The sequence below is a fragment of the Papio anubis genome, chromosome 12 (assembly GCF_008728515.1).
Source record: "Papio anubis isolate 15944 chromosome 12, Panubis1.0, whole genome shotgun sequence".
Taxonomy (NCBI): Eukaryota; Metazoa; Chordata; class Mammalia; order Primates; family Cercopithecidae; genus Papio; species Papio anubis.
In genome coordinates, this window is record NC_044987.1 from 115,216,977 (window position 1) to 115,282,323 (window position 65,347).

Consider the following 65,347-nt stretch of genomic DNA (forward strand, 5'->3'; position numbering starts at 1 on the left):
ACCAGGCACAGCTGAAGATGGAGTGAGCACTGAGCTGAAAACAAGGGACTGGGTGAAAACATGTGTACCAAGTGGTGGCTCCACAACCCTCTCTCCCCACTCTGCTGCTATAACCTCTATAGCAGGGGCCATGCAGATATCCCCCAGACAGATTGGAGAATTCTCTGGAGAAACTAGATGGTCCCTTCAGTGAGATTTACAGATTCTGATATTTGGGTGTACCCAGTAAAATATCCTGCTTGCTTCAGTTGCCACAGAGTGGAGCCCATAGATCAACAAGCCCCAAATTGTGCTTCCAGTTGCCTCTGCTTAATGCCTCATTCCTAAATATGGACAGTCGAAGATCAAACATTTGAGGAAAACTTCCAACAATACACACACACACACACACACACACACACACACACACACAAAGGAGCGGGGGGGAGGGGGGGGGAGCAGGGGGGATGGGGGGGAGCAGGGGGGTGGGGGGAAAGCCAGGGGGTGGAGGGGAAGCAGGGGAGGGGAACTCAAGGGGAAACAATAAGAAAAGCAGAAGAAAACTCAAAAACTGGAAAAATCCTTGGAAAGTTAAGAGAACAGACTCATGAAACAAGAACAGAAATACTATATATACAAAAAGAAGCATGGTCAGGTGCGGTGGCTCATGCCTGTAATCCCAGTCTTTGGGAGGCCGAGACAGGTGGATCACCTGAGGTCAGGAGTTCAAAACCAGCCTGACCAACATGGCGAAACCCCATTTCTACTAAAAATACAAAAAAATTAGCCAGGCGTGGTGATGCATGCCCGTAATCCCAGCTCGTGCAGGGCGCACAGGAGGCTGAGGTAGAAGAACTGCTTGAATCGGGGAGGTGGAGGTTGCAATGAGCCAAGATCACACCATTACACTCCAGCCTGGGCGACAGAGTAAGACTCCATCTCAAAAAAAGAAAAAAAAAGCAACCAATGAACAAGACAGTTAAAATGTAAAATTTCAATAGAAAGGATAGAAAAATATAGTTAATAAAGTTGAAAGTGGATCTCATGAAAAGAGATGAGACTGGTGGTTACTGGAGGCCAGGAAGGGTGGAGGAAATAAAGACATGCTAATGAGTAGAAATGTACAGGTAGATGGAAGAAATGGGACCCAGTGTTCTATAGAGCAGTAGGGTGACTGTAGTAAACAATAATCTATTGTACATTTCAAAATCGCTAGAAGAGAATGATTCGAATGTTCCTGGCATAAAGAAAAGATAAATATTTAAGATGCTGGATATCCCAATTACCCTGATTTGATCTTTACACATTATATGAATGTATCAAAATATTACATGTACCCCCAAAAATGTACATCTATTATACATCAGTTGTTTTAAAGTTAATGAAATTGTCCAGAGAGCAGAATAAAAAGAGACAGACAAAAGGAGAAAAAAAGATAACAGCTATAATTCTGGGTCCAACATCCTCTAGTAAAGCCAGAGAAAATGGGATGAGGATATAGGTTGAGTTAGGGAGTGGTAGCAAACAGGTAATTTACATAGAAAAGAAAAATGCTCTCTATACAATTAAAAGAAAAGAACAAAAAGACTTATAAATAGCAATACTTGGAAGTTAGAAGATAGTGAGGGAATTAGCCAGGCACGGTGGCATATGTCTGTAATCCCAGCTACTTGGGAGGCTGAGGCACGATAATTGCTTGAACCAGGAGGTGGAAGTTGCAGTGAGCCAAGCTCATGCCACTGCTCTCCAGCCTGAGTGACAGAGTGAGACTTTGTCTCAAAAAAAAAAAAAAATTAATTAAAAGGAAAAAAAGAAGAAGATAGTGAGGAAATGCCTTAAAAAATCTAAGGGAAAAATATTTCCAGCCTAGAGTTCTGTACCTAGCTAAACTATCAGTCAATTATGAACAAAGAATTGAGATTTTCAGACAGATAGTGTCCCAAAGTTTACCTTCCATAGTCACTTTCTCTAGGAGCTATTAAATGATGCAGTTGACCAAAGTGAGGGAGTAAAACAAGAAACAGGAAGATCTAAGATCCAGGCAGTAGAAGCTGCAACACAGAAGAGCAAAAAGAGGTGGTATTGACGTAGGGATTTTGTAGGACTAGTTTCCCAAGACACAGGTCACAAGACCCCACTAATAAAAAAGGATACAGCAGGCCAGGTGGTGGCTCACGCTTGTAATCCCAGCACTTTGGGAGGTCAAGGCAGGAAGATCACTTGAGATCTTCCTGGGACCAGCCTGGCCAACATGCTGAAATCCCATCTCTACTAAAAATGCAAAAATTAGCCGGGCATGGTGGCAGGAGCTTGTAATCCCAGCTACTCGGGAGGCTGAGGCAGGAGAATCGCTTGCACCTGGGAGGCAGAGGTTGCAGTGAGCCAAGATTGTGCCACTGCACTCCAGCCTGGGCAACAGAGTAAGACAGTCTCAAAAAAAAAAAAAAAAAAAGAAAGAAAGAAAGAAAAGAGAAGAGAAGAGAAAGGAAAAGAAAAAAGAAAAGAAAAGAAGGACATATCTACCAACAAACAATCACCATTATGGCATGTGGCTTCTTATGTTTTTTCTCACTTCTTTCTTATCTCCTCTCCTGCTTTTGTCACTTGGGACCCCTTCATTCTTCAGGCTCCTCTTTCAGAAATTTTGCGCACTTCAGCCTGCATCTTCTTCCACAACCCTCAAAATCTACCCTTTATCCTGCTGCAATTATCCTCCATCTCATACACCCCATCATGTGTCAAACAAAATCCTTCTAGCCCATCCTCCATCCTTTTCTCAAACATTTCCCTATGAGCTCCCAGTCAGGTTTTCTCCCAATACCCAAGTTTCCTCTGTCAACACGTTACCAACACGTTCTCTTTCTCCTCCATATGTTCCCACTCCCTCTGAACCAGCCACTCCTCTTTACTTCCTTTGATCCTGGCCTCCGCCTTCAGCCCCAGTAGCTTTTCTTCCTCACTTCCACTCTCTTTTATTTTAGGCTCAGACTCTCTCCATTCCTCTCTCAACTTTACCCCTTCAGTGTAAAGTTGCCTGGCTCTAATTTCTCCTCTGACTTCCAGTACTTCCCTTGTCTGCCTCTTTCCTTGTTTGGTGTCAGTCCTTCATCTGCCTCATTCACTGGTACCTTCACCTATAATATCTTTATTTTCCATAGAAACAGATTCATCAGTGATATCTTTCACTTCACGCAAGACGCCCCCGTCAACTCCCACTCCTTTCTCAGTCCCTTGTAGTTCCTCACTCCCTTTGACACTTTCAAAAGGAATTTCCATCTCATCATCAGTAAATGCCATCACTCTTTCATCACCAGCAACTTCCACCACTTTTTCAATGTTCTCCTCATTTATGCTCCCCATTCTTGAAACCTCCAATTTCTCCCCACTGGTCCCCAACTTCTCCTCGCTAGACCTCAGCTTCTCATGCACTGGTTCCCAGCTTCTCTCCACTCAACCTCAGCTTCTCTCTGCTTGATCTCAGCTTCTCTCCACTGGTTCCCCGCTTCTCTCCATTTGATCTCAGCATCTCTCCACTCAACTTCAGCTTCTCATCACTGGTTCCCAGCTTCTCTCCACTCCATCTTAGCTTCTCTCTACTTGATCTCAGATTCTCTCCACTTGATCTCAGATTCTCTCCACTTGATCTCAGCTTTCTGCCAGTGGACCTCAGCTTCACTCCACTGGACCCCTGCGTCTCTCCCCCGGACACCAGCTTCTCACTACTAGACCTCAGCTTCTCTACACTTGATCTCATCTTGTCTACACTCGACCTCAACTCCTCATTCTGCCCCAGTTTATATCCACTGGATCTCAAGTCCTCTCCAGTGGTCCCTACCTTCTCCCCAGCAGACCTCAACCTCTCTTCAAACCCAGACCCCTTCATAGGCCCTGCTGTCATCCCTGCACTCTTAGATTTAGCCCTTATTTCGTGTTTGACCTCTTGCTTTCCCCAAATCTCCCTTGGGCTGTCTTTCCCCAAATCTACTGAAGCATGTGATGCACTTGCTCCACGGTGCAGCAGCTTCACATCCGTCCTTTCCTGACTCGGGCCTGACTTCCCTTTCAAGACCGTCTTTTCCACATCTTCCAGTCTCCAGTACTCAGACTCCAGCTTCGGTTTTTGAGTGTTTCTACTCAGGAGCTCCACTCTTTTCCCAATCACCATAAGCTCGTTCCAAGGTTCCCAGGTTTTCTCTCGCAGCAACGGCACCCCCTTGCAGCCCCGCTCCATTGGCGACCGTCCGTGGACCGCGGCCCCGCTTGGGGCGCCCTGGCCGCGGGCCTTGTGGAGCCCCCTAGTCCTCCTAGGCTGCTTACCCCGCCGCTCCCTCCCGCCCAAGGGCGGAAACCTTAACAGACCCCCCTTCTCCACAGACACTGTCCCCTGCCCTCGCCCCTGGTCTACCACCCACATCCCCACCACTGCTCCCCATTTCCCGTCCCCACCCTGCCACCCTCACCCTCTTCCCCTTCCCCTTCCCCACTGCCTGGTGGGCGCCAAACTGGGCGAGTGCGCACGCGCAGGCCGCACGTGGCCGTTGGAAGGAGGGGCCCGGAACGGCGGCACAGGGTTGTGGGGGTTCAGTCCGCCGGGGACTGGAGGGAGACGCGGCACGCGGCCTCTGCGACCCTATGAGCTCTGACCCCAGCTCCCACACTGTAGCCTATCACCGGACCACTCTCCGTGCCGCGTGCCCCTTAAAAGCTGGGGCCTGGGACAAGAACGACAGACATTGCAGCCAATGGTGTCACACACGGTGCCCCGGTACCCAATCGAAAGGCGCAGCTGAGGGAAAGGCGGTGGGAACCGCCCCCGACTCCAGGCGACTCCTTGGCCGGGCGGGGGAGAGCGTCCTCGTCAGCTGAGAGCACACTCACTCGGTCGGTTCCTTGGGCGAGTAACGGGGACGACCTGCGGGAGCACGCGGGCAGTGGCCGGACGCTGAAGCCGTGTGTGCTGCAGCCCAGGAGAGCGATGGAGACGCATGCGGAGGCTGGGAAGGAGGGCAAGGTAGAGAAAGCATGAAGAACACCCCCACCCCCAGCCTCCCCTCTCTCCATGAGAGCCCGTGATGCCCAATCATGCGGTGGTGTGTGTATGTCTGTGAAGGTGGTCACTGGTTCCGTGCGGTTTCAGGTGTGCGTGCGGCATAGTCCGGTACTGCGTGCGTCCTGTGTCCAGGTACGTCGACGGGTCCGCATACGTTCAGGCGTCCGGTGCGTCCTGCGGTCCCCAGGTGTCCGTGTGTCCGGTGCGTCTGTGCGTATTGTATCTGCGTCCAGGTACGCGACGTCCGGTCCGTCCTGTGCGGTCCGTGCATGTCCTCAGGTGTGTCCGGCTAACTTGTCCAGGTGCGGTCCGCGGTCCTTTGTGTATGGTACGGCGCCAGTGTCTCAGGTCCTGTGCGTCCAGTATTATCCAGCACGTGCGCATGTGCGTCCGTGCGTACGCATGTCCAGGTGGTCCAGGCATCCACAAAGACGTCCGCGTCCTTTGTGTCTGAGCGTAAGGTCCGTAATGGTCCAGCGCGGCATCCTTACGTCCTCAGGTCCCCAGACATTCTGTGGGTGTTCAGCGCGGTGTGTGTGTATGTATCCGTATGTGTCTGTGTGTGTGTCTGTGTATTTCTGGATCTGTGTGTGTTTGTACGTGTCTGTGGGCGTTCCTGTGTGCCCGTGCACAGTCCGGGTGTCTCTCAAGGCAGATCTGTGTGTCTATGTCTGTGTGTCTGTGTGTTGGTGTGTGTCTGTATCTGTGTGTGTTTCTATATGTCTGTGTGTGCCTGTGTCTGTGTTTGTCTCGTGTGTCTGCGTGTGTGTGTGCCCATGTGTCTCTGTGCGTATGTGTGTGTCTGTGCAAGTGAGAGAAGGGAGACTTGAGCAAGGGAGTGGGTAGCCTCTGTGGCACCTGTGTGGGGACTGATGAGGATGCCAAGGGAGGCGGGGTTTTGCCTTTGTCCTGACAGATGGAAAGGGACCGTCACTGTCACTCTTACCCTCCCCAGGACCAACTCATGCTGGCTTGATGGGGGTAGGGGGTGGGAGGTGGGGGCGGGGAGAAGGGCAGGATGTTAGGGATTGAGCAGAGGCTGGCATCCTCTTCTCCTTTCCCAAGGCGAGAGAATCCTGTTCAGCCCTAATGGCTTCATTTGTGTTCTGAGTTCATATAATCATAAGACTATTTCTTCCTTTTGACTTCATTCAGCAACGAGTTGAGTATCCACGTTGTGCCAAGGATGGTTAGAGCATGGAGAGGTGCACCCTTTTGGGAGATGGAGGCATATGCACAGTGGGCCATGGCTAAGGATGAGGATGGAGCAGCTGTGGTCCACCTTTGAGGCCCGTCTCCCTCAAGCAGCTACCAAGCAGTGTAGGTCAGAGCAGAAATACTAAGGCAGCAGGAAGGAGGCTGGGGACTAGGGAACCTGCTGCACCAGTTAGCCAAACTGCATGTGTTTGGGTTCTGGGGCAAGTGGGAGAGGCTGCCTTGGGAGTGTCAGAGAAGCCAAGAAATGAGGAGCGAGGTTCAAGTGGTTTGGAGGGACAAGAGGGGCTGAGAGACACAAAGCATGGAACAGAATGGTCTGCTTCAATGTTTATCTATGTTCATCTTCATGGTTAAAGGAGTTAACATATATAAAATGCTTAGGGCATGTATATGAAATGGTTAGAGTTGTGCCTAGCATATTGTAAGGGCCAACATAAGCGTTAGCCATTATATTATTATTACTGTTATATTATTATTGCTGTATGTTCTGAGGATGTGCTGAGCTATTGAACAGATGGATGCACCCCCCAGCCTTTGCAGGAGCCATACTCTCTGAAAGTTCACTACCAATACTTATCCTCTAGGTTAGGTATTGCCTTCTCTAAGATCTTCCTTTAAATATAGAGACATTAAAAGACTATATAAACAAAAATATAATAGAGGAGAAAATGAAATAATATAAAATACTAGCCAAGCATGGTGGCTCAAGCCTGTAATTGCAGCACTCTGGGAGGCCAAAGCAGGCAAATCACTTGCGGTCAGGAATTTGAGACTAGCCTGGCCAACATGGTGAAACCCCATCTCTACTAAAAATCCAGAAAATTGGCCAGACATAGTGGTGTGCGCCTGTAATCACAATTGCTTGGGAGTCTGAGACAGGAGAATCACTTGAACCCGGGAGGCAAAGGTTGCAGTGAAACGAGATCACGCCATTGAACTCCAGCCTGGGCAACAGATCGAGACTCTGTCTCAAAAATAAATAAATAAACCCAAAGGATTATAAATAATTCTACTATAAAGATACACGCACACGTATGTTTGTTGCAACACTATTTACAACAGGAAAGACTTGGAACCAACCCAAATGCCCATCAATGATAGACTGGATAAAGAAAATGTGGCACATATACACCATGGAATATTATGTAGCCATAAAAAAGAATGATATCATGTCCTTTCCAGGGACGTAGATGAATCTGGAAGCCATCATTCTCAGCACACTAATACAGGAACAGAAAACCAAATACCACATGTTCTTACTCATAAGTGGGAGTTGAATAATGAGAACACATGGACACAGGGAGGGGAACAACACACACTGGGGCCTGTGGGGGACTGAGGGGCAAGGGGAGGGACAGCATTAGGACAAATACCTAATACATGTGGGGCTTAAAATCTAGATGACGGGTTGATAGGTGCAGCAAACCACCATGGCATATGTATACCTATGTAACAAACCTGCACATTCTGTACATGTATCCCAGAACTTAAAGTTAAATTTAAAAAATAAAATAAAATAAATAAATAAAATAAATAATATAAAATACTATTTAAATAATTCAAAAGAAGACAAGAAAGAAAGAATACAGGAATAAAAACAGATGGGACAAAGAGAAAGCAACAAGCAAGATGACAAGTTGCTAGCCTGCTACATCAGTAATTACAATAATTATGAATGGACTAAATTCTCCAATATATAAAAAACATCGTCAGATTGTATTTTGGGAAAAAAACAACTAGAGTCTGTTAAAAGATACATATTTTAAATATAAGGACACAGAAAGGTTGACATAAATGGGTGAGAGCTGGGCATAGTGATGCACACCTGTGGTCCCAGCTATGTGGGAGGCAGAGGTGGGAGAATTGCTTGAGCTCAGGATTGTTTGAGGTTACAGTGAGCTGTGATTGTGTCCCTGCACTCCAACCTGGGACACAGAGTAAGACCTTGTCTTAAAAAAAAAAAAAAAAAAAAGGGTCAGGCCCAGTGGCTCACACCTGTAATCCCAGCACTTTGGGAGGTCAAGTTAGGCTGATCACTTGAGGTCAGGAGTTCCAGAGCAGCCTGGCCAACACAGTGGAACCCCATCTCTACTAAAAATACAAAAATTAGCTGGGCCTGGTGGCATGCACCTGTAATCCCTGCTACTCAGGAGGCTGAGGCAGGAGAATGTCTTGAGCCCAGGAGGTGGAGGTTCCAGTGAGCCAAAATCATGCCACTGCACTCCATCCTGGGCAACAGGGCAAGACTCTCTCTCTCAAAAAAGAAGAAAAAAGAAGAAGAAGGAGGAGGAGGAGGAGGAAAGAAGAGGAAGAAAGAAGAGGAAGAGGAAGAAGAAGAAGAGAAGAAGGAGAAGGAGAAGAAGAAGAATACTAGAAATAAAGAAGGATGGCCGGGTGCAGTGGCTCATGCCTGTAATGCCAGCACTTTGAGAGGCCAAGGTGGGTAGATCACCTGAGGTCAGGAGTTTGAGACCAGCCTGGCCAATGTGGTGAAGCCCTGTCTCTACTAAAAATACAAAAATTAGCCAGGCGTCATGGCAGGCACCTGTAATCCCAGCTACTCGGGAGGCTGAGGCAGGAGAATCACTGGAACCTGGGATGCAGAGGTTATAGTGAGCCAACATCACGCCATTTCATTCCAGCCTGGGTGATGAGAGTGAAACTCTGTCAAAGGAAGGAAAGAAGGAAGGGAGGGAGGGAGGGAGGGAGGGGAGGGAGGAAGGAAGGAAGGGAGGAAGAAAAGGGAAATAAAGAGGGACATTTTGGCCGGGGGCGGTGGCTCAAGCCTGTAATCCCAGCACTTTGGGAGGCTGAGACGGGCAGATCACGAGGTCAGGAGATCGAGACCATCCTGGCTAACATGGTGAAACCCCATCTCTACTAAAAAAAATTCAAAAAACTAGCTGGGTGAGGTGGTGGGCTCCTGTAGTCCCAGCTACTCGGGAGGCTGAGGCAGGAGAATGGCATAAACCAGGGAGGTGGAGCTTGCAGTGAGCTGAAATCCGGCCACTGCACTCCAGCCTGGGCAACAGAGTGAGACTCCATCTCAAAAAATAAATAAAATAAAATAAAAAGGGACATTTTATAATGATGAAAGATTTCATTCCACAGAAAAATAATCCTAAATTTATATGAACCTAATAATATAGCATCAAAATATGCAAAATAAAAGATGACAGAACTAAAAGGAATAATAGGCAAACCTACAATTAAATAGTAAGTAATTGTATTTTTTTTTTAGAAATGGGGTCTTTTATGTTGGCCAAGCTGGTCTCCAATTCCTAAGTTCAAGTGATCCTCCCACCTCGGCCTCCCAAAGTGCTAGAATTATAGGCATGAGTCACCATGCCCAGCCCAGTTAGAAATTTTAACACAATTCTCAACAACTGTTACAACAAGCAGACAAAAATATCAGTAAGGATTTAGAAGATATAAATAACATGATTAATCAACTTGATCTAATTGACTTATGTAGAGCTGTGTACCCAACAACTGCAGAAAATACATTGTTTCAAATGCACGTGAAACATTTACCAAAATAAATGATACCTTGAGCTATAATGCAAGTATAAATAAATTTTAAAAGACTGAAATCATATAGATTGTACACTCTGACCCAGAATTAATGTGGAATCAAAACAAAAACATAACTAGATTCCAAACTATTGGAAATTAAGCAACATGCTTCTAGATAACCCATAGGTCAAAGAAGAAATTATAATGGAAATTAGAAAATATTTTTACATTGATGATTATAAAAATATGACATATCAAAACTCATAAGATACACAGTTTCCAGAGGGAGATGTATACCACTACATGCATATTTTAGAAAAGAAGAAAGCCGGCTGGGTGCGGTGGTTCACGCCTGTAATCCCAACCCTTTGGGAGGCTGAGGCGGGTGGATCACGAGGTCAGGAGATCGACACCATCCTGGCTAACACAGTGAAACCCCATCTCTATTAAAAATACAAAAACTTGGCCGGGCGCGGTGGCTCAAGCCTGTAATCCCAGCACTTTGGGAGGCCGAGACGGGCGGATCACGAGGTCAGGAGATCGAGACCATCCTGGCTAACACAGTGAAACCCCGTCTCTACTAAAAAATACAAAAAACTAGCCAGGCGAGGTGGTGGGCGCCTGTAGTCCCAGCTACTCGGGAGGCTGAGGCAGGAGAATGGCGTGAACTTGGGAGGCGGAGCTTGCAGCAAGCTGAGATCTCAGCACTGCACTCCAGCCTGGGCGGCAGAGCAAGACTCCGTCTCAAAAAAAAAAAAAGAAAAAGAAAAAAAGAAAAGAAAAGAAGAAAGCCTTGAGTATACGACACTAAAGAAAATAAGTAATTATTATTATTATTATTATTATTTTGAGAGGGAGTCTTACTTCCTTGCCCAGGCTGGAGTGCAGTGGTGTAATTTCAACTCATTGCAACCTCCACCTCCCAAGTTTAAGCGATTCTCTTGCCTCAGTCTCCCAAGTAGCTGAACTACAGCTGTGCGCCACCACACCTGGCTAATTTTTTTGTATTTTTAGTAGAGACAGTGTTTCACCATGTTGGCCAGGCTGGTCTTGAACTCCTGACTTTAGGTGATCCATTAGCCTTGGCCTCCCAAAGTGCTGGGATTATAGCGTGAGCCACCGCACCCAGCTGGAAAATAAGTAACTAAAAAAAAAAATTTTGGCCGGGCGTGGTGGATCATGCCTGTAATTCCAGCACTTTAAGAAGCTGAGGTGGGCCTGGTGCAGTGGCTCACGCCTGTAATCCCAGCACTTTGGAAGGCCGAGGTGGGCAGATCACAAGGTCAGGAGATTGAGACCATCCTGGCTAACATGGTGAAACCCCATGTCTACTAAAATACAAAAAATTAGCCAGGCGTGGTGGCGGGCACCTGTAGTCCCAGCTACTTGGGAGGCTGAGGCAGGAGAATGGCGTGAACCCGGGAGGCAGAGCTCGCAGTGAGTGGAGATCGCGCCACTGCACTCCAGCCTGGGAGACAGAGCGAGATCTCTGTCTCCAAAAAAAAAAAAAAGAAGCTGCTGAGGCTCAGGTGGATCATCTGAGGTCAGGACCAGCCTGGCCACCACGGTGAAACACCGTCTCTATTAAAAATACAAAAAAAATGGCCAGGCGTGGTGGCTCATGCCTGTAATCCCAGCACTTTGGGAGGCCAAGGCGGTCGGATCACAAGGTCAGGAGATCGAGACCATCCTGGCGAACATGGTGAAACCCCGTCTCTACTAAAAATACAAAAAATTATCTGGGCGTGGTGGCAGACTCCTGTAGTCCCAGCTTCTCGGGAGGCTGAGGCAGGAGAATGGTGTGAACCCGGGAAGCGACGGAGCTTGCAGTGAGCGGAGATCGCGCCACTGCACTCCAGCCTGGGAGACAGAGCGAGACTCCGTATAAAAAAAAAAAAAAAAAGTTAGCTGGGCGTGGTGGCACACGCCTGTAGTCCCAGCTACTCTAGAGGCTGAGGCAGGAGAATCGCTTGAACCTGGGTGGTGGAAGTTGCAGTAAGCCGAGATTGTGCCACTGCACTCTAGCTTAGGCAACAGAGTGAGACTCTGTCTCAAAAAAAAAAAAAAAAAAAAATTAAAGAAAACAAGAAAGGCTGAGAAATTAATGATACATTCATTCTCAACAAGTCAGAAAAAGAAGAGCAAGTTAAACCCTAAGAAGATAGAAGGATAAGAGGATAAGCACACAAATCAACAAAGGCCGGTTGTAGTGTCTCACGCCTGTAATCCCAGCCCTTTGGGAGGCCAATGTGAAAAGGGGAGGATCACTTGAGAGTAGGAGTTTGAGACCAGCCAGGGCAACATAGTGAGACCTCCTCTCTACTAAACAAACAAACCAAAAAAAAAAAAAAAAAAAAGAAGAAGTCAACAAATAGAAAATAAACATACAAATAGGGAAAATAAATAAATCAATAATGCCAAAAGTGGTTTTATGAAAATGTTAATAAAATTAATAAACTAGCAAGACTGACAAAAGAGAGATTGAGAGAGCAGGAGAGAGATGGAGAGGAAGGAGAAGAATACTAATTACCATTCTCAGGAATTATAAAGGCGACATCACTAGAAATACTACAGACAAAAAAAGAAGGAGTAGATATGAACAAGTTTTTGGCAAACAAATTAGGTAATTTAGATGCAATGGACAAATTTATTGAAAAAGGCAACTTACCAAACCTGAAGCAAGAATAGAAAATCTATGTAGTCCTATACATATTATAGACATTTAATCTGTAATTTAAAATATTTCCAAAAATATCTTTCTAGCACAAATAAAATCACATGTAAATTCTTCAAAACATTATGGGGGAAAATATCATTTTTATATAAATTATTCCAAAAAACAGAAATAGAAGGCACAGTTTCTGTCTTATTTTAGGAGGACAGCATAACCTTGATACAAATATCTGTCAAGAGGAGATACAGATGGTGAGGATTGCACAACAATGTGAATGCACTTAATGCCACTGAATTGTGTGCTTAAGAATGGTTAAAATGGGGCCGGGCACGGTGGCTCACACCTGTAATCCCAACATTTTGGGAGGTTGAAGCAGGTGGATCACCTGAGGTCAGGAGTTCAAGACCAGCCTGGCCAACATGGCGAAACCCCATCTCTACTAAAAATACAAAAATTAGCTGGGCATGGTGGCGGGTGCCTGTAATGCCAGCTATTCTGCAGGCTGAGGCACAAGAATCACTTGAACCCAGGAGGCAGAGGTTGCAGTGAGCCAAGATTGTACCACTGCACTCTAGTTGGGCAACAGAGTGAGGATCCGTCTCAAAAAAAAAAAAAAAAAAGATTAAAATGGTAAATTTTATATTATGTATATTTTATCACAATAAAAAAAATGTTAGGAACATTACAAGAAAGGAAAAATACACGTTAATATCTCTCATGAACATAGATGCAAAAATCATAAAATATCAAGTTGCAGCTGGGGGCCAGGCATAGTGGCTCATGATTATAATCCTAGCACTTTGGGAGGCTGAAGCAGGAGGATTGCTTGAACCCCGGAGTTCAAGACCAGCCTGGGCAACATAGAGAGACCCCCATCTCTACAGAAAAATTGAGAATTAGCCAGGTGTTGGCCGGGCGTGGTGGCTCATGCCTGTAATCCCAGCACTTTGGGAGGCCAAGGCGGGTAGATCATGAGGTCAGGAGATCGAGACCATCCTGGCTAAAGCGGTAAACCCCCGCCTCTACAAAAAAAAAAAAAAATTAGCCAGGCATGGTGGCACATGCCTGTAGTCCCAGCTCCTTGGAAGGCTGAGGCAGGAGGATCACTTGAGCTCAGCAGGTTGAGGCTGCAATGAGCTGTGATCATAAACACTGCACTCTAGCCTGGGCAACAGAGTGAGACTCTGTCTCAAAAATTAAAAAAAGAAAAAGGTTGAGGCTGGCCACAGTGGCTCATGCTTATAGTCCCAGCACTTTGGAAGACTGAGGCAGGAAGATTGCTTGAGCCCTGGAGTTTGAGCCTACGGTGAACCATAATCACACCACTGCACTCCAGCCTGGGTGACAGAGCAAGACCCTGTCTCAAAAAAAAAAAAAATTATCAAGCTGAATAAGCAATATACAAAAGGATAACACTTCATGAACAAGGCCTTCTTCCAGGAATGCAAGGTAGTTTAACATTTGCAAATCAATCAAATGAAATTCAGCACATAAACAGATGACAAGAACATCCATATGATTATCTCAATCAAGGGAAAAACGATTGATAAAAATCAACACTCTCATCAAATTAGGCATAGCAGGGAGTTCCATTAAGCTTCATTAAGATACCCTTGATTAAAAATATATATATCTAAAAACACTTTGGGGTTAAATTTTAAATGCAGTCCCTCTGAGATTAGGAACATGTCATCATATCATCACTTCTACATTGTACTGGAGGTCCTGGCGAGTATAATAAGGTGGTAAAAAGAAATAAAGGTTGGAAAGAAAGAACTAAAACTGTCATCATTTTAGATTATAGGACTGTATATGTAGGAAAGCCAAAAGAACTGGCCAGGAAGGTGGCTCAGACCTGTAATCCCTGCACTTTGGGAGGCCTAATTTAGGAGATCTCTTGAGCCCAGGAGTTCGAGACAAACCTGGGCAACATAGTGAGACCTTATCTCTATGAAAAATACAAAAATTATCCAGGCATGGTGGCAGATGCCTGTAGTCCCAGCTACTCAGGAGGCTGAAGTGGGAGGATCCCTTGAGCCTGGAAGTTCAAGGCTGCCATGAGCCAAGGTGGCATTACCACACTCCATCCTGGATGACACAGCAAGACCCTGTCTCAAAAAAAAAAAAAAAAGGATCCACAAACAATTAAATTAATAAGTGAGTGAGTTCAGCAAGATAGTTAAAAAATTTATTAAAATTAACAAGTAAATTTGCGTGGACACAAAGTAAATATATAAAAATATATGATTTTTTTTTCTTTCGTTCTTTCTTTTTTTTTGAGATGGAGTTTCACTCTTGTCACCCAGGCTGGAGTGCAATGGGGCGATCTCAGCTCACCACAACCTCTGCCTCCGGGTTCCAGGGTTTTTCCTGCCTCAGCCTCCTGAGTAGCTGGGATTACACGCGCCCCCCACCACACTTGGCTAATTTTTGTGTTTTTAGTAGAGATGGGGTTTCACCATGTTGACCAGGCTGGTCTCAAACTCCTGACCTCAGGTGATCCACCCGCCTTGGCTTCCCAAAGTGCATGAGCCACCTCGCCCGGCCTTTTTTCCTTTCTTTTTTTTTGTTTTTTTTTTTTTTTTTTTTTTTTTTTTTTTGAGGCAGGGACCCGCACTGTCATCCAGGCTGGAGTGCAGTGGTGTGATGGTGTGATCATGGCTCACTACAGCCTTGACCTTCTGGGCTCGAGTGATCCTCCTGCCTCAGCCTCCTAAGTAGCTGGGACTACATGTCTTTGCCACCACACCAGGCTAATTTTTGTATTTTTTTGTAGACATGGGGTTTCGCCATGTTGCCCTGGTTGGCCTTGAACTCCTTGGCTCAAGTGATTCTCCTGCCTCAGCCTTCCAAAGTGCTGGGTTCACAGGCATGAGCCACCATGCCCAGCCTATTGTTTTTCTGTATACAATTAGAAGATGAAACTTTAAAAAATATAATTTAAAAAGCAAAGAAAGGTCGCCTATAATCCCAGCTGCTTGGGAGGCTGAGGCAGGAGAATCGCTTGAACCCAGGAGGCAGAGGTTGCAGTGAGTCGAGACCATGCCATCGCACTCTGGCCTGGGCAACAAGAACAAGACTCTGTCTCAAAAAAATAAATAAATAAAATAAAAATAAAAAGCAAAGAAAAAAGAGAATCATCAAATACCTAGGAATAAATCTCACAGAAGACATGCAAGACCTTTACACAGAAAACTACAAAACATTAAAGATGACCTAAGTCATTGGAAAGATATTACATGTTTTTAGATTGGAAGATTAAAAATTATAAATTATAAAATTACAAAGAGATCTAGTCTTCCCAGATTGATCTATATATTTGATATAATCACAATCAAAATCCCAGTACGTTTTTTAGGGGTAGAAATTAACAAGCAGAATATCTGTAGAAATGTAAAGGACTTATAATAGCCAAAATTATTTTGAAAAGAAAGGATAAAGTTGGAGGCTTTGCACTATGTGGTTTCAAGTCTCGCCTGTCAAGTTACGGTAATCAAGACAGTGAGATATTATCATAAGGATAAACATTTAGACCAATGGAACACAGCAGAGAGTCCAAAGAGTGACACTCTTTTTTTTTTTTTTTGAGACGGAGTCTCATGCTGTCACCCAGGCTAGAGTGCAGTGGCAAGATCTTGGCTGACTGCAAGCTCCACCTCCCGGGTTCATGCCATTCTCCTGCCTCAGCCTCCCGAGTAGCTGGCCCTACAGGCGCCTGCCACCGCACCTGGCTAATTTTTTTTTGTATTTTTAGTAGAGACGAGGTTTCACCGTGTTAGCCAGGATGGTCTCAATCTCCTGATCTTGTGATCCATCCACCTCAGCCTTCCAAAGTGCTGGGATTACAGGCATGAGCCACCGCGCCCGGCCTGTCACTTTTAATAGGTCAATTGATATGTGTACACCAAAGCAATTCAATAGCAAAAGGAAAATGTTTATAACAAATAGTGTTCAAATAGCTGGCCACATGGCACAATGAATCACAACCCATACCTCACACTGCATATTCAAAACAAATTGAAAATCGCCAGGCGTGGTGGCTCATGCCTGTAATCCCAGCACTTTGGGAGGTTGAGGCAGGTGGATCATATGAGGTCAGGAGTTTGAGACCAGCCTGGCCAACATGGTGAAACCCCATCTCTACTAAAAATACAAAAATTAGCCAGGCGTGTGGCGCACACCTGTAATCCCAGCTACTTGGGAGGCTGAGGCAAGAGAATCGTGTGAACCCAGGAGGTGGAGGCTGCAGTGAGCCAAGATCATGCCACTGCACTCCAGCCTGGGTGACAAAGCGAGACTCCATCTCAATAAATTAAAATTAGGCCAGGCATGGTGGCTCATGCCTGTAATCCCAGCACTTTGGAAGAACAAGGCAGGTGGATCGCCTGAGGTCAGGAGTTCGAGACCAGCCTGGCCAACATAGTGAAACTCCATCTCTACTAAAAATACAAAAATGAGCTGGGCGTCGTGGTGGGCACCTGTAATCTGAGCTACTCAGGAGGCTGAGGCAGGAGAATTGCTTGAACCTGGGAGGCCGAGGTTGCAATGAACTGAGATCTGCCATTGCACTCTAGCCTGAGCAACAAGAGTGAAACTCCATCTCAAAAGAAAGAAAGAAAGAAAGAAATTAAAATTAAAATGAAGAGAATGAATTGAAAATAGATCATAGCCAGGTGGGGTGGCTCACATATGTAATATCAGCACTTTGGGAGGCCAAGGAGGGTGGATCACTTGAGGTCAGGAGTTTGAGACCAGCCTGGCCAAAAGAGTGAAACCCCATCTCTACTAAAAATACAGAAATTAGCTGGGCGTTGTGGCGGGCGCCTGTAATCGCAGCTACTCAGGAGGCTGAGGCAAGAGAATCATTTGCACTCCAGCCTGGGCGACAGAGCAAGACCCTGTCTCAAAAAAAAAGAAAAAAAGAAAAAAAAGAAAATGGATTATAGACTCAAGTGTAAGCTTAAACTGTAATACCTCTAGAAAAATAAATAGAATATCTTCATGACCTTGGGGTAGGCAAAGATTTCTTCAACAGGACATAAAAAGCCTTAACCATAGAAATAAAGGACTCTTATGTTGAGCTTGTAACATTTGAACCATTAAGAGAGTCAAAGGCAAACTATAGACTAGGAAAAGATACTGACAAAACGTATAATCAACAATGGACTTGTCCCCAGGAACAGAGTTCCTACAAATTACTGAAAAACAGATAATCTGATCTTTCAAAGAGGTGGCTGGAAAGAATCAGAGGACTGAACAGGCACTTTACAAAAGAAGATATGCAGATGACTGATAAATACAGAAAATGCCGCTCAACATCATTCCTCACCAGGTAATACCAGTTACACTCCCATGCACAATTACCATGCCTCGACTAACAGGGTGGAAGTAAAAAAGACTAACAATTCCGAGCCGTCACAGTGGTTTGTGCCCAGACTGATCTGTATATTCGATGCAATCACAATAAAAATCCCAGTACGTTTTTTAGGGGTAGAAATTAACAAGCCGAGTATGTGTAGAAATGTAAAGGACCTATAATTGCCAAAATGATTTTGAAAAAAAAGAATAAAGGTGGAGGCCTTACACTGTCTGATTTCCAGTCTCACCTGTCAGATTGAAGTAATCAGGCCAGTGAGATATTATCATAAGGACAAACATAGACCAATGGAACAGAGAGTCCAAAGTTTATCATACTTAATAGGTCAATTGATATGTGTACACAAAAGCAACTCTCATCTACTCCAGAGGATTGCCTGAGCCCAGTTCAAGGCCAGCCTGGACAACACTAGCGGGACCCCATTTCTTTAAAAAAAAAAAAAGAGAGCGAGAGAAAGATAAAATGACTAACAACTCTGAAGTATTGGCAAGGATGTAGTGCAACTGGAACTTTCATACACAGTGCTGCTGGCAGTGTACATTGGTTTAGTCACCTTAGAAAATTGTTTGGCAGTATTTACTAAAGTGTTTTAAACATATAATATGCCTTCCCTGTGAACAAGCACTTCTCATACCCAACAGAAATGGGGACTTAGGTCAAAAGTCCTCAAAAGATGGCTGGATGCGGTGGCTCACACCTGTAATGCTAGCGCTTTGGGAGGCCAAAGCGGGCGAATCACTTGAGGTCAGGAGTTCAAGAGCAGCCTGGCCAACATGGCAAAACTCCATCTCTACTAAATTACAAAAATTATCTAGGCATGGTGGCAGGCGCCTGTAACCCCAGCTACTCAGGAGGCTGAGGCAGGAGAATCACTTGAACCTGGGAGGTGGAGGTTGCTGTGAGCTAAGATTGAGTCACTACACTCCAGCCTGGGTGACAGAGTGAGACTCTGTCTCAATAAATAAATAAATAAAGTCGGCCGGGCGCGGTGGCTCACGCCTATAATCCCAACACTTTGGGAGGCCGAGGCGGGCGTATCACCTGAGGTCAGGAGTTTGAGACCAGCCTGGCTAACATAATGAAACCTTGTTTCTACTAAAAATGCAAAAAATTAGCCAGGCATGGTGGCGTGTGTTTGTAATCCCAGCTACTCGGGAAGCTGAGGCAGGAGAATTGCTTGAACCCAGGAGGCGGAGGTTGCAGTGAGCTGAGATCTCGCCGTTGCACTCCAGCCTGGGTAACGAGCAAAACTCCGTCTCAAAAAAAAAAAAAAAAGAATTGTTCATGGCAGCTTTATTCATAATAGCCAAAAACTTGAAATAATCCAAATGATAATCAACAGTAGATACATGCATTATGATATAATCATGTAATGAAATAAGACACAGCAATTGGGAGGGGGGAGGGATTGCATTGGGAGTTATACCTGATGTAAATGACGAGTTGATGGGTGCTGACAAGTTGATGGGTGCAGCACACCAACATGGCACAAGTATACATATGTAACAAACCTGCACGTTATGCACATGTACCCTAGAACTTAAAGTATAATAATAAAAAAAAAAAAAAAAAAAAGGGACACAGCAATGAAAACAACTACTTCTCCACTCAACAACATAGAGAGAGCTCTCTAAAGAACAGGGGCACAAAAGAATGCACAATGCATAACTGCATTTCTGTGAAGTTCAAGAATAGGCAGGCCAGAATAGGCTGGGTTCAGTGGCTCACACCTGTAATCCCAGCTCTTTGGGAGGCCAAGGCGGGTGGATCACCTGAGGTCAGGAGTTCAAGACCAGCCTGGCCAACATGGTGAAACCCCGTCTCTGCTAAAATACAAAAATAGCTGGAAGTGGTGGTGTGCGCCTGTAATCCCAGCTACTCAGGAGGCTGAAGCAGGAGAATCCCATGAGCCTGGGTGGTAGAGGTTGCAGTGAGTTGAGATCACGTCACTGCACTCCAACCTGGGTGACAGAGTGAGACTTCGTCTCAAAAAAAAGAATAGGCCAGGCCTGGCCGGGCGCGGTGGCTCACGCCTGTAATCCCAGCTCTCAGGGAGGCAGAGGCGGGAGGATAGCTTGAGCCCAGGAGTTCAAGACCTGCCTGGGTAATATAGCAAGACCCCGTTCTCCACAAAAGGGAAAAAAAAAAAAAAAAAAGACAAGAATAGGCCAGGCCAGGCACGGTGGCTCACACCTGTAATCCCAGCACTTTGGGAGGCGGATCTGGCGGGCAGATCACCTGAGGTCAGGAGTTCGAGACCAGCCTCAACATGAAGAAACCCCATGTCTACTAAAAATACAAAATTAGCCAGGCGTGGTGGTGGATGCCTGTAATCCCAGCTACTCAGGAGGCTGAGGCAGGAGAATTGCTTGAACCGGGGAGGCCGAGGTTGCAGTGAGCCGAGATTGCACCATTGCACTCCAGCCTGGGGAACAAGAGCGAAACTCCATTTCAAAAAAAAAAAAAAAGTTAGCTTTAGTTTTTTTTGTTTTTGTTTTTTTTTGTTTTCTTTAGACAGTTCCTCACTCTGTCACCTAGGTTGGAGTGCAGTGGCAAGATCCTGGCTCACTGCAGCCTGCACCTCCCAAGCTCAGTCTTCCCACCTCAGCCCCCCAAGTAGCTGGAACCATAGGCATGTGCCACCACGCCCAGCTAATTTTTAAAGTTTTTTTGTGGAGGTGGGCGTCGAAGGGTGTCTCACCATGTTGCCCAGGCTGGTCTCAGACTCCTGGGCTCAAGCAAAATTTAGGTGGGAGTGGTGGCACGCGCCTGTAATCCCAGCTACTCAGGAGGCTGAGGCAAGAGAATCTCTTGAACTCGGGAGGCAGAGTTTGCAGTGAGCCGAGATCACAGCACCGCACTCCAACCTGGGTGACAGAGCAAGACACTATCAAAAAAAAAAAAAGAGGGAGAAACCATGTAGAGATAACCCTGTAAACAGTGACCAGTGACCTCAGGGTCAATTCCTTCATGCCGGACAGCCAGGCTGAGGGGACAGATACAGGGATCTCCATCCGGGAAGGAGACATCACTAGACCAGCTGCAGATGGGCCACCATCAGGCAAGGTCTTGCCTGTTTCTGGACCCACATATCACCAAGCCCCATCTCAGGGACCATCTCCAAAGTGTGCCAAAATCAGAGAGAGGAGAGAGTGAGGAGGCCTCCAGATTGAGAGGTGGGACAGGTGCCTCTTGTATACTGGTGAGCAATGCTGAAAGGCAGAGTGATTCTTAAGCCTCTTCTCTTCCCCCTAATATCACTTGGCACTATGGTGTGGACACAGTAGGTATTCAATAAATGCATGTTGCTTCCGGCCCTTTGGGAGGCTGAGGTGGGAGGATTGCTTGAGCCCAGGAGTTTGAGACCAGCCTGGGCAACATAGCAAGACCCTGTTTCTAAAAAAAAAAAAAACCACACACACAAAAAAACTTGGCATGGTGGTACATGCCTGTAGTCCCAGGTACCTGGGAGGCAGAGGCAGGAGGATCACTTGAGCCCAGGAGTTGGAGGCTGCAGTGAGCTATGATGGCACCACTGCATTACAGCCTGAGTGACAGAGCAAGACCCTATCTCAAAAATAAATAAATACATATTGAATAACTCAATGCAAGAATGAGCTAGTAGCTTGGTGTCTTGTTGATCTTTTCACTTGAAGAAATACACGTGCTTTGCATGTAAGCTGTTGCCTCTTGGCATCAAAAGTAGTAAATGGAATGGTTTTGGCAACCCCCCCCAAAGGAGGTGAAAATGTCTCACCCAACTCACTTGAAGCCCTGGTTAAGGGATGCCTGAGTAGCCGGCTGGGGAAGGGGTGGGCAAGTAACTGAGAAAGTACATGGGGTTGGAAATTAAGAAACTGGGTTTTGCTGGGCACAGTGGCTCATGCCTGTAATCCCAGGACTTTGGGAGGCCGAGACAGGTGGATCACTTGAGGTCAGGAGTTTGAGACCAGCCTGACCAATATGGTGAAACCCCATCTCTACTAAAAATACAAAAGTTAGCTGGGCATGGTGGTGCACGCCTGTGGTCCCAGCTATTTGGGAGGCTGAGGCAGGATAATCGCTTGAACCTGGGAGATGGAGGTTGCAGTGAGCGGAGATCGTTCCACTGCACTCCAGCCTGGGCAGCGTAAGACTCCGTCTAAAAAAAACAAGCAAACAAACAAAAACAACAACTGGGTTTCGACCTGGCACTGTCGCTTTGCAGCTGCATAACCTTAGACAATTTACTTCCCCTCACGGCACTGCACTCCAACCTGGGTGACAGAGCAAGACACTATCCAAAAAAAAAAAAAAAAGGGGGAGAAACAATGTAGAGATAACCCTGTAAACAGTGACCAGTGACCTCAGGGTCAATTCCTTCATGCCGGACAGCCGGGCGGAGGGGATAGATGCAGGGATCTCCATCCGGGAAGGAGACATCACTAGACCAGCTGCAAATGGGCCGCCATCTCTGGTTGTCTCAGCTTCAATATCTGTCAAATGGGAAGCTTTCTGCCTGCCTCCAAGGATAGGAGGGTTAAAATGTTTTGGCAGTTGCAAAGCTCAGGTCAGTGCCTTATCAGGACCCCTCTCTGGTGACCTGGGGCATTGCTGAAGCAGTGCTGCTAAAGAGGGTTCTGCAGGTGGACCAGAAGGCCTGCAGGGTGAGGAAGGGCAAAGGGGCCATGCTCAGCTAGGCCAGAGACCTCCCCTCCTCCGCAGCCTTCCTGTGCATCGGTGGATCTGCAGGGAGACAGCTCCTTACAGGTGGAGATCTCTGACGCAGTGAGTGAGCGGGACAAGGTGAAATTCACTGTTCAAACCAAGGTGAGGCAGCGCGGGGCTCGAGGAAAGGTCCTGGTGGCTGCCCGCAGGAGGCCTCCCCCAGGGGTGGTAGGCACGTGCCAACACAGCCTGTGGGCACTGTTCCTCCACCTGGCACTTGCCCTCAGCCCCTCCTGGAAAGCAAGCATCTTAACTAGGCTCTGGGTGCCTCTTCCTGAGGCCCCGAGTCCTAATCATCCCCATCCACGATTCTAAATGAAATCACGCACACTTGAGCTCTAACTTGGTCCTCCCTGGGATGTGGGATGAGGGGGGCCCAAAAGTGGGTGCCCAGGAGACTTGCTGAGGCAGGGCTTGGGGCAGAGAGGGTACCTCAGACGGCCTTCCTGCTTCCAGAGCTGCCTCCCTCACTTCGCCCAGACCGAGTTCTCAGTCGTGCGGCAGCACGAGGAGTTCATCTGGCTGCATGACGCCTACGTGGAGAACGAGGAGTACGCCGGCCTCATCGTGAGGAGGGGCCGGGCAGGGGCTGGGAGGGACAGGCAGAGCACTTGGGTGAGGACCAAAGGCTATGGCGGCCGTCTCGGCAGTGAGAGGTCTCCCAGCTCCGTCCCTCCTTTGAGCAGATCCCCCCAGCCCCTCCGAGGCCAGACTTTGAGGCTTCAAGGGAAAAGCTACAGAAATTGGGCGAGGGGGACAGCTCTGTCACTCGGGAAGAGTTTGCCAAGATGAAGCAGGAGCTGGAAGCGTGAGTGCCCCCTCCTTTCCCAGCCCTCCCCAGCTATCTTCACCAGCTATCCCCCCATGAATGTTTAGAGACCCTGACCTCTGACCCCAGAAAGGGGGCAGGCAGGATGATGGGGGCTGAGGAGGGCCCGTGAGCTGCTGCCACTCTCGCAGGGAGTACCTGGCCATCTTTAAGAAGACAGTTGCGATGCACGAAGTCTTTCTGCAGCGCCTGGCGGCCCACCCCACCCTGCGTCGAGACCACAACTTCTTTGTGTTTTTGGAATATGGACAGGATGTGAGCTGGGCCGAATCCCTGGCCCTGGGGCCGGAGTCTAGCTTGGGTGGGGAGGCACCCAGGGGTGGCAGGGCTGGAGAAGGGGCCCCAGTGGGCCCAAGCCTGTGTCACAGCTCCGTGAGTGGCTTGTGACTCGGCATGGGAGGCGAGAACGCCCACCCCAGCATCATTCCCTCCCTGTGTGCCTCAGCTGAGTGTCCGGGGGAAGAACAGGAAGGAGCTCCTCGGAGGGTTTCTGAGGAATATCGTGAAGTCTGCGGATGAAGCCCTCATCACGGGCATGTCAGGGCTCAAGGTAACCCCTGGAGCTCCTCTCCAGATTCAATCCAGCACCTCAAGTCCACAGTACGGATTGAGGCCCAGGCTGGGTGTGGGAAGGAAGCCACTGGTGGGGCCTGGCCTGGATTGGAAGGAGATTTTGCCAACCCTGCGTGCCTGTGCTGCCAAGCTCCTTGGTGACCCAGTGTAAATGGGGTCCTGCCTGGCTCCCTTAGGAGGTGGATGACTTCTTTGAGCATGAGAGGACCTTCCTGTTGGAGTATCACACCCGTATCCGAGATGCCTGCCTGCGGGCCGACCGCGTCATGCGTGCCCACAAGTGTACGCAAGGTCCAAGGGGTCCTGGATCCCACAGCCCCTCTCCCCAGTGGTTCAACTCCTTGGGGGAGAGAAGAGAGCAGGGCATGCCTTGTCTGTCTGTGGCCACAGGCACCAGGGCTTGACGTGCAGATGTAGGGGCTCTGATGGGGGCTGTTCCCCCAACAGGCCTGGCAGATGATTATATCCCTATCTCAGCTGCGCTGAGCAGTCTGGGAACACAGGAAGTCAACCAGCTAAGGACGTGAGGACTCCCTCCACCCCTACCCTCTCCCTATGCCTGTAATACCATGTCTTCCCATGAGGGGTCACTCTGTAGATGTCTACTGTCAGCTCTAGGTGGGAGGTGTAGGCTCTCCCGTTGGGGGAAGGTGTTGGGAGGGAAAGGCGAGAGGGAGACTCCCAAGGAGGGGCTGAGACAGATAGGCTTTGAGCTGTTCCTCAGCCCCCTACCCTAACTCCTCCCTACTACTTCCTAGGAGCTTCCTCAAATTGGCAGAGCTCTTTGAAAGGCTGAGGGTGAGTACTGCCTTCTGTGCTCAAAAGCTTTCCTGGTGATCTTCGCAGGGAAGATGAGTCCTGGCAGAGGGAAGAGCTTCAGGATCATCTTGGGTTCAGTGATAACTTGGGCCCAGTGGCAAGTTGGGCTCACACTCCAGACTAGTTTAACGAGAGCTAGGCTGAAGACAAGGATCCAGCTTCGTGTGTGTGTGTGGGGGGGTGTGCGTGCATGTACATGCGTGTGTGCAGCAAGGGAGAGTTGGGAGGCACAAGGATGTGCCCAAATCTCTGGCAGGCTGCACCCAGCTGCCAGCACACTGCCTGGGTACACACATCCCCCACTCTTCCCCAAGAAGTCACTTGGAGTGTTGCTGTCTTCCTAAAACGTCTATTGGACTGCATCTCTTCCCTGCTCAAGGCCCTTCAGAGACCCTGCCCCTTCTGGAAGCTCCCAAAGTCCTGAGCTTCCACTTTCAGCCTCTTGTGCTCCAGCCACTGCCTCCCTTCCCTGCTTTGCCCAAGTGCCCTCCCTGAACTAAAGGTTCCCTGAACACATAGCCGCGTTTGCACAGCTGCCAAGCCCTCGGCTCCCTGTCTGGCTCTTACTTAGTCCCTGAGATCCAGATTAGATCCCACTTCCTCTGTGAAGCCTTCCCTGGCCTGCACCCCTCAACACCAGGCCTGACCTGGAACAGTTACCTAAGGCCTCTTTGCTGGATATTTACATGAAACGGTGCCTCCCACCCCTTAGCTGCCCCTCTGACAAGCTCCCTTCCCAGTGCCCACCTTTCTGATGCAGAAGCTGGAGGGCCGAGTGGCTTCCGACGAGGACCTGAAGCTGTCAGACATGCTGAGGTATTACATGCGCGACTCACAGGCAGCAAAGGTGAGAGGCAGCCCCAGAGCAATGCTCAGGCCTGGAAGCCAGGACAGGGCAGCAGTGACCCTGTGCCCGTGGTCCTAGGACCTGCTGTACCGGCGGCTGCGGGCACTGGCCGACTACGAGAATGCCAACAAGGCACTGGACAAGGCGCGCACCAGGAACCGGGAGGTCCGCCCCGCCGAGAGCCACCAGCAGCTGTGCTGCCAACGCTTCGAGCGCCTCTCCGACTCCGCCAAGCAAGGTGAGCCCGCAGCCCCCCGGCCCCAGCCTGGGGCCACATGCCCTGCCCAAGTCCCCATGCCTCTTCCCCTCCTCTCCAGAGCTCATGGACTTCAAGTCCCGCCGGGTCTCCTCTTTTCGAAAGAATCTCATTGAGCTGGCAGAGCTGGAGCTCAAACACGCCAAGGTGAGCCCTCCCACCTCCCTCCCTCCCTCCCCCAGGCACCAGGGTGTGCGTGCACGTATGGATGTGCACACGTGTATGTGCATATGTGGGTGTCTGCATGTACATGTGTGCGTGTGTGGATGAGAGCAGCCTCAGCTAAGGCTTGGGGTCATGCTTCCCTGGCTCACGACCCATGCCTTCTCGGTAGGAAGACCCAATTAACAGCAACTGTTATTGCACAGAGCAGGGGTGTGGGGAGCAAGGGGGTATCTACAGTGCAGAAAGAATGGCAGCCTAACTCAAGGAGCAGAGTACTTCAAGGACCTGTTTCTCCTCTGCAGGCCAGCACCCTGATTCTCCGGAACACCCTTGTCGCCCTAAAGGGGGAGCCTTAGAGCAGCCAGAGCTCAGCCAGACCCTGCTCTGGGATCTCCAGTGACCAGGGTATCCCAGACCCCTCTCTCTGGCAAGGTGTCTCCTTCTCTAGCACAGTGCCACTAGCCACACCCTCACTCTGCCCCACATCCTCCCAGGGAAAGCCCAAACCCCCTACCACTACCACCACCAAAGGTGCCAGGCCTTGCAAGACACAGGGCAGCATAGGTATCATGATTGGCCACAGGTCAGCAGAGCCCCAGGGACCCCGACACCCCTCCCCAGGAAGCTGAGGAACAGCCTCCTCTCTCACCCAGGGCCTTGAAGGAATCATAGCTCTCTTGATCCCAGCCTGTTCTCCTTCACAAATAAAAACCCTGGTTTTGTAGCAAGGAGGCCTATTGTCTTTGCTTCCCTTCCCACAGCTCAAGGGTCCACCAGGTACACCTTCTGCCAAGGCAGTATGATCAGATCCTGGGGACACCGAGGGCACCCCGCAGTATCCTCAGCCCTCTCCAGTGACAGCAAGCTCCTGTGGGAAGGCGCAACACCCAGAAGTTGGGACGTAGGAACCCCAGAAGTGTCTTCCAGGTTTGCCCCCACCCCCACAAACCCTAGCACAAGAATGAATCGCAAGTTCTCCACATGTTATTTCCTAACCAGAAAAGGGATCTAGCCCTTCCTCCCAGAACCACTCACAAGCTCCTGAGAGGTAAGGAGCCAACTGTAACACCAGGCGGCCTCTTCCCTTCTCGGCTCAGTTAATTAGGGAGGAGATATAGATGCCCCATTACCACTCCCAATTCACCTCACCCTAGGGCCAGATTTCTTGGATGTCTTTGCCTGCTGGGCAGGTGAAAGCCCAAAGTACAGGCTGGAAACAACCCATAGCAATGCTGGCAAAAGGCTCAGGGTACCGGCAACACCCTTTTGGTTAAACATAGGGAGGCGGTGCTCAAGACACCTGTGTCTGAAGTCCTGGGCTCCACCTGGCTGGCCCCACCCTGAAAGGACTCCGGCCACATCTAGAGGAGGTCAAAGGCTCAACTTGGGCTGACTCACAGCAACCACTGAACCTGACCCTCATAAACCTGAGTCAGCCATGCAGGGAAGACAGCAAACCAAACCGACCCATTAAGCTACCTGTGACTTGCCTATCAGCCCACACCTAGGCAGGGACAGAAAAGACTATCAGATGGACCTCACTGACCATCCAGGCAAGGCTACAGAGCACCCAGTTCAGGCATAAACCACTTCCGCTGGAACACCCCTGTGGCCAGCACCACTCCTTAAACAGCCAGTCCAGTGTCGATCACAGCCCCACCAACAGAATGGTGACCATCAGAAAGGTGTCTCAGCCAATCACTGGAGCCAGATAAGGGTGTGCAGGGACTGGTTGGGTATGGGGTACAGAGAAGAGAGATAGCACCATTCTCCCAGTGCACCCCCCCCCCAAGTCTCCTGGGCCCCAACCTTGAAACACACATCCCATTAATGAGCCTTTTTATTATTGTCTTTTTTAATTGAAGGTCCCTTACTGGTCCTGCTTCCATGAGTAGCAATGACCAGGGGAAAAGGGAGAGGAACCAGCCGGCACAGGGAGGGGTCATCTCCACAACATTCCATTTATACACAGAACTAAACAGACAAGCACAGAGTCACTATTGCGGTTAGAAGTTGGCAGCATGGGAAGGGGGAGGACCAGGTGGGGAATGGGGATGTTGTTAAAAAAAATACAGGCTCCCCCACAACTGGGGTACCTGGGGGGAACTTGGTCTGCTTCAACCCAAGAGGAATCAGAAGATCAAAAGCAGTTTGGGAAAGCCAGAACCGTCAGGGATGGAGGGAGAAGGAAAATCCAGGGGGTGGGGGGTCTGTTTGGCAACTGGGGAGAAGGGATTGCCCTCCCCCTGCTGGGATCCCCCCAGCCCCTCCGGTCTGGCAGGAAGGGGGCAGCCTGCAACCCCCGAGGGCAGGTGTGGGGCTGCCAGATGCTCCAGGCAGGGGGCCAGAAGGGGCTCACAAAGGCTTGCCCTCCAGGGAGATGACAGCACTGCCCCCCAACTTCTCTGCCAGGGTGCAGCGGTCCTTGACTTCCTCGTAGCAGTTTGCTTGCAATTCATGCTTGATCCCTGTCAGCTTCTTCTTGATGGCATCCTTGGAACTGGCATAGATCATTTTGCTCTTAAGGGGCGCACACTCAGGGGCCCTGAACAGAAACATGAGTCAGGCAACTCGCAGCAACAGCAAAGCCATAGGTGACTTTGAGAAACCCTTGGGCTGGCAGTGAGGAGTCTTTTGTTACAACCCCCTCCCAATCCAAACCCACACCTCTGGGTTGACCAGGATCCACAGAAGTTCCCATCATGGGAAAGAGGGTAGGTGACAAGAAGTAGTGCCAGAATGAGCTCACCAGAAGATAAACACCAGGTCCTCCTTCTTGCTCTCCTTGGTCTCGTAGGTTGCGTCATAGAGGGCGTAGCGGCAGTCCTTGTCTGGCAGCATCTTGACAAAGGTGGCATAGGGGTCGTCGACAGTCTGGCCCACATCGCCCACCAAGATCTCCTTGCCCTCCTCCAGGATGATGTTCTTCTTGTCCTCACTCAGGCAAAAGAGCACCGCCTTCTTGCGCTTCTTTACCTCCTCTGGTGTTGAAGACTTACGCACCTTCATGTCGTTGAACACCTTGATGACACCATCAGAGACAGCCACACCGGAGGCCTGGGAGACACGCCACGTATACCTCATCAAGAAAAGGACCCTAGGGAACTGCCCCTTGTTTTCTCAGAAGATCCCAGTCCGCGTCTTGGGTGGTCACTAGTGCCCTTCCCAAGGCAAGTCACTAGTTTTTCCACCCAAGCCACTGTCAAAGAACCAGATGGGACACAACCTCAGAATGGCAGCCATGGCCTCTGATCACCTAGTTCAACAACCCCTTCCCTCATTTTACGAGACAGAAATGGAAAACTCGTGAAAAGCAGAGCCTTGACCAAAATGTGAACCCAGAATTAAAAGATCCACTGGCTACTGACTCACTTGCTACTCACCGTATTTGCTCTCAGCCTTTGGATAAAACTGGTGACTTAGAACTTCAGATATGGAGGACCCAAACACCTGAGCCAAGACTCCTCTTCAGAAAAAGCCAAGACCCCACAATGCTAGATGGGACCCCAAGGACACTAACAGTTACAACAAACCCACCAGAACTGCTTGACGCAGTGTTACTACACAAACGACCCCTGTTCCCTCCTAGGGTCTTTCCCAACCAAAACAAGAATCACAACCCCCAATAAGGACCCTGCCCGACAACTCCCTTCTTCCGGGAATAGTGCTAGGCCCCAGAAGTCGCTGGTAAAAACTAACATGCCAAACTCAAGTGCCCAGAAGCCTTGCGATCTTTAAACTCCTACTCTGCGTCGTGCTTGGCAGTGCCCGAGCCGGGGGGGGGGGGGGGGAATCCACGGTAAATCTGGTCCCCCGAACTCCCCGGAACTGCAGAGGAAGCCGGCCACGTGACTCGGTAGCTTCCGGAGTAGGCGGGGAAAGGAGATCGGCTAGGTCCGGCCCCCTCCCCAATAGAGAACGGCGTACCTGAGAAGCAGCAGCATCTCCAGGTCCCTAACCCTGTGGAATCCCCTTAAAACAACGGATGTATCAGACCTATCTGCTGCAGGCAGGAGCCTGGGCACGCTACATAACCTTCGGTTTTCTCAGCCCTCGGGCCGTATACAGGGGGCGGGGTGGTTTCCGGGCGGTGCCCGACTGGGTCACTTCCCTAAACTCGGCTCCACCCTCAGGCCCATCCGGGAAGGCCTGGCTGGCCCAGGGCTTCGGCACCCGCGGCCGGGCCTGAGTGTGCGCGCACGCGCCGGCAGACAGCGCCGTTCCAGCCCTCGCCCAATGCAGGGGTGAGAACGCAGCTCGTTAGATGTGCTCCCGAAGGCGCCGCGGTCTCTGCGATGCCCCCTCTAAGCCTTGCGGTGCAAGGCCCTAATCGCAGGCACCCACGCCCCAACCGGGACCCCGTCTTCCCAGCATCCCCCCTCGCCGCGCCAGCGCCCGCCCCTCCCGGGCGCAGGCATCTCTGCCACCTGCTGCCGAGACAGACCCGGCTGCCGAGGGAGGGTGACGCGCAGACAGGAACAGCCTTGGGTGGGGCGCGCGCGCCGAGACCTCTCGCGCGCTTTTCCCTCGCCGCCCCCGGGCCGGGTTTGGACGCCGCGTGCTGCAGTCGAGAGCGCGCCCCTAAGGAACGCACGACGCTGGTCGTTCCGCGAGGGGCGCGCCAGCGCGCGCCCCGGACCCCTCCCCCCACGGCCGGTTTCCGCGCGGGCGCACCAGCGGGTGGGGGAGGGGAGCCCAGGGGGCGCGCGAGCGACGTCCAGACCGGCCCTCCCCGGCGCCCACGGGCGCGCACGCGCATTCCGGCACCGCCCGCCCCTCCGTGCGAGACCCTCATCCCGCCCGGGGCGCTGGGGGAGGGGTTGCGGACATCGCTCCCCCGTCGCCTCCTGCGCGCAGGCAACCGACCCGCAGCCGCCTCCCTCGGGCGTCGTGGCTTGCCGCTCACCATGTTTCCGGAAACGAAAAGGAGCGGGCACCGAGAGCCGCAGTAGACAAGAGCGCTGCAGACGCTGCCGGGACCCGACTGAACGCGGCCTCTCCCGGCCCCTTCCGTTTAGTAGGAGCCGCACAATGAGGGGCGGGGCGGGCTTCCGGCGCTCCCTCCGCGGGCCGACGGGAAATGGAGTCCGCGGGCCCTGCGCCGCCGCCTCGCTCGCTCGCTGGGTAACAGAGTCTTCCCGCCGGCCAGCCCGGAGCTGCAGTGCATGCGGGGAAATGTAGGCCCGGGTTCCGGGCGGCACCGCACCGCGCAGCGCGAGCCCATTGGTCCAATTTCCCAGGAACCGCTCTGAACCCGGCGAGGTGGCGCTCAGTAAAATGACCCGAAAACGATCCCCGACTAAGCGGCTCTTTATCCCGCAGCAAAACGGCTTTCTTAAGACCCATCTGGTATTATCTGGATCCGTTGGCCTGAAATTCTTGAGTGAGGTTAGGGTTTTGCTTTTCTGAATCGAAGCAACTATTGATTAGCCTGGAATCCCGACCTAAAGCAAAGAAAATCACAAGTATGAAGGCGTCATCGGTCGGATAACACTAGTACTCCACATGTGCAAAGCCACTCGTCTCCTGAAAAAAAAGGCCATGTGCAACGTCAGTAAAATAAGAATAGCAGGAAAAGGCACAGGGGAAAGGTACAAGCAAATCTCTGAGAGCTTTGTTCTTGTTTAAAGATGTTTGGCAAAGTCATGAGGCGATAAAGGGTAAAGACGAGGCTTTGTGCATTCAATTCAAAGCTTCTTTATGTGCCTTTTACGTGCCACTGAGAAAAAATAGATATTAAGCCAGACTTGCACCCAGCTCTCGAGTTGATAGCCAGGTACGTGGTTATTCTAACACCTGAAAAACTGAGACAAGATCTATGGTAGTATATGCCTTAAAAAAAAAAAAACGAGCGGGGGACTCCGGGATGATTTTGTTGTCCTAGAACAGTGACCACAGCCTCACACTCTGCAGGAAGAGAAGACTGGGTCGCAAACAAGCCAGAGGCAAACCCAGAAAGGGAACTGGGGACTCTAATCCTATAAACGGAATTAAGGGTGTAAACGGAGAGCGATGCCAGGGAGTGGAGTACCTTGCAGAGCATGCCGGGGGTTGTAGTCGGGGACATTCCACTGCACCGCCCCCGCCTGGGCTCCCGGCGCTCCAGGTGGAGACAGCAGCTTGACCCCCGCCTCCCGCAAGCGGCCCTGCATGAAGACGCTAGCGCCCCCTTTTCCGAGCCTTAGAGTTTCCAAGAGCAACGGGGAGAGGGAGGGGGCTTCGCAGTTACCCTGGAGACGCGCTCCCGCCCGCCCCCAGCCGCGGGATGCCCTAGATGTCCTTATTAGGACATGAGACTCGAGGGGGCGGGGTCAGCCCGACCGCCGGCTTCAGGCTCCTTATAAGGCCGCGGCGGGCAGGAGGCGGGAGCCGGAGCCCATTGGTCCAATTTAGCCCGGGTGGGGCTACTGCGCCGTGGGCTGGGCACAGTCCTGAGGGGCGGGCCTGCAGCTCCGGCGCCCACCTCTCCCTTCCTCACAGCCTGGAGACCTGCGTCTCACGACTTCCGGTATAGCAGCTAGATGCCGGGTGCTGCTTCGAACCCTGGCGGGTCGCCTGTGTCCAACTCAGTTATACGTGTCCTTGAGGCTTCTCAGGTTGAAACCCTTTGTAGGGTTTCCATCTTCAACCTCCCTGGGGGTCTCCCACTTCCGATTAGCCACAAAAATGACGAACTGTTCTCCCCTCTACCTGTGTCTGGGCTTCTTAACCCGCAGCCTGCTCCTCCGCCCCGGAACCCAACCACGTGCCCATCTCAGGCCTCCCCAACTGCCAGGGTGCCCAAGCACTTCTTACTTACAGTCCTCTTTCCTCTAGGCCTCTGACCCCCGACCTTCCGAGTCCTATTTTAGGCCTTCTCTGCACGTCCCCGACTTCCTTTCCACCATACACTCTTTGCCCTGTATCCCGGGGATGAGGATGACCATTTCCTCCAAGGATCCTGCAGCTCCTCCTGCCTTACCTTTGTGTCCTCATCCCCAGCACCCATTTCTGGGTGTCCTTCCCACCAATACGTTTGCACCCGTTTGTCTCCCAGCCCTCGCCTCTCCTGGACTCTTTTCAAGACCAGTCTCCATCTCCAGCCTCCTTCAAGCTTGAGGCTGAAACTGGCAATCTTAAGAGACTTAGAGCGGCCAAGTTCAGGTTAGTCCGTTAAGCGCCGCCCAACCAGTCCTCCCCGTCACAGGGGGCGCTGTCCGCCTTCCTCTCGCCTACACAAAGATGACCCCGCTCTCGAATCTGGGGTGACAGGAAGGAGTCGGTCCAGGCTCCGGGGGCTGGGATTGGGCGCGTCCCAAAGGCTGGCTGGAGTGGGGCCGAGGGGAAAGATCGTTTAAGAGACAGCGCCCCTCACCAACCACTGAGAGCAGCGCAGGGGCGGGAGGGCGGCAGGCTCTCCTCTCGTTAGTGCCCCGTGTGTTTGGGGCCCTGTGATCTCAGCGGTCCTGCCCTCGGCCTCCCTCTTCTCCCGCCCCGCCCCGGGCCAGGTGTTCGAATCCCTACTCCAGAACTGGCGGCGTCCCAGTCCCGCGGGCGTGGGGCGCCGGAGGACCCGCCCTCGGGTTCATGGCTGCCCCGGTCCGCCTGGGCCGGAAGCGCCCGCTGCCTGCCTGTCCCAATCCGCTCTTCGTTCGCTGGCTGACCGAGTGGCGGGACGAGGCGACCCGCAGCGGGCGCCGCACACGCTTCGTGTTTCAGAAGGTGGGTCCTGGCGTGGCCCGATGGGAAAAGCTGCTGGCCAGGTCGGGCCTGCCCTGACCAGGTACCCTACTCCTGCCCGGCCAGGCGCTGCGGTCCCTCCGACGGTACCCACTGCCGCTGCGCAGCGGGAAGGAAGCTAAGATCCTACAGCACTTCGGAGACGGGCTCTGCCGGATGCTGGACGAGCGGCTGCAGCGGCACCGAACATCGGGCGGTGAGCGTCTGGGGAAAGGGTCGGTGATCCCCTGCCTCCCCCAGGTGCAGCTTCCGTACTCACCTGGAGGCCCTTAGCTTTAAGCTCCCCACTCCTGTCCAAGTTGCCGTTCGGCCTCGGGCTAGTGGCTGGCGCTCCCTGAGCCTCCCTCACCGGTTTCACTTATCATCTGAGCAGGTTGCATCCCAGACCTTCGCAGCTGCCGGATTCCGTGGAGTGTGGAGTTGACTCTCTTCTGCTCCCGCAGGTGACCATGCCCCGGGCTCGCCATCGGGAGAGAACAGTCCAGCCCCGCAGGGGCGACCTGCGGAAGTCCAGGACTCTTCCATGCCAGTGAGGAAGGGGCAAGGGGAGCGGAAGGCAAAGTGGGAGTGCGGGAGTATGATTTTCTGGCTTGGGGGATTTGGCAAGCCTGAGTCCAAATCTCACCAGTGATTCCTGGCCTTGAGCAAATGACTTACCCTCTTTTTGACTTAGTATTTTAATCTGTGAATAGGAATATTGGTAACAGCCAACGAGAGAATTCCATGATCAAGCTACTTAGGGAGCCCAGCTCAGTTAGTTACGGGGTCACCATTATTGAGTTTTCCTGTCTAATCACACGTGTTCTGCAGCGCGTGGTAGAACTGAGGCCAGGCTGGGCAGACACCCCCACCCGCTGCCCGGAAACTACCTGCTGTCCCATCCCACATTTGCAGTGGGCCATCCCATCACCTGGCCCGTTTTACAGAGAAGGAAACTGAGAGATAACTGTGTGACTTACCCAGGGCCACAAAGCCTGCTGGGGACTTATTCGAAGATGACTGGCTGGCTTTCACGTTCAGAGCTCCTCTGTACCTTTCAGGTTCCTGCCCAGTCCAAAGCGGGAGGCTCTGGCAACTACTGGCCAGCTCGGCACTCAGGAGCCCGAGTGATACTGCTGATGCTCTACCGAGAGCACCTGGTGAGCACTGGGTGGAACCATGGCAGTGGGGTGGGAGGTTCCCAGAGGTGCCTAGCCCTGGCAAGGCAGGCAAAGATTATCCCAGCCACCTGAGCGAGATGAGGAGGGTCCCTGGCACTGAGCCTACTCTGTCTCTTCTACCTTGGTTTCAGAATCCTAATGGCTACCACTTCTTAACCAAGGAGGAGCTGCTGCAGAGGTGTGCTCAGAAGGCCCCCAGGGTGAGCACAGGGATTGGGGAAGACAGGCCCAAGTGGCTCTGGAGCCCACCAAAGACTGCCTTTTCTTGCAGTGGGCCCGTGTGTGGCCCGTGGCTGGGGACACAGGGAACATGGACTTGTGGTGGTACCAGGTGCTCTCTGACGGTCTCTTTTCTGATCCACAGGTAGCCCCTGGGAGTGCTCGACCCTGGCCAGCCCTCCGCTCCCTCCTCCACAGGAACCTGGTCCTCAGGACACACCAGCCAGCCAGGTGGGGCCAACTGCAGGAGATACAGGAAAGCACACGTGAACTTCTTAGTGGGGCCTTAGAGTCACTCAACAACTCCCAGAGCTGATGCTGTTGAGGTTGGGGGCCTTTCCTCAGGAGCCCCCACTGTTGGAGTACCTGGAGGGTGTGAAACCGCAGGTGCGGGGGTAGGAGGGTGCCGTGGTTATTGGAGGAGTAGAAAGACTTTTCAGTCTTTCTTTTCGTGTCATTTGACACGTTTTAGGATTTGGCAGGTAGAGATTCAGGATAAGTATTTCGAGGAGGAGGAAACAGCATTAGTGAAGATAGCAGGAAGGAAATCGTCTGAGACACACTTCTTGCAGACCTGAGAATGGAGCTGAGCAGGTCCAAGGAACTGCTCTAAGAGCCAAGAAGACCAGGAGCAGCAGGAGCCACTGGGGTCATTTGTGCAGGGCGCCAAGGGGGCGGTGAAGCCAGCCCAGCTAGGGGCAGGCAGGAGAGCCTCTGCCAGGAATGAGTGAAGAAGGGAGAGCTGTATTTTTCCCCTCTGCCTCCCAGGTACTCATTGACCCCAGAGGGCCTGGAGCTGGCCCAGAAGTTAGCTGAGTCAGAAGGCCTGAGCTTGCTGAATGTGGGCATCGGGCCTAAGGAGCCCCCTAGGGAGGAGGCAGCAGTGCCAGGAGCAGCTTCAGCAGAGCTGTGAGAAGGAGGGCGGAGGAGGGGGGAAAACAGGGAGGTGGGGATGGGAAATGAGGCCAAAACCCCACCTCTATCCATCACCTGTAGCTGAGCTGTGGCTGCCTCCCTACTGTAGGTGGGTGGTGGGTGTCGGGTGGCATGGGTGTGGGGCAACTGCCCTAGCACAAGGGGTTCTGGCCTCACATACCGATACCCCCCACTTAGTGCCAGTGAAGCAGGGGTCCAGCAGCCACCACTGGAGCTGAGGCCTGGAGAGTACAGGGTGCTGTTGTGTGTGGACATTGGCGAGACCCGGGGGTGAGTGAGGTGGGGAGAAATGAGGTAGACGATCGGAGGAGGCTGGGGGGTAGGCACTGCCCTGCCCTGATCTAGGATTCCCTCCTTGCCACTCCAGGGGCGGGCACAGGCCGGAGCTTCTCCGAGAGCTACAGCGGCTGCACGTGACCCACACAGTGCGCAAGCTGCACGTTGGGGATTTTGTATGGGTGGCACAGGAAACCAATCCTAGAGACCCAGGTGAAGGGCCGTGGGCAGGCTGGCGCCAGGGGCAGGGCCTGGTGGGTGGGGGATCACAAGCTAACGGCCGGCTTGTCAGCAGCGAGCCCTGGGGAGTTGGTACTGGACCACATTGTAGAGCGCAAGCGGCTGGATGACCTTTGCAGCAGCATCATTGACGGCCGCTTCCGGGAGCAGAAGGTAATTTTGCTGGCTTTGCCAGGCTTCCCTGACTGCTCTGAGGCCCCCCTTTTCAGCCCAGAGCAATCCAGGGGCACTTCTGGCAGCCTCCTTGAGGCAGAGCCCTTTGGAATCCAGCCACAGCCACCCTGTGGTTGCTCCAGAATCAGACCTCCACAGGCCTGTCCAGGCACACAGTAGGAAGCCAGGTACCTGCATTTTTGGGCTGAGCTCAGGAGCATATTAAAGACCTCTTGGGTACCGAGCCCCTGCAGTCTTGGATAAACAAGGCTTAAACCTCCAGAATGGGAAATACAGAGGCTGTACCTTGGTACTTGCTGCTGGGTGGACCCCCTAGTCACAGGGGCCATGTACTGGCCCAGGGGAGGCTTGAAGGATGTTGAGAGATGGAGGAAGGGCTTTCTAGACAAGAGTGTCAGCATGAGCAAAGCTGTGGAGGCCCCTCTGAGGCAGGTGGAGAGGCTAGGGAGGATGCAGAGGCTAACTGGTGGGAACAGGGTCATAGCACCATTTTGAGTGTGACATCATGGACGCCCAGGCATGTGGTCATCCAGCCTGACCCTCCCTGCCCACTCTGTCCACTTCCCCAGTTCCGCCTGAAGCGCTGTGGCCTGGAGCGCCGGGTATACCTGGTGGAAGAGCATGGCTCGGTCCACAATCTCAGCCTTCCTGAGAGTACGCTGCTGCAGGCTGTCACTAACACTCAGGTGAGCAGGGAGGGCAGGGCCAGGCAGGCAGGGGCCGCTGTGGTCCATGGTTCATGGTCTGGGCCAGGAACCGCCTTCCCTCTCTTGGGTCCTCTTCCCCAGGTCATTGATGGCTTCTTTGTGAAGCGCACAGCAGACATTAAGGAGTCAGCTGCCTATCTGGCCCTCTTGACGCGGGGCTTGCAGAGACTCTACCAGGTGAGCAGAGGCCCCTGTCCCAGTGTCGGGACACAGCCCACAAGGAATTCACCTTGCCTGGGCCCTGTGCATCCCCAAAAGAAGCAAGGTGGGTGAGATCCCCATTTCTCAGGCTGGCCCCCCGAGGCTGAGGACTGGGCAGGGGCTGGCTGGAGTTGTCCCTTCGAGCTCCAGCCTGGCCTCAGTCCCTTCTTCCCTCAGGGCCACACCCTACGCAGCCGCCCCTGGGGAACCCCTGGGAACCCTGAATCAGGGGCCATGCCCTCTCCAAACCCTCTCTGCTCACTCCTCACCTTCAGTGACTTCAACGCAGGAGCCATCAAAAATAAGGTACTGTCTCTGCCCAGCTTCTCGGACGTGGCCTGGCCCAGACCCCCACTGATCCAGCCCTTCCCCAAACCCAGGCCCAGTCAGTGCGAGAAGTGTTTGCCCGGCAGCTGATGCAGGTGCGCGGAGTGAGTGGGGAGAAAGCAGCAGCCCTGGTGGATCGATACAGCACCCCTGCCAGGTAGGCCCTAGAGGGCCCTTAGGTGTCCTCAGCCCCTGCTCTCCGTGCATGGAATTCACCTTAATCCATGCTTCGTGGAGGGAGCTTGGCCTTGTGTGGGCTGCGCAGACCAGAGATGGACAGATCCCAGGGTGCTCATGGAGGTCAAGCGGGGAGGAAGCCAGCAGACCCACACAGTGTCCCAGGCATTGGAGGCCACAGGAGGGAGGGAGATGTCCCACGTGGTGGCGAAGAGGCTTCTTGGAGAAGGGGGCTGGGCCATTAAGGGGAGTGAGGGTGATGGTTTGGAGCCTTTGCTGGTTTTGCCCCAGGGTTCCCACAGGGAGGGAGGACAGCCAGGCTGGCCTGGGGCCTTGAGTGCCAGGCTCAGGAAGTGGGGCAGTGTCCCAACTCTTCTATCCCATGCTGACCCCTCTGCCTGGCCCCTCATGGTGCTGGCCCAGAGTGGGCCACCGTCAGCCTCAGAAACTCAAGCCCCTGTCCCCCAGCCTCCTGGCCGCCTATGATGCCTGTGCCACCCCCAAGGAACAAGAGACACTGCTAAGCACCATCAAGTGTGGGCGTCTACAGAGGTGAGGGCAAGAGACGGAACCTGGAGGGAGTGGTGGGGACTGGGGCTGCCCTAGGCCCAGGGCGTGACCCTCGCTGCCTCTCTTCCTGCAGGAATCTGGGGCCTGCTCTGAGCAGGACCTTATCCCAGCTCTACTGCAGCTACAGCCCCCTGACCTGAGCTTATGCTGTCAAACAGCCCCCAGCCCCCATCTGTACCCCCACGCAGGCTAGCCAGCCTTTTAACAACATCTTTTGTGGTAAAACTAGAATCTAAGTGTTTGCAGCCATATGTGTTATGTAGAAGATGCCTGGCCCTGGGGACCTTGTGAAATACGCAGGAACCAGGGATACCGTCTGGACCAGTGGTTTTTAAACAAAGCTGCTTAGGACCTGGGATTGCCTGGTCAGGGAGATGGAGTCAGTGGGGCACTGCAGCTTTGAATCGATTTTATGTCATCAGTTGGTCCTCATCAAATAAAACTTCCTTAGGAGTGCAGAGGGCTCATTGGGAAAATAAAAATAATAAAAATAAATAAAACTTCCTAAAAGAAAAGCTTGAAAACCACTAACAGTCCAGTTGCCTCTTTTTATAGCAAAACAGGCCCAGGGAACTACTAGGGCTTATCCAAATGTACAGTTTGAGACAGAGTTAGGACTGGAACCCAGGGCCTCCTGGCGCTCTCCGGAGTAGAGTTTCTTAGGACCCCTGCAAGCCAGCCAAGTCCACATCTCTGGGCCAGGGCCTGGAGTCCGCCCTCCTCGTTACCTCCTCTCCTCTCGGGGTGGCTGAAGCTCGTGGTACAGAGCTCCCAGCTCCTGTCAATGGGGCCCCCTGGGCCTGAGCATATAGAGACCCCCATTTAGGTGAACTTGGCCTGCCCCCCCAAGTCCCACCCTGCCCCAGCCTGAGGCTTGCTGCAGTGTGACCCGCCCACCTCAGCCACCAGGACTCCTTCTTTCTCCCTTTATTGCCTTTCTCGTTCTGCCCCTCGTAACAGGCTCCTCAGCTAGGGTAGCTGCAGGGAGGGTGGCTCCCTCCTGCTCCTCAGAAGGTGTAGGCCCCCACAAAGACGGTGAGCCTCAGTACAGAGCTGGCCCGGTAGCTCATGAGGGAATTCATGGTGACCATCTCCAGGTCCAGCACGTACTCCCGGGGGCCTGTCACCGGCCGGGCGAGGACCAGCATGGCGCTGACGTTGTTGATTTGCTGCAGGGCAGTGGGTGGAGGGATATATGTTGTGTCAGCCTGTGTGCTAGGCCCCTGCCCCAGCGTCACCTCCCTGCCCCGTGGCTGTGAGGTGGAGGGACAGCCCTGGCCAGGCTGCGACCCCAGACTCTCATCCAGCTCTTTGACACCCTCAACATCTCTCCTCCCCAACCCAGGCTCCTGCCTTCAGAAATCTCCTGCTGGGGCTCTTCCCACCCTTTCCAGCTCATTCTGTCTGACCCAGGCTAACTGATGATTCAAGGTCACCATGTGGCTCTTGGGAGTGGTGGGACCTTTGGTGACCCAAAGTCAGCAGACTCCCTTCAGAGCATTCAGTTTCAAAATGAAAGAGAAGCGCTGGTTCTAGACAAACCCCTTCTCCTGGTGAGACCCATGCATGCCGCTGCCACTCACCGTGAGCAGCTCACTGTGAGCCACCCCTGGCCCCCTCCCACCTAACACATCCACCAGCAAGGAGTGGACTTTCTGACCCCAGGCCCCTGCACATGCCATTCCCTTGGTTTATGGGTGAAATTGAGATCAGATATGGAAAACTAGTACCAGGACTCAAACTCCCGTGTCCGAGTGCTTCGTTAGAATTGCATTTAACCATCTGCCCTTTGCACCATGGGAATTTAGAATATCCCTGTTGTCCTACAGAAATCCCGCCTCCCGGGGGCGGGGCTTTGGGGAGGGGAGGGGCATAGCAGCCTGGCCGAGTTCCCCCTTAAGGCGTCCTGGAGTTCAGTTTTAGATTGTGCATGTCAGTTGAGGGTTGCAGAAACCTTACCCTAATGTAGAAGTCCCCCTGCGAGTTTCCGGCACGGATCTGAAAGGCATTGTAGGCACCGGGGTAGACAGATGTCGCCTGGATCTGGAACACGTCAGCGGGCACGCTCCGCTCCGAGGTGATGGTCATGTACCGGTGCACAATGGATGAAGGCTGCTCTCGACACAGAGGGTTGGAGGCTGGGCAGAGGCAGCGGCTAGAGACCCCGAGGTGGGGGACATGAATGAGCTCCTTGCCTGTCCCCCCAATTTCTCCTACCCTACAAAGGAAGGGAATTCCAAAAAGACCCTCCCACCCCTGTGACTGGTTGTCATGAAGGACTATGGTTCCCATCAGCCCTCAGGGGCACTCACTTGTCCGAATAGATGCCAGTCAGCCCCAAAGCCCCCTGGGAGACGTAGTTTCTCTCGGGGCCTGGCATCAAATTGACTCACTTGTCAGAGACCTGGACGTAGGGCTCCACACAGCGGTTGGTGTCCACGCAGCGGTAGCCCCCATGGAAGTTGACACAGGTTTGGGCCTCAGAGCACTGGTGCGCACCAGACTCACACTCGTCAATGTCTGTGCCAGGGGAGAGGGGCTAGAATCGGGGGCGTCAGGCTGCCAGCTCCTGACACCATCCTGCCCATCCCACCCAGGCAACCTGTACCTTGGCAGAGGCGTGTGGCCAGCAGCTGGTACCCCTGTGGGCAGTGGCAGGAGAAACGGCCTGGCTCGTTGACGCAGCGGTACTGGCAGAGGTAGCTGGAGTAGCTACACTCATCAATATCTGAGGAAGCATGGGGATGGGGACCCCGGGTCAAGGGCAGTCTTCACCATTCAGTCCCACAAACATTTCCTAAGAAGGCCCAGCCCCGTGTTAGGCTGAATGTAGGAAGACAGGGGGATGAGACAAGCCACAAGCTCAGCCGGGAGATGGAGGTTCAAACAAAGTTCTGCCCAGGCTGCCCCAGCTCAGACTTCTCTCTGCCCAGAACTGGAGAAAACACTGAATAAAGTTAGTGGGAATCTAGAGGCTTGGGTGTGAATCCCACCGGCTGATTTAGGGGAATCTTATTTTCCCAATCAGTAAAATGAGTGTCTTAGACTAGATGAGTCTCGTGGGTCCGCCCTGTGCTGTAACCTGCCCAATTCCTGCAACCCACAGTCAGCCCGAGCACCCAGCGGTCACCTCCAGCTAACTGAGCTTCACAGGCAGACCATTTCCCTTCTCTTGTTCCACTCATGCTGCCAGGTAGCAGTGAGGCCTCATCCCGCAGCAAAGCATAACATAGAGGGTATGTGCCAGTTGACAGGGTGTGAGAAGTCTAGGATCGAGCCCTGGCCCCATCTCATCCTGGCTGTATGAACTCGGGCAGGTCACTTAACCTCTTTTAGCTGAATAATGAAAGTCACCATTTACCCAGGACTTTGTGCTTATTTTAATGTAATCCTCTCAACAAACCTGGAGGGAGATCTGAATGTCCTCATTTTGTAGAGGAAGGAGAAAATCATACCTCGTAGGATTCTTGAGAGGAAGGAGGCCAAGTGTGTCAGGGAACACACTACGAGGGCAGGTTCTCATTAAGTGGCAGTCAATTCACTTTAAAGCACTGCAGCTTGAGACGGGCTGGAGCCCATCTATCACACTCTCACCTAATCCTCAACACAACCCACTATAGAAGCAGAAACAGGCTCAGAGAGAAGCGACTTGTCCTAGTGCAAAATTCAAATGCAGGTAAATGCAGGTGAGCCTGACACGTAGGACAAGTGGCACCCACATCCTCAGTCTCCCCAGTAGGCTTCAGTAGGGACCTAGCTGCCTCTTCTTGTGCCTTCCCCACTGGTCTGGGAGTGCTCCACAGCCAGCCGGAGTGGAGTACCAGGAGGCAGCTGGGTGCACAGTGACGGGACGCGGAGGCCTCAAATGGAGAACTGTGTGGCAGGAGGCACGGCATAGGTAGGGCCTGGGGGCTCATGGAGGAGTACGAAGCAGGGGTGGAGCTCTCACCACTGCAGGAGAAGCCATCCCGGTGCAGCTCATAGCCCTGGTGGCAGCGACACAGGAAAGTCCCATAGGAGTTGAAGCAGCGCTGCTCGCATGGGGCCCCCATATCACACTCGTTCACATCTGGGGGTGCCAGGTAAAACAGGGATGAAAGCAGAGGAGCAGCCCAGAGCCTCCACTCTACCTGGGCTGGTCAGGAAGGGAGCGCCCCCACCTCACACCTCCCTGCCCAGGACCCAGGAGCCTGGCCCGGCCCAGCCTCACCCACACAGGAGCGGTTGTTAGGCCCCAGCTGGAAGCCCGGCTCGCACTGGCAACGGAAGGAGCCAGGCAGGTTCACGCAGCGATGCTGGCAGTAGCGGTAGCGGCACTCGTCTATGTCTGGGATAGAGGCAGAAGAAGGAGGGCGGAGGGCAGAGGGCAGGTGGGCTCGAGCCAGGTGGGACTCAAGGCTTAACCACCCATAATCCTGCCTGTGTCCGGGGAGCTGAATTGGGCAGGGTCAGCCAGGACACCTCCCAAATACACCCCCATACGGTCCTCTGTGTCTGATGACAGGAGGGTGAGGTGGCAGGGGCTGGGGGTGAAGCGTGGGTTGAATGGGGGTCAGGTGCTAGAGCAAGGGCCAGACCAGGGTCACAGAGCCTAGAGAAGCTGCTCGCTGGACTCACCCACACACTCGGGCCCGATCTTGCGGTAACCATCAGGACAGGTGCACTGATAGGAGCCAGGCAAGTTATGGCAGTCCTGGCTGGGGCGACAGTCGTGCAGGGCCTGGGCACACTCGTCCACATCTGCGAGAGACACCACTCAGCCCCCGCCTGGGATCCCGCACACCACCCAACATGACACATAGATCCAACACTTGAATTCAGTTCTCTCAACAGCACACGTAAGAGTTCACCAGCCTGGAGCCAACAGGAAAGGCATCCCTAACCTCTAAAACCGCATGTTGGGGGTTGCATAGGAAATAAGGTCCTGTCCACACCCCCAGAAGCACTGATTCCTGGACTGTCCTTCCTCCAAGGCCTGTGGCTCCCAGGGGACAGACACTGGAAGGCAGAGTTCCTGCAGTGTCTCTGCAGCAACCAAGGGGAGGGGGCCGGAGCTGGCTGGAGCAGTGGCACACAAGCTGGGGCCACCTGTGGCAGGTCGCAAACAACATGAGTGTCTGGATGAGGGTGTGGACGTCACCAGCGGCCCTTTTGAGCCGGGAAGGAACATGAGGTCTGAGTTTAAGACGCTTGGTGAGAGAACTGGAAGCCAGGCACCAGAGCAGTCCCCACTCACCCACACAGCTCTCCTGATCGTCGGGCTCATAGCCTGGTGGGCAGGGGTTGGGGTGTTGAGCAGGAGGCACTGGTGGCGGGGGTCCCTCGCCATGTAGGTCGTTGATGACGGCAGCGGAGCGGGGCAGGCACAAGTAGCCCCCGTAGTGGTTGATGCACTTCATTTCTCCCTTGCAGGCCTCAGGGATGGTCAGACACTCGTTGACATCTGCAGAGAGGGGCCTGCTGGGCACAGCCAGTCTCCTGGGCTGGCCCTGGAGGGAGCGGAGGCAGGAGCCCAGCTCGGCCTTCTCCAAGATGTGTGGCCCCAGCAAAGCCTTCCCACTCTGCTCAACAAGCTAAGTCTGCCTGTCCGGGACCCCTTCCCAGGGTTAGTCAAGGCTGGAGGTGGGGCAGCTGTTCCCACTGTTGCCCTCATTCTTGGCCTGCAAGTGGGTCTCTATCCCTCCCCACAGCCCTAGCCCTAGCTCAGCCCAAGAGTGGGGGCCTCCTTACCCACCCCTGGGGACACTACCCTCCCAGGTTGTGATGAGACAAAGAGCTGGGACAGGAGAGTGGTTCAGAGAAGGCGTACAGGATCCAGCTCTTCTGAGGGGTAGGGGCAAGGTTTCCTGGGTTTCTGGGAGAGGGCGAGGCCACCCCTAGCTGAACTGGCCTCCAGAGAACCAGGGCTGGCCTCGGTGTAGCAGAGCTGGGCAGAGGACGAGCTGCTGGGCTCCCATGGCAGCTCTCGGATGTGGGGCTGTCCCTTGGAAAGCAGCTATCAATCCCCTTCTGGGTTCCTGGGGGTGTTTGGTCCCCCAGGCACACACACCCCGGCAGTGCTGGCTGTCTGGGTCCCACTCATAGCCATCTGTGCATTCCTGGAAGGGAACCAGAAGTGGCCAGTGGTCACCCAAAGATCTCCTCCAACTGACCAGGCCAACACTAGGGCCTGAGCCTGGCCACCCTCCGGCCTGCTCCAAACAATGGCCCCCAGCCCTCCACCAGCCAGGAGAAGGAGACTTCCCTGGCAGCAGCCACCCCGGGGTCCGGTCTCTTCCTCCCTACCCTCCCCATCCCAGGCCAGCGGCCCTCACTGTCCCCACCGTGTAGCTGTCGGGCTCTTCGGAATCCTGAGGAGAAGCTGATCCCAAGAGCAACAGCAGCAGCGCCCAGAGCAGTAGAGACCCGGGTAGGCAGGAGGCACAGGGGAGCATCCTGGGGCTGCGAGATGGTGGACACCGGTCAAGGGCCTCTGCCGCGGCACCCCGCTCCCTGTGCCGGGAGTCCGAGCCCAGCGCCCGCCACTGCCCGCTCAGGAACGTGCTTGGGAGGCCTCCCAGGGCTGGGGGCCGACTCCTCACAGGCCCAGGTCCCAGGCCCCGGGTCCCAGGCCCACCCGCCCCGGCCACCCCGCCCCGCGCCCCTGCGGGGAAGGCCGAGGAGCGCGGGCCTCTGTGGGCGCTACGCTGCCGCGGATTCGGCCGAGACTCCGGCCCGCGCTCTCCCCCACGGACGGTCACAGCCACTCACTTGGGCCCGCGACGCCCCGGCCTGCGGCTCTGGCGGCTGGGCTGGCTCCGGCAATGCCTGCGGGCAGACGGACGGGCGGACGGCACAGCTCCCTGGACGCGCGGCCCCAGGAAGCGCCCCCCGCCCGCCCGCCCGCCTGCCGCGACGCGGCCCACCCCGGCGCCTCCGCCCGCCCTTCGGCGGATTCCTGAGCCCGCGCCAGGGGGAGGGACCCCGACCCCCCGCTTCTCCGCCCCCGGCCAGCCACAGGCCCCCACCCGGTCCCCCGCGGCGCCGCCCGGAGCCGCCTCCCGACGCCGGTCCAGGGTCCCCCAGCGCTCGATCCTGGGGCCCTGACCTTGATACCAGGCCCCCAGACTCACCCGGGGGCCCCCAGACGCTCACCAAAAATGTCATCCTGCTCGCCTAGATCCTACCTAATCTGCGCCCCCAGAATTTCATCCTGTGCACCCACACCGTAATCCTGGAGCCCCCAGATTCTCATTCTGCGCCTCCCGAGATCGTCCTGGGTACCCAGAGCCCACCTCACCCAGTCCTCCAGACCCTCAATCTGCTCCCTTCAAAATTTTATTCTCTGCCCCAGACCGTCATCCTAAAACATCCTAAAACTTCATCCAGGGTCCCCAGACCCTCGCCCAGGAACGAGAGGCTCCCAGGTGCAGAATTGTCCTTTCGCTCCCTCCTGCCCTCCACCCCCAGGACCGTCTTCAGCCAGGTGGTCTTCACTGCACACGGCGTCACCCACACCCTCCATCCACAAAGCTACAAGTTTGGGGGCGAGGGCGGCAGTTCTCTTTTGGCACAAAATGAATGGAAGCCCCTGAGAAGGAGGGCAGGGCTGATGTCGGACGTGCAGGATGCCAGGGTCGGGTGCCAACGCGCCTCCTCGACCTCCTCGCACCCGCGTCCCCCGCCCGGTTTCCGCCTCCGCCCCAAGTGGGGGCGTGTCCTTGGAGGCGGAGTATGGGCGGTGCTGGCTCCCAGGAAGGGGAGTGGCCTCTGTTTGCCCACGTCTCTGGGCGGAGTCAGGCGGGAAAGCGCTGCGTGTCCGGGGATCCCCCGCCTGGGGCCCGCCTTTCCTTTCCCTTTGCCATCCCTGCTTATCCCCACTGTCGCCCTCCACGTGACCCCAGCCTGCCGAGGAGGGGACGTGCTGGTGGGTCCCGAGGCGAGCGCCTGGGGTTCAGGTTAACTGCGCAGTTCCCGCTCCTCGCCACTCTACCACCACCATCCCTCCCAGCCGCTGGGGCCAGAAGGTTAAATGATAGCTCTTCAGGGGCCGGGCGCGGTGGCTCACACCTGTAATCCCAGCACTTTGAGAGGCCGAGGCGGGTGGATCACCTGAGGTCAAGAGTTCGAGACCAGTCTGGAACACCATCTCTACTAAAAATATAAAAATTAGCCAGGAGTGGTTGCGCGTGCCTGTGGTCGCAGCTACTCAGGAGCTTGAGGCAGGAGAATCGCTTGAACTCGGGAGGTAGAGCTTGCAGTGAGCCCAGATCATACCACTGCACTCCAGCCTGGGTGACAGAGCGAGACTCTGTCTTCAAAAATAATAGGCCAGACGCAGTGGCTCACGCCTGTAACCCCAACACTTTGGGAGCCCGAGGGTGGGCAGATCACAAGGTCAGGAGTTCAAGACCAGCCTGGCCAACAAAAACACAAATTAGCCAGTGTGGTGGTATGTGCCTCTAATCCCAGCTACTCCGGAGGTTGAGGCAGAAGTATCTCTTGAACCTGGGAGGCAAAGGTTGCAATGAGCTGAGATTGTGCCATTGCACTCCAGCCTGGGTGACAGAGCGAGAGTCCGTCTCAAATAATAATAATAATAATAATAGCTCTTTAAAACAAGAAAGACAATAACAAGTGTTGGCAAAGATATGGAGAAACTGGAGCCCTCATGCACTGTTGATGGAAAATGGTTTGGCAGTTCCTCAAAATGTTATCACATGACCTGGCGATTTCATTCCTAGGGACACAAACCTAGGATAATTGAAAAGATATGTACACACACACAAATCTGTACACAGCATTTATAGCTGCATTATATATGAGCCAAATGCAGAAACAACACAAAATCTGTCAATTGATGAATAACACGATGCAGTACATCCATATAGTGGAACATTATTCAGCCATAAAAAGGAATGAAGTGCAGATGCATGCCACAATATAGGTGAATTCTTGAAAATATTATGTGAAGTGAAAGAAGCCAGACACAAAAAGCCACATATTCTATTTATTTTTTATTTTTTTTAGGTGGAGTTTTGCTCTTGTTGCTCAGGCTGGAGTGCAATGGCATGATCTCGGCTCACCACAATCTCTGCCTGCCGGGTTCAAGCAATTCTCCTGCCTCAGGCTCCCGAGTAGCTGGGATTACAGGCACCTGCCACCACGCCCAGCTAATTTTGTGTTTTTAGTAGACACGGGGTTTCACCATATTGGTTAGGCTGGTCTCAAACTCCAGATCTCAGGTGATCCACTCACCTCGACCTCCTACAGTGCTTGGATTATAGGCGTGAGCCACCGTGCCCAGCACACATATTACATTTATACGAAATAACCAGAATAGGCAAACCCAGAAAAACAGAAAGTACATTAATGGTTGCCAGAGGAAGGTGGGGAATGGGGAGTGACTGCTAATGGGTCTGGGTTTTCTTTGGGATAATGAAAATATTCTAAAACTAGATAGTAGTGATGGTCACATAACTATGCAAACATACTAAAACCCACTGAATTGTACACTTCAAAAAAGTGAAGTTTCTTTAGGAGGCCGAGGCGGGTAGATCACGAGGTTAGGAGATCAAGACCATCCTGGCTAACACGGTGAAACCCCATCTCTACAAAAAAATTAGCCAGGCATGGTGGTGGGCACCTGTAATCCCAGCTACTTGGGAGGCCGAGGCAGTAGAATGGCGTGAACCTGGTAGGCAGAGCTTGCAGTGAGCCGAGATCACGCCACTGCACTCCAGCCTGGGCAACAGATCGAGACTCCATCTCAAAAAAAAAATGTAAGTTTATAGTCTCTGTAATAATACCACAATAGGGCCGAGTAGCGGTGGCTCAAGCCTGTAATCAGCACTTTGGGAGGCGAGGCAGGTGGATCGAGGTCAGGAGATTGAGACCATCCTGGGTAACACAGTGAAACCCCGTCTCTACTAAAAAATACAAAAAAATAGCCAAGTGAGGTGAGGCGAGCCTATGAGTCAGCTGAAGGGAGGGGCTGAGGCAGAATGGCACAAACCCGGGAGGTAGAGCTTGCAGTGAGCTGAGATCTGGCCACTGCACTCCAGCCTGGGCCACAGCACCAGACTCCGTCTCAAAAAAAAAAAAATAATAATAATAATAATAATAATAATAATAATACCACAATAGGCCGGGCATGGTGGCTCATGCCTGTAATCCCAGCACTTTAGGAGGCCAAGGTGGGTGGATCACCTGAGGTCAGGAATTCCAGACCAGCCTGGCCAACATGACAAAACCCCAACTCTACTAAAACGACAAAAATTAGCTGGCTATGGTGGTGAACACCTGTAAGCTACTCAGGAGGCTGGGGCAGGAGAATCACCTGAACCTGAGGGGTGGAGGTTGCAGTAAGCCGAGATCGTGCCACTGCACTCCAGCCTGGGCGACAGAGCAAGACCCTGTCTCAAAAAAAGGAAATATTAAAAAAAGGCAGGAAAGGGGTGCTGCTGTCACCCCGTTTCACAGATAGGGAGGCTGAGAGACTTGTCCCAGGTGAAGGATGGGACTTGCACTCATGTTCCATGGACTTCAAGACCCGCTGAACTCCTTGCCCCATATTAGAGCATGAAGCACCTGCCCTGCGAACACTCACTCTGTGCCACAGTGTTGGGTGCTCCACTAAGTATCATTCCACTCAAGCCTCAGCCTGAGAATTGTCATTGCCAATTAGAGATGAAGACATGAGGCCCGGGGGGATGACTTAGTGCACGGCTGGTGCACAACCTGGACCTGAACCTCCATCTTTGCACTATCCAGCCTGAGTGAGCCTCCCACTTGGAGTTGCCTCCTCAGAATGCCTCCCTGGTCCTCTGCACCCTCAGTGACTTTCCCTGCCTTGGCCTGCTCTGCACTGGGTCCCTTTCAAGGTCCCAGACACCACTGGATCAGTGTCTCTCTCTGACCAAGTAGTGAGCTCCTCTCAGGCAGTGAGGCCCCTGTGCCCATGGCCCACCCCTTACTGGGTGCCAGCAGGGATCTGCAGGGTCGGCAGGTGAATGGACAAATGAGTGAGTGGGTGGAGGAAGTTCACTGATCCACTCAACAAGTTTACTCGGCCGGGCGCAGTGGCTCATGCCTGTCATCTCAGCACTTTGGGAGGCTGAGACAGGTGGATTGCTTGAGGTCAGGAGTTTGAGACCAGCCTGACCAACATGGTGAAACCCTGTCTCTACGAAAAATACAAAAAAATTACCTGAGTGTGGTGGTGCGCACCTGTAGTCCCAGTTACTTGGGAGGCTGAGGCAGGATAATCGCTGGAACCCGAGAGGCAGAGGTTGCAGTGAGCCGAGATCGTGACACTGCACTCCAGCCTGGGCGACAGAGTGAGACTCCGTCTCAAAAGAACAAAACAAAACAAAAAATGTTTACTGAGTGGCCACTGTAAAGCAGATGCTGTGGTGCTGGGCACCAGGGACACAGCACTGACTAAAAACAGACCCAAACCTCCTGGCCTTGGGAGCTCTCATTCAAGGGAAGGAAAGAGAGGATCAAAGAGGAAGGCCACTGGGCCCCACACCTCCAGTCCCTCCTCCCCGTGGCCTCCCACATCCTACCATCACAACAGACCCACATTGGGACCTCCACCTCTGAGGGCTGACATGGAGCCTCAGCCATTAGTCATACAACAGGACAAGCCTGGCTGGGGCCCGTAACTGGGCTCTAGAACCACAGGGCCAGGCACCACTCTGGGGATGGTCTGTCCACGGCATTTCAATAAAGGCAGCAGCATGCTTTTCAAATAGAGAAGCCCCTTGGCTTACTCTCTGGGCAGGGCGACAAAGTGTGGCCTCACGACTCTGGGAGGAATCCTAATAAAGAAATGCAGTAGTGAGCATGTAAGTGAATAAATCCCAGGATTACAGCTGTCCTGTCTCCCGCCCCATGGAACCCTAGAGAGCCAGCTCTTCACACCCTTCTCTGGTCTTGGTCACCAGTTCTCAGCCTGAACTCCTAGAAGGGAGGTCTCCAGCCCAAGGACCCACTTAGAACAAAGACAGCAGTAATGGGTGTTAATACTGCTGCCCAGCCCTTGACCTCACAAGTTAAGTTTTGGCCTCCCTCTGTCTGTGATGCTCACAGTTATCCTTCTGGCTCTTCAGCCCCCTCATCCTCATCCCTAGACCATGGGAGGGATGAGGAACGGGAGGCACTAGCAGCAATGGCTGCTCCTGGACTCTGACTCTGCACTTTCCTGTTTTGTTTTGTTGACACGGAGTTTCACTCTTGTTGCCCAGGCTGGAGTGCAATGGCGCGATCTCGGCTCACTGCAACCTCCACCTCCCGGGTTCAAGTCATTCTCGTGCCTCAGCCTCCCGAGTAACTGGGATTATAGATACCCGCCACCATGCCCACCTACTTTTTTGTATTTTTAGTAGAAACAGGGTTTCACCATGTTGGCCAGGCTGGTCTTGAACTCCTGACCTCAGGTGATCCACCCGCCTCGGCCTCCCAAAGTGCTGGGATTACAAGCGTGAGCCATCGCGCCTGGCCTGGTTTTGTTTTTTTGACACAGGATCTTGGACCCAGGCTGGAGTGCAGTGGCATGATCATAGCTCAATGCAGCCTTCATCTTCCAGGCTCAAGCAATCCCACTGGCCTCAGCCTCCCCAGTAGCTGGGACTACAGGAGAGCACCACCATGCTTGGCTAACATTTTTTATTATTTTTTTAGTAGAGATGAAGTCTTGCTCAGTTGCCCAGGTTTGTCTCCAACTCCTGAGCTCAAATGATTCTCTTACCTTGGCCTCCCAAAGTGATGGGATTACAGGCATGAGCCATTGTGCCCAGCCTGCTTTCTTGTTTACAACTTATGATGATCAACTGTTCAGTCAACAAACACCTAGCGAGCCTGCCCCATGCCTAGCCCTATCCTGGGCACCGAGGACACAAGCAAACCGAACCCTTCTGGTGTGGCTGGAGGCAGATGCCCAATGGGCACAGGTGCAGCTGGGCTGAAGGGGCTGCAAAGCTTCTACCAGAGGTTGGGGAAGCAGGGAAGGCTTCTTGAAAGAGGCAGCCATTGAGGTGACTGAGCTTCATAGTAGGAGCAAGAGTGGTTCCTTTGGCCAGGTGCAGTGGCTCACGCATGTTATCCCAGCACTTTGGGAGGCTGAGGCGGGTGGATCACCTGAGGTCAGGAGTTCGAGACCAGCCTGACCAACATGGTGAAACCCTGTATCTACTGAAAATACAAAAAAATTGCTGGGCATGGTGGTGCACGCCTGTAGTCCCAGCTACTTGGAAGGCTGAGGCAGGAGAATTGCTTGAACCCGGGAGGTGTAGGTTGCAGTGAGCCCAGATTGTGCCACCGCACTCCAACCTGGGTAGGAAAAAAAAAAAAAAAAAGAAAGAAAAAAGGGGTGGGTTGGGGAGCAGACAGGCAGAGGACTGAAAGCCTGAAGGCTTGAGCAAGTTGTGGGTTCTAGGGGTCCACCCCTCACCCACCAAACCTGTCTTCCCCTTCGTGGTTTCTCCAGCCCCGCCCTCACACCCTCCTCCTCGATCTGCAGGGCTTCCTGCCTCCATGCCTCTCCAGACTGCACCAGCATGGCACTGACTACCCACCCCTCCTGCCTCCTGGCCCTGTTGGTGGCAGGCCTAGCCCAAGGCATCAGAGGCTCCCTTAGGGCCCAGGTAAGTGCTCCCAAAACCTTACAACTGCCAGTCCCACACCTGGGGTCACCCCTTCAGAAACAGCTGGCCTGTCATTCTCATTTTTCAGAGGGAGTCACTGAGGTTGGAGAGGGGGCTGACGTGCCCAAGGGCACATGGGAAGACAGAGAAGGCTAACTGGCTGACCCCTAGCCCAGTCCTTGCACGGCTAGGAGCTAAGGTGGGGCCCCAGCAATGATTCCTCTGCCCACTGCTCCTCTCTACCCTTGGTTCCTTGCCAGGACCTCGGTCCCCAGCCGCTGGAGCTGAAAGAGGCCTTCAAGCTGTTCCAGATCCAGTTCAACCGGAGTTACTTGAGCCCAGAAGGTATCACAGGGCACATACATCTCCACTCCAAGCCCCTACTTTTTTTTTGAGACGGAGTTTCACTCTTGTTGACCAGGCTGGAGTGCAATGGCCTCATCTTGGCTCACTGCAACCTCCACCTCCCGGGTTCAAGCGATTCTCCTGCTTCAGCCTCTAAGTAGCTGGGATTACAGGCATGTACCACCACACTTGACTTTTATATTTTTAGTAGAGACAGGGTTTTACCATGTTGGCCAGGCTGGTCTTGAACTCCTGACCTCAGGTGATCCACCTGCCTCAGCCTCCCAAAGGACTGGGATTACAGGTGTGAGCCACCAAGCCCAGCCATCCCACTTTGTAATAGATGAAAAACTTGAAGCTCAGGGTGGGGAACAGGCATGGCCAAGGTCACTCAGCAGGACAGGGCAGAGCTGGGCATGTGCTCCCTGGTTTCCTGAAAGCATGAGTGGGTCCAGGATCATTCTTTGCTATGGATCTGGAGGGCAGTGGCAGCGGGTGAGGTCCTGCCCTAGTCCTACGTGATCCCCTGGCTCCGCAGTCACTTCCCTGTGATTCCAGGCAGTGGGCAGGGGGCCACCACCTTTGCTCATTCGTTCATTCAGCAAACACCCAAGGACACCCATTTTGTCCCCACGTTGGGGACTTCTTCTCTAGCCCATGATCTAACCCCTGCCCCTGCCCTCTCGCTGTACTGATCTTTCTAGGGGGCTGGTCTGCGTGTGCCTTTTAGCTCAGGCTGCCCGTGCCGTCGTCTCCTCTCCCCATCATGTTCCAGCTCTCCTCCTGTGGTCAGAGGTATAAAGGAGGTGGCCTGGCAGGAAGCTGGTCTCTGGCCGCACATCCTTTCCTTGAGTCACCACCACCCCACCAGACCCCTTACCTGGCTTCCTACCCAGGGTGGCCAGAGATGGTCCTCTCGCTGCCTCTGGGGAAAACCCAACCCTAGGTGGGCTGGGTAACCACTTCCTGGGCCTGGGTATCTGCAGTGGGGCCTTGTAGGAGCTACACGAAAGGAGCCAGTGCTCAACTGGGTGGGTGTGGGTGGAAGGGTGCCCAGCCAGTGGCTACTTCCTGCCCCTGAGGGTTTGGGAGTCAGCCTAGGACAACTCCCTCTTGGTCCAGAGCATGCTCGCCGCCTAGACATCTTTGCCCACAACCTGGCCCAGGCTCAGCGGCTGCAGGAGGAGGACTTGGGCACAGCTGAGTTTGGGGTGACTCCATTCAGTGACCTCACAGGTACCATTAACCCTTCTGGCCTGTAGGTGGTGGCTGGGGAAGCGGTCTCCCCAGGGACACTGGCAGCTGGACCCAGTGGACCTTCAATTTTCACTTCCCAGGGAAGGAAATTCATTTCCCTGAGGACCAGGGGCTTGGGTGCTGGTATCAAATCACCCAGTGCAGGGGCAGAATCACTGTAGCCCTGTGTCCTAGCCCAGCCTAGGGGCCAGCACAGCAGCTACACGGAAGCACCCAGCAGGGAGTCCAGCCTCTCTAGGCTCAGCATCCCTGCCTTTTTGAGACAGGGTCTTGCTCTGTTGTCCAGGCTGTAGCACAATGGTGCAATCACAGCTCACTCAGCCTCTACCTCCTAGACTCAAGCAATTCCCCCAACCTCTCAGCCTTCTAAGTAGCTGGGACTATAAGCCCGCACAACCACACCCAGCTAATTTTTCTACTTTTTGTGGAGATGGGGTCTTGGATTCCTGACCTCAAGTGATCCATCTGCCTTGGCCTCCCAAAGTGCTGGGATTATAGGCGTGAGCCACCACACCCGGCCTATCCTTGCCTTTTTGCCCCTCAGGGCATTATGGGACCAACGGCTGGAGTGGGAGAGGCAGAACAGGGAGAAGGGGTCAAAACAGAGACCTCAGTGGCCCTGTCTGTTCCCCAGAGGAGGAGTTTGGCCAGCTCTACGGGTATCGGAGGGCAGCTGGAAGGGTCCCCGACATGGGCAGAGAGATAGGGTCCGAAGAGCCAGAGGAGTCAGTGCCTTTCACCTGTGACTGGCGGAAGGTGGCCGGTGCCATCTCACCCATCAAGGACCAGGTATCTGCCCCTACCCAGCTCGCTCTAATTCAGCTAAGTGGTGGGAAGGAGAGGGGCCTGGCCCGAACACCTAGCCCCGCCTCACCCTCTCGCCCTCCAGAAAAACTGCAACTGCTGCTGGGCCATGGCAGCGGCAGGCAACATAGAGGCCCTGTGGCGCATCAATTTCTGGGATTTCGTGGATGTCTCCGTGCAGGGTAGGGCTGACAGAGGGTGCAGGTGTGACAGGGGAGGGAGGCCTAGGGGCCTGGTCACCCACACTGTCCCTTCTTGCACCAGAACTGCTGGACTGTGGTCGCTGTGGGGATGGCTGCCGTGGTGGCTTCGTCTGGGACGCGTTCATAACTGTTCTCAACAACAGTGAGTGCACTGCCCCGCCACTCTGTGCATCTGCAGGGGGACAGGGTGGGCAGGAGCGGAGCCTCCTCCCTTGTCTTGCTTATCTGCAGGCGGCCTGGCCAGTGAAAAGGACTACCCGTTCCAGGGCAAAGTCAGAGCCCAAGGGTGCCACGCCAAGAAGTACCACAAGGTGGCCTGGATCCAGGACTTCATCATGCTGCAGAACAGCGAGCACAGTGCGGGCAGGGCAGGGTCATGGGCGGACGGCAGGGACAGACACCGGGGCAGAGGCAGACACACTGGGTGACTGGGCTAGAAGACAAGAGAGGGTAGGAGGAGCGAAGGAGCGAGAGAGAAACCGACACGCCCACATGCCAAGGGTCTGATGATGCTCCCGTCCCCAGGAATTGCCCAGTACCTGGCCACTTACGGCCCCATCACCGTGACCATCAACATGAAGCCCCTGCAGGTGGGATGGGAGAGCTGGCGGGGGAGGGGAATACAGGGGACTTGGCCCTACACTCAGCCCCTCGGCCCCCACCCCCTGCAGCTATACCGGAAAGGTGTGATCAAGGCCACACCCACCACCTGTGACCCCCAGCTTGTGGACCACTCTGTCCTGCTGGTGGGTTTTGGCAGCCTCAAGTCAGAGGGGATATGGGCAGAGACAGTCTCATCGCAGTCTCAGCCTCAGCCTCCACACCCCACCCCATACTGGATCCTGAAGAACTCCTGGGGGGCCCAGTGGGGAGAGAAGGTGAGTGTGATCTATTGGGGGAGGGGCAAGGCAGAACAGGCCTCTTCCCACCTTCCCACCCCTGTGTCCCCTAACCTCCTAGGGCTACTTCCGGCTGCACCGAGGGAGCAATACCTGTGGCATCACCAGGTTCCCGCTCACTGCCCGTGTGCAGAAACCGGATGTGAAGCCCCGAGTCTCCTGCCCTCCCTGAACCCACCTGGCCCCCTCAGCTCTGTCCTGTTAGGCCAGCTGCCTCCTCGCCAGCCCTACCCCCAGGTTTTTGCTCATCTTCCCAATCTCAATACAGCCTGAATAAACCAAGACAAGACCTCTGGCTTGTGAGTGGACTCTTCTGGTGGATGGGCGGAGCACAGTCACCATTCCCTGAGATATGTCCCAGTTCCCAAGAGGCCACTGTAAATGTCCATCCTTGTACACGGACACCAGGTGCTCAGAGACAGACACAGGCACATCTGCACGCCCCCCACCTGCTCCCCGGAGCGAGGACCAGTCTCCAAACTCAGGGCAACTTTATTGTCAGTGTGGGCGGGACATTGGGAGGGGCCTCAGTCATGATAGAGGCGCAGGAGGCAGCCGCGGAGGGTGCCCATGTAGCGGTCCCAGAGGGCCTGGTGTCTGTAAGAACATGAACAGTGACAGCTGAGTTTTCACAACACTCACCATGGTGGAGGCCCTGCCCTGAGTGCTTTCTACACCTTCATTCATTTTGCCCTTAGAAAATTCTTACAGTTCTTCTCATGATGAACCCCAGTTTGTATATGAGGAAACTGAGGCATGGAGAGGTTAAGAAACCTGCCCCAAATCACACAGCTTCTAAGAGGGGGAGCCAGAGCTTTGGTCCTACCCTCAGGGTAGTAGAATGAGGAACCTTGAGTCTGCGGGAGGTGAGGTCCTGGCAGGTGGCAGGCTGGGGCAAGGCCAAGCTAGACAGGAGGACAGGACTGCTCACCGGAAGCCATCGAGGGAGTGGACAGACGCTGAATACTGATTCAGGAAGAACCGCACGTCGCTGAGTGGCCAGTGGTCGGAGCGGCAGGGTTCCACAAACTGTGGGCCCAAGAGAATACTTAGCACTCGTCTAGGCCGGGAACAGGCCAGGTTGGGTGTCAGAGGGCACAACAGCTCACCTTCTCCACGAGGTCCACAAACAGGTCTCTGACATCTTTATTGTGAGTCAGCTTGGCGGCCACGTTCACCAGCCCCCGGGACAGGTTCTGTGGGGCAGGGATCCTTGGAGTTCTGCTTTCTGCCCCAGAAGTTGGGAGCTGAGCACAGAAGCTGGGGGAGGAGTAGGTCCCTCCCCAGATCCATCCACCTCCCTCCATCAACCAAGTCCCCATTGTTTATGAGCTGCTCCCGTCAGCGGCCACCGTCAGCAGCCACCAGAGGGAGCAGCAGCGCCACCTGCCGGCCAGTCTCTGGGAGGGGCAGAGCTGCCCAGTAGAGGTGGCGAACTGGAGGCTGACGATGCCAAAGGCCAGAGGCTGGATGGAACCACAGACCTTGAAGTTGGCTTCCATCTCAGAGAAGACGCCCAGCTTTCCCCGGAGAGCAGTGCACACCAGGCTGCAGAGACAGGGTCACACCTATAGCCACCTGGGCCCCTACTGCAGGCCCTGCCCCATGGCCCCCTACAAGGTCACCTCTTGTGCAGGTCCAGAAGGTCCTTGTCAGCCACTAGCACCTTGAGTTCCTTCAAGTCCTGGAGAAATTCCTTGTCTAAGTCCATGTCCATGTCATCCATCTGCGAGTCTATGAGGCCATGAAGGGGGTTGCAGTGGGTGATAAAATCCCCTTCTGGGATAGCCTAAGCCTTTCCTCACCCAATACTTCATTTCCCCCCTAGGGACAGAAGAGGAAATGGAGTGTCAGAGAGATGCAGTGACATGCCCCGGGCCACAGAGAGGCAATAGGCCCTCTGTCTGCAGACAAGCTGTGTGTGGGAAAACATTCTATGGGCAGGGTAGCCTGGGTGTGGGCCGCAAACAGGAGCGAATGCTGGGAACTGGGGGCCTGTGGGAGAAACTACTGGTGGGGAATCAGGTCCTGAGGATGGGGAGACATCCAGGCACCTAGGTCAATGGGGGCCTCACCGACGGCTCCAAGGGTCCAGTTTTGGATCATGAGCTCAGCGCAGAAGGCAAAGTCACCGAAGCTCAGATACTGCAGTTTTTTCTTCCCTGTCTCAAAGCGGTTGTTAGCAAAGAAGACGATGGCTGCATAGTCCCTGCACAGAAGAGAGGAGGGTCCTCAGGGCTTGAAATTCCTTCTTAGGCCGGGCGCGGTGGCTCAAGCCTGCAATCCCAGCACTTTGGGAGGCCGAGACGGGCGGATCACGAGGTCAGGAGATCGAGACCATCCTGGCTAACACGGTGAAACCCCGTCTCTACTAAAAAATACAAAAAACTAGCCGGGCGAGGTGGCAGGCGTCTGTGTTCCCAGCTACTTGGGAGGCTGAGGCAGGAGAATGGCGTAAACCCGGAAGGCAGAGCTTGTAGTGAGCTGAGATCTGGCCACTGCACTCCAGCCCGGGCGACAGAGCCAGACTCCTTCTCAAAAAAAAAAAAAAAAAAGAAATTCCTTCTTAGTAAGCAGCTGCAACCTCAGCTGGGTGTCCGAGTTCTGGCCTCTCTCCGCCTCAAGTTGCTGTGTGACATGTCTCAAGTCACTTCTCTACGCCCTTTCCCCATCTGTGCGAAGAGAAGGTTCCAGCCCAAGTTTCCTAGTGCATACAGTGGGAGACCATAAGGGTAACAGTTACTATTTACTGAGCACTTCCTAAGTGCCAGGGCTGTGCCATGGCTTTACATATGGCATCTCTCAACAACCCAACTGGAAATCGCTGGACTGTGCTTTGCATCCAGGTCAGTCCGGTCCAAAGTACAGACCAAGTTGGGTGCGGTGGCTCAAGCCTGTAATCCCAGCTACTCGGGAGGCTGAGGCAGGAGAATTGCTTGAACCGGGAGGCAGAGGTTGCAGTGAGCCGAGATTGCACCATTGCATTCCAGCCTGGGCAACAAGAGTGAAACTCCGTCTCAAAAAAAAAAAAAAAAAAGTACAGACTAAAAGTGGGATAATCACTCCCCCAGCATACTAAGGAGGTCAGAAGGGTTGGGGTAGGGAAGGTGGACAAGCCTCAGGGCCCAGGGAAGTAGTGTGCAGGATGGGGAGGTGGCTAGCTCCTCACCTGGCCAACCGGTCAGAGAGGAGAAAGTGTTGCTGAATATTGTCCACCAGGGAGCCCCGCATTTCCTCTACCACCTTGAAGACTCGCTTAAAGTTGTCAAACTGCAGGGCAGTTAGGGTAGATACAAGAGAGGACTGGTCAGAGTGTCCACCATGTCGCTCACCCAATAAACCACTTACTGAACATCCCTCCCTTCCCCATCCACCTATCCAGTCGGCAAGTGCTGATTTAGCATCTGTTATTCCTTCAACCAACTATTGGTTATTAGTACTTGTTATCAACTCAAATGCTTAGCAGCTCCTGCCGTATCTTGCCTTGGATAAATGTTTACTCAATCTTATCTCTAAATCCAACCCCATTTTAGCACCATGCTCTCCAGATCTTCACAAGTTTGAGTTGGAACAGACTTTCCTGGCTAAGCCCCAGGAACTAAAAAATAAAAAACAAATGCTAAGCTATAAACAGAAAGCTCACAGGAGATACAAAAGAAAGGCATCAAAGGCCCAGAAGGGTTACTTCTTCCTGGCGTACCAAAAAGGCTTGTGGAGAAGGTGGCATCTCATCTCCTGTCTTGGATTTCAAGACGTAGATATTGCCAAGAACAGTACCCTCCAGGTAGAGCAACATGAGTAAAGGAAAGCCTGGGGGCTGGAGAAATGTAAGCCTAGAGAGGTCTGCAGGGACGAGATCACAGGACAGTCTATAGGTCAAAGCCAAGAAGTGCAGCTGCTACCCAGGACGCAGTGGGAGCCCAAAGTCAGATCTGGGCTTCTGAAAGGTCACTCTGGCCATACAGTACAGGATAGCTTGGAAGGAGCAACAGGGAGCCAGGCACAGTGGCTCACGCCTGTAATCCCAGCATTTTGCGAGGCCAAGGCAGATGATCACTTGAGGCCAGGAGTTCAAGACAAGCCCGGCCAACATGGTGAAACCCCGTCTTTACTAACAATACAAAAATTAGCCGGGTGTGGTGGTAGACGCCTGTAATCTCAGCTACTGCAGAGGCTGAGGCACAAGAATCGCTTGAACCCAGTAGGCGGAGGTTGCAGTGAGCCGAGATCACACCACTGCACTCCAGCCTGGGGCACAGAGCAAGACTCTGTCTCAAAAAGGAAAAAAAAAAGGGGGGGGGGAAAGGGGAAGGGAGGAGAAGACTAGGTATGAAGCTGCTGCCACAGTCAGAGGCTGGAGCTGGGGCAGTGGTCAAAGGGAGGGAGTGAAGTGCAAATGGGATGCTGTGTCTGTGTGGGTGCAGTGCCCACCTGTCTCCGGCAGCTCTTGAGGGTGATGCCTGTTTTGGTGCTGATGTCATCCAGGTCTTTCTTGGTGCCTTTGGACAGCTTCTTGCCCAGCACCTCCCGAACAAAGGCCTCATCAAAGGCATAGTACCTTGTGGAGTCAGACACCACCATTGACCCCCCCATAAAAGAGAGGAAAGGGGGCCTGGAGGGGCCTGGCAGGGCCTGGGTCTGACCCCTTCTGCTCTCAACTTTCTGATGGCTGGGTAAGTCCCATCCCTCCCTGGGCCTGTTTCAGCTGGGAAAATGGGTATACAGTCAGACTGGTTGATGTCTCCACCATCCCACAGGGTGAGCACCTCTCGATGAGTAGTGCCTGCCGGGAGGGCGGAATCTGGAAGATGAGCTGGTGCAGTAGCTTGGGTGGTGCGTGCAGCAGCCGCTCGAGCATGTGGAAGGTGCGGTAATGGTCCATGGTGTCGCTCTGCAGCACCGCTGCCGTGGCGCCCGTCTGCTCCAGGATTCCCGAGCGCACCCGCAGGGCCACCGCGTCGGTCACTGGAAAGTGGGCGCTAGCATCACGTCCCGCCCCGCCGACGCCAGAAGCCCTTAAGGGATTCCATCCCAGATCCCTATAACACCCCTTATTCCCAGGCGCTCGCCCACTTCCCTAAAGGATGACCAAGTCCTAGCCCCGCCCCCTCTCCCATTCAAAACAACCGCTCCGCTGACGGGCTTCCCCACACGCCCCTGACGGACCCGAGTAACCATCGAGCCAGAGGCGATACACGTCCTCGTCGATAAGGGTAGTGTTCCCCACGAAGATGTCCAGCTCGCTGGTCATGGCGACGCCCGGGGCCGCAGCGGCCCGAGCAGGAGGGAGCACCGCTCGGGCCTGGCGCGCCGCCTCCAGGCCACTTCCGGGAGTGCCGAGATTCCGCTCCCGGCATCCGGACCCAGCATAGGACCACTTCCGGGACACAGCCAGTGGGGGCGGGGACGGGGCGGGAGCGGCGAGGGAAGAGAGGGGGAGGACTACGCGGAGGAGCAACGCTTCCTCCCGCCGGGAGGGGGAGTCCCGGGCTCCTGCGTCCTGTCTCCCCGCGGCGGTCTGCAGGAGCTCGAAGGGAGTTCCTCCTTTCGTCTCCACGGTCCCCGAAACCTCTCCCCTCACTTCCTCCTGGCTTTTCTCCCACCTTCTCTGCCCTCTTCTGGACCTCCTAAGTTTGACCTGTATCCTAAACTTAGGGGGTTTCACAGGGCTCTGTACTAAATCTCTTCTCCGCAAAAATGGGGTATGCCCCGACTTCCTCGGGCTCTTGCTGGAGACCCCTTTGTCCATCCTGCGCATGAGCACCTCTCCTGGGCCTGGGGCGCCTGCTGCCACCTTGGTTTTAACCACACCCCCATCCCCACGAGCTACTGACGTCTCTAATTCTGCCCTTCTGAGCTCTGCCTGGAAGTTCACATCCGGAGGGGCCGCCTATTGGCCAAGTCTGTCCACACTCTTCCTGTAAGCCCCTCAAAAGCTCAACATATTCTAGACAGACCTCTCGCTCTCCCCATTTGTTTCGTTCCTGCGTCGCTATCTCAGTGATAACCCTAACATCCACCAGTTCTCTCTTTTTTTTTTTTTTGAGACGGAGTCTCGCTCTGTCGCCCAGGCTGGAGTGCAGTGACTGGATCTCAGCTCACTGCAAGCTCCGCCTACCGGGTTCACGCCATTCTCCTGCCTCAGCCTCCGGAGTAGCTGAGACTACAGGCGCCCGCCACCTCGCCCGGCTAGTTTTTTGTATTTTTTAGTAGAGACGGGGTTTCACCGTGTTAGCCAGGATGGTCTCGATTTCCTGACCTCGTGATCCGCCCGTCTCGGCCTCCTAAAGTGCTGGGATTACAGGCTTGAGCCACCGCGCCCGGTCCATCCACCAGTTCTCATACGAGAAACCTGGGCTTTCTGCCAGACTCCTCTCTCCCCACATTCAGTTCGGCTGATTTGCCTCCCGAATATTTCTAGTATCTGTTTGTCCTCTCCACCCCCACTGACGCTGCCCCAGCCGTTTTTCTGCTTAGCTCTCCTTGCTCCTTGCACAGTTACCAATCTCCCTGTTTATGTCCCCTCCCCGCAGGGTTCGGCCCACACAGAGTTCGGCCCAATCTTTTTTAAATACCTTTTTTTTTTTTTTTTTTTAGACAGAGCCTTCTCGCTCCGTCGCCCAGGCTGGAGTGCAGTGGCGCGATCTCGGCTCACTGCAACCTCCGCCTTCTCGGTTCAAGCAATTCTCTGCCTCAGCCTGTGGAGTAGCTGGGATTACAGGCTCCTCCCACCACGCCCGGCTAATTTTTGTATTTTTAGTAGAAACGGGGTTTCACCATCTTGGCCAGTTAAATGCATATATATATGTGTGTGTGTGTGTGTGTGTGTGTGTATATGTGTGTGTGTATATATATATTTGTTTTTTGTTTTTTTGGTTTTTTTTTTTGAGACGGAGTCTAGCTCTGTCGCCCAGGCTGGAGTGCAGTGGTGCGATCTCAGCTCACTGCAAGCTCCGCCTCCTGGGTTCACGCCATTCTCCTGCCTCAGCCTCCCCAGTAGCTGGGACTAAAGGCGCCCGCCACCAAGCCCAGCTAATTTCTTTTTTGTATTTTTAGTAAAGATGGGGTTTCACTGTGTTAGCCAGGATGGTCTCGATCTCCTGACCTCGTGATCCGCCCGCCTCGGCTTCCCAAAGTGCTGGGATTACAGGCGTGAGCCACCGCGCCCGGCCAAATGCACATCTTAGAATGTTACTCCCTTGCTTAACATCCTTACAAATATTACTCCCTTGCTTAACATCCTTACTGGCCTTTGGAAATGCTCCAACCTAGTACTGGAAGTTAAGAATCTGGCTTTTACCTACCCTTGAAGCCTCTCTGTCTCTCTCGCGTTTTCTGGACACATCTGCTTTTCAAAAACCATCAAGCTATCCTCATTTTTCCTAAAGCAGCTAAGCTCTTTCGGGCACCAGTGTCTTTCACCTTGTTATTCTCTCTCCCTGAAATAGCTCTTTACTGGGCAAAGTCCTATGGATCTACCAGAGCCTCTTGGATAGCATCCCTTTTGGGAATCCTCTTAAGGACCCTCAGACCATACTTCTCCCTGATTTGTTTCTTGTTTAACACAGCTTGTCTTCCCGGACAGACTGCGTCCTCCTTGAGGATGGAATCAGTATTTTGGTTAAATTTATTTCTGCATGGGCCTTGCACATAAAAAACGTTTATTGAACAAACGATTCCTGTATGTTCCTCCCCCCGGGCAAGAAACGCTCCCTGGGAGGGATAGTAGTCTAACGGTGAGCTAGAACGTTTGGACTTAGGGTTCCGAGGAACCGGGGGCAATCCTTAGTGAGCCCAGACTTCTGAATTTGATCAAAGGTAAAGAGGGACTGGAGAGCGGTCCATCTGACTTCCGTCGGGGATGGGCAGGAGTCCGGGGTGGACGCCTGAGTCTTGTTCTCAGAAGAGCCGAGAGGCCTAGGCTCGAGCTTAGGGCGATCCGGTACTTGGAGGTTCGAAGCTCCTAGTTTCGGGTTGAGACCGGTGCGGAGGGCGATGACGCGGGCCTTCCTTGACATCGAGGATCAGTAACACTAGGAGTGGGTGGGGAAGGGGCCCCCTGAACTCAGGCCCCGCCCCTTTCCGGGGACTTTTCACCGGATTGGCTGTCCTTCCAAACGTCGTGCGGCCCCGCCCCGGCGCGCGCCCCGCCGCGTGCCCAGCTGGGGTAGCTGCTGCAGCCTACGCTGCCTCGGCCACTGCCTGCTGCGCGCGGAGCCGGAGCCCGACCCTGAGTGGCGCCGGGCCCGACGTGGGGCTCCTGGGTCGCGGCGGCGGGCGGGCGATGCTCCAGCGGCCTGACCAGCCATGGAGGCCGAGGCAGGCGGCCTGGAGGAGCTGACGGACGAGGAGATGGCGGCGCTGGGCAAGGAAGAGCTAGTGCGGCGCCTGCGGAGGGAGGAGGCGGCGCGCCTGGCGGCACTGGTGCAGCGTGGCCGCCTCATGCAGGAGGTGAATCGGCAGCTGCAGGGCCACCTGGGCGAGATCCGCGAACTCAAGCAGCTCAACCGGCGTCTGCAGGCAGAAAACCGTGAGCTGCGCGACCTCTGCTGCTTCCTGGACTCGGAGCGCCAACGCGGGCGGCGCGCCGCGCGCCAGTGGCAGCTCTTCGGGACCCAAGCATCCCGGGCAGTGCGCGAGGACCTGGGCGGCTGTTGGCAGAAGCTGGCCGAGCTGGAGGGCCGCCAGGAGGAGCTGCTGCGGGAGAACCTGGCGCTTAAGGAGCTCTGCCTGGCGCTGGGCGAAGAATGGGGCCCCCGCGGCGGCCCCGGTGGCGCGGGGGGCTCAGGCGCCGGGCCAGCACCCGAGCTTGCTCTGCCCCCGTGTGGGCCCCGCGACTTAGGCGATGGAAGCTCCAGCACCGGCAGCGTGGGCAGTCCGGATCAGTTGCCCCTGGCCTGTTCCCCCGATGACTGAAGGCACTGCCTCCTCCACGCCGATGCCCGCCTGGATTGCTCCCCGAGCTGTGGACCTCGGGACCTGGACGCCGTCCTGGCTGCGCAAGAGGGGCCGCTGGCATGGACTAAGAAATCCTGACACCGATAAGGGCCCCTCGTTCTTGCTGGCAGGGCAGCAGGGGGACTGAAGGCTGGAGCGGAGGGACTTGCTGGGGGTTGGACTGGGGGTAATAAACCCGGACGGAAGCGGAGCCCGCGGCCTGGGCAGCGTCTGTTTGGTACTCGCCGGGGTTGGGGCGAGGGTGGGGTGCTGAAACAGGGTACCATTCCCATCCAGAAGGACTGCAGAACTAATGATTCCCCCATTACTTCGAGCCTGGGGTGGGATGCGGGGCAGTGGTAAACCAGACTTCCCCCATCGGGCGCCGGGACCGGCCAGAATCCAGCCCCTGAAGTGGCTCCAGCTCCCTTCCCGGCTCCTTCCTGTTCAAGACAATGGGGCAGGAAGCAGCTGCTGGGGGCTTAGAACCACTCGGCCCCCTCCTCTGAGGCTGGAAGGGGGCATAACAGCGCCCCACCGTGGCACACGCAACAGCAC

The 65,347-nt window shown here is 53.7% G+C and overlaps 7 protein-coding genes across 26 annotated transcripts; 4 read left to right on the forward strand and 3 right to left on the reverse strand.

Annotated features, from left to right (window-relative positions):
- The first annotated feature begins 4,511 nt into the window (after positions 1-4,511).
- Positions 4,512-28,080, forward strand: SNX32 (sorting nexin 32). 11 transcript variants are annotated; one of them, XR_002516935.1, is made up of 14 exons: positions 4,512-4,990; positions 22,519-22,623; positions 22,978-23,088; positions 23,208-23,329; positions 23,482-23,605; positions 23,796-23,900; positions 24,100-24,205; positions 24,371-24,446; positions 24,682-24,721; positions 25,503-25,558; positions 25,668-25,827; positions 25,907-25,992; positions 26,313-26,415; positions 26,772-26,885. XR_002516935.1 is itself a non-coding variant. In XM_003909555.4 (14 exons), the coding sequence occupies exons 1-13, from the start codon at positions 4,955-4,957 to the stop codon at positions 26,364-26,366; spliced, it is 1,212 nt and encodes a 403-aa protein (XP_003909604.3). In that variant the 5' UTR covers positions 4,512-4,954; the 3' UTR covers positions 26,367-26,415; positions 26,772-26,885. The 11 variants fall into 11 exon arrangements, 10 of the variants coding, with proteins under 10 accessions (XP_003909604.3, XP_009183880.2, XP_017803736.1 ...); XM_003909555.4 differs by having other exon boundaries at positions 25,503-25,589; XM_009185616.4 differs by lacking the exon at positions 26,313-26,415 and having other exon boundaries at positions 25,503-25,589; positions 26,772-28,080.
- CFL1 (cofilin 1) lies at positions 27,833-31,761 on the reverse strand. Of its 3 annotated transcripts, none has more exons than XM_031653697.1 (3): positions 30,917-31,761; positions 28,760-29,067; positions 27,833-28,555 (listed from the first exon to the last, which is right to left on the reverse strand). In XM_031653697.1, exons 1-3 carry the CDS (start codon positions 30,917-30,919, stop codon positions 28,366-28,368), a joined length of 501 nt encoding a protein of 166 aa, XP_031509557.1. In that variant the 5' UTR covers positions 30,920-31,761; the 3' UTR covers positions 27,833-28,365. The 3 variants fall into 3 exon arrangements, with proteins under 3 accessions (XP_031509557.1, XP_031509556.1, XP_031509558.1); XM_031653696.1 differs by lacking the exon at positions 30,917-31,761 and adding an exon at positions 30,455-30,784; XM_031653698.1 differs by lacking the exon at positions 30,917-31,761 and adding an exon at positions 29,394-29,720.
- Positions 31,762-32,380: 619 nt separating this feature from the next.
- Positions 32,381-39,243, forward strand: MUS81 (MUS81 structure-specific endonuclease subunit). 6 transcript variants are annotated; one of them, XM_009185612.3, is made up of 16 exons: positions 32,381-33,711; positions 33,796-33,925; positions 34,173-34,258; positions 34,770-34,868; positions 35,021-35,089; positions 35,254-35,339; positions 35,877-36,017; positions 36,222-36,314; positions 36,412-36,533; positions 36,616-36,713; positions 37,304-37,420; positions 37,523-37,618; positions 37,820-37,948; positions 38,023-38,126; positions 38,570-38,698; positions 38,790-39,243. In XM_009185612.3, exons 1-16 carry the CDS (start codon positions 33,577-33,579, stop codon positions 38,854-38,856), a joined length of 1,701 nt encoding a protein of 566 aa, XP_009183876.1. In that variant the 5' UTR covers positions 32,381-33,576; the 3' UTR covers positions 38,857-39,243. The 6 variants fall into 6 exon arrangements, with proteins under 6 accessions (XP_009183876.1, XP_003909596.1, XP_009183877.1 ...); XM_003909547.4 differs by having other exon boundaries at positions 38,615-38,698; XM_009185613.3 differs by lacking the exon at positions 35,877-36,017.
- A 1-nt stretch (position 39,244) lies between these two features.
- On the reverse strand, positions 39,245-46,386 carry EFEMP2 (EGF containing fibulin extracellular matrix protein 2). Of its 2 annotated transcripts, XR_001894699.3 has the most exons (12): positions 45,467-46,386; positions 45,040-45,157; positions 44,766-44,814; positions 43,953-44,159; positions 43,334-43,456; positions 42,927-43,043; positions 42,666-42,785; positions 41,325-41,444; positions 41,110-41,236; positions 40,676-40,871; positions 39,614-39,885; positions 39,245-39,516 (listed from the first exon to the last, which is right to left on the reverse strand). XR_001894699.3 is itself a non-coding variant. In XM_003909549.5 (11 exons), exons 2-11 carry the CDS (start codon positions 45,148-45,150, stop codon positions 39,724-39,726), a joined length of 1,332 nt encoding a protein of 443 aa, XP_003909598.2. In that variant the 5' UTR covers positions 45,151-45,157; positions 45,467-46,386; the 3' UTR covers positions 39,245-39,723. The 2 variants fall into 2 exon arrangements, 1 of the variants encoding a protein (XP_003909598.2); XM_003909549.5 differs by having other exon boundaries at positions 39,245-39,885.
- Positions 46,387-52,209: 5,823 nt separating this feature from the next.
- On the forward strand, positions 52,210-56,147 carry CTSW (cathepsin W). 2 transcript variants are annotated; one of them, XM_003909552.5, is made up of 10 exons: positions 52,210-52,344; positions 52,605-52,689; positions 53,812-53,925; positions 54,581-54,735; positions 54,836-54,932; positions 55,015-55,095; positions 55,185-55,310; positions 55,479-55,543; positions 55,625-55,831; positions 55,914-56,147. In XM_003909552.5, the coding sequence occupies exons 1-10, from the start codon at positions 52,258-52,260 to the stop codon at positions 56,022-56,024; spliced, it is 1,128 nt and encodes a 375-aa protein (XP_003909601.2). In that variant the 5' UTR covers positions 52,210-52,257; the 3' UTR covers positions 56,025-56,147. The 2 variants fall into 2 exon arrangements, with proteins under 2 accessions (XP_003909601.2, XP_009183875.2); XM_009185611.4 differs by having other exon boundaries at positions 55,625-56,145.
- Positions 56,148-56,289: 142 nt separating this feature from the next.
- On the reverse strand, positions 56,290-61,223 carry FIBP (FGF1 intracellular binding protein). Its single transcript, XM_003909550.2, has 10 exons — positions 61,019-61,223; positions 60,619-60,817; positions 60,284-60,410; positions 59,022-59,122; positions 57,928-58,061; positions 57,478-57,586; positions 57,337-57,400; positions 56,962-57,048; positions 56,784-56,881; positions 56,290-56,449 (listed from the first exon to the last, which is right to left on the reverse strand). The coding sequence occupies exons 1-10, from the start codon at positions 61,101-61,103 to the stop codon at positions 56,380-56,382; spliced, it is 1,074 nt and encodes a 357-aa protein (XP_003909599.1). The 5' UTR covers positions 61,104-61,223; the 3' UTR covers positions 56,290-56,379.
- A 2,281-nt stretch (positions 61,224-63,504) lies between these two features.
- CCDC85B (coiled-coil domain containing 85B) lies at positions 63,505-65,001 on the forward strand. The gene has a single exon (XM_009185610.4). The coding sequence runs from the start codon at positions 64,160-64,162 to the stop codon at positions 64,766-64,768; it is 609 nt and encodes a 202-aa protein (XP_009183874.1). The 5' UTR covers positions 63,505-64,159; the 3' UTR covers positions 64,769-65,001.
- Positions 65,002-65,347: the final 346 nt, after the last annotated feature.

What these genes read in the sequence shown, in the direction of transcription:
- SNX32 (XM_017948247.2), top strand. Translation starts at nt 4,955, where the DNA reads ATGGAGACGCATGCGGAGGCTGGGAAGGAGGGCAAG. An exon ending in AATTCACTGTTCAAACCAAG is followed by an intron (nt 22,624 to 22,977) that starts GTGAGGCAGCGC and finishes TCCTGCTTCCAG; the next exon opens with AGCTGCCTCCCTCACTTCGC. An exon ending in CTCCGACTCCGCCAAGCAAG is followed by an intron (nt 25,828 to 25,906) that starts GTGAGCCCGCAG and finishes CCTCCTCTCCAG; the next exon opens with AGCTCATGGACTTCAAGTCC.
- FIBP (XM_003909550.2), bottom strand. Translation starts at nt 61,103, where the DNA reads ATGACCAGCGAGCTGGACATCTTCGTGGGGAACACTACCCTTATCGAC. An exon ending in CAGGCACTACTCATCGAGAG is followed by an intron (nt 60,411 to 60,618) that starts GTGCTCACCCTG and finishes TGACTCCACAAG; the next exon opens with GTACTATGCCTTTGATGAGG. An exon ending in CTCTCTGACCGGTTGGCCAG is followed by an intron (nt 58,062 to 59,021) that starts GTGAGGAGCTAG and finishes TCTTCTGTGCAG; the next exon opens with GGACTATGCAGCCATCGTCT.
- CTSW (XM_009185611.4), top strand. Translation starts at nt 52,258, where the DNA reads ATGGCACTGACTACCCACCCCTCCTGCCTCCTGGCCCTGTTGGTGGCA. An exon ending in TCTCACCCATCAAGGACCAG is followed by an intron (nt 54,736 to 54,835) that starts GTATCTGCCCCT and finishes CTCGCCCTCCAG; the next exon opens with AAAAACTGCAACTGCTGCTG. An exon ending in GCTGCAGAACAGCGAGCACA is followed by an intron (nt 55,311 to 55,478) that starts GTGCGGGCAGGG and finishes TCCCGTCCCCAG; the next exon opens with GAATTGCCCAGTACCTGGCC.
- EFEMP2 (XM_003909549.5), bottom strand. Translation starts at nt 45,150, where the DNA reads ATGCTCCCCTGTGCCTCCTGCCTACCCGGGTCTCTACTGCTCTGGGCG. An exon ending in TAACAACCGCTCCTGTGTGG is followed by an intron (nt 42,786 to 42,926) that starts GTGAGGCTGGGC and finishes TGGCACCCCCAG; the next exon opens with ATGTGAACGAGTGTGATATG. An exon ending in GGCCACACGCCTCTGCCAAG is followed by an intron (nt 41,237 to 41,324) that starts GTACAGGTTGCC and finishes CCCCTGGCACAG; the next exon opens with ACATTGACGAGTGTGAGTCT.
- CFL1 (XM_031653696.1), bottom strand. Translation starts at nt 30,769, where the DNA reads ATGCGCGTGCGCGCCCGTGGGCGCCGGGGAGGGCCGGTCTGGACGTCG. An exon ending in CACCCTCCCTCGGCAGCCGG is followed by an intron (nt 29,068 to 30,454) that starts GTCTGTCTCGGC and finishes CGTGTCTCCCAG; the next exon opens with GCCTCCGGTGTGGCTGTCTC. An exon ending in GACCTGGTGTTTATCTTCTG is followed by an intron (nt 28,556 to 28,759) that starts GTGAGCTCATTC and finishes GTTTCTGTTCAG; the next exon opens with GGCCCCTGAGTGTGCGCCCC.
- CCDC85B (XM_009185610.4), top strand. Translation starts at nt 64,160, where the DNA reads ATGGAGGCCGAGGCAGGCGGCCTGGAGGAGCTGACGGACGAGGAGATG.
- MUS81 (XM_009185612.3), top strand. Translation starts at nt 33,577, where the DNA reads ATGGCTGCCCCGGTCCGCCTGGGCCGGAAGCGCCCGCTGCCTGCCTGT. An exon ending in AACCAATCCTAGAGACCCAG is followed by an intron (nt 36,534 to 36,615) that starts GTGAAGGGCCGT and finishes GCTTGTCAGCAG; the next exon opens with CGAGCCCTGGGGAGTTGGTA. An exon ending in CGATACAGCACCCCTGCCAG is followed by an intron (nt 38,127 to 38,569) that starts GTAGGCCCTAGA and finishes GTGCTGGCCCAG; the next exon opens with AGTGGGCCACCGTCAGCCTC.